The sequence below is a fragment of the Lactuca serriola genome, chromosome 5 (assembly GCF_051521515.1).
Source record: "Lactuca serriola cultivar US96UC23 chromosome 5, Lser_US96UC23_V15, whole genome shotgun sequence".
Classification (NCBI taxonomy): domain Eukaryota; kingdom Viridiplantae; phylum Streptophyta; class Magnoliopsida; order Asterales; family Asteraceae; genus Lactuca; species Lactuca serriola.
This window is the reverse complement of record NC_136412.1, coordinates 317941211-318013299: the sequence shown is the minus strand read 5'-3', so window position 1 is coordinate 318013299 and position 72089 is coordinate 317941211. Positions and strand designations below refer to the sequence as shown.

Genomic DNA, 72089 nt, shown 5'->3' with positions numbered 1-72089 from the left:
GATCATTAAACTGCATTTGTTGCCACGATAGAGAAACTGTAGAAAAAGAATGAATCGAGTGTGTGACTAATATGAGTAAAGAAAGATAACATCATACATGCATTTATTTAGTCAACATAGAAAAAAGATACATTCATTTACTCACTACAGAAAACAAGCAGAGATGATCTTAAGATTTATTACCAAAAGGTAAAGTGGCTGAATGGGCAATAAACTGTCTGAGTGACACTAAATGACGATTTCACCCTCAATTTCCAAAAAACTAATACATATTTAACATTTTAACAGTAGTAGAAACTGAAAGAAAGAAAAGACAAATGTGTAAAGTGTTGGTGTCTTAATACATTAAGTCAGGTTTCTTGGATTGCATGATCCCCCAAAATTCATTATGTGTATCTTCTTTGTTATAAATAAATGATTGACCAAGAAACTCAAACAATGATCGATTATCAAAACCAGTTACAATTAAATAAAACCAAAAGATTATAAGATTATCTGAAGAACATGATGAAAAACAAGCAACTCAATGACTCATAACCAAGAAACTCAAAGACCCTAAATTTCATTTCTAAGTAGGAAAGAATTATATAAGGAACCTCTGCCATTCAAAAATCAAAACTCTTCAAAAAAAAAAAGATTAATTTTAGATAAGCCATTTAAAAAAGATTAACTTTACATACAAAAAAAATGTAAAAGATATAAAATAGAAAGGATGCACATGAAATAAGAATGGACAAACTGCTGTTATACCTCTGACAGTTCATAACAGCTGCATATTACCACCAAGAACTGACTTTCAGTAGACATATGTGCATTTTCCTCCACTACAGCAAATGTAGAAATAAATTAGATGTCATAATGAAAAGGTTAATGATGGGAAAAGTCATTAACTAAAAGATCCCAAGCATGACAAGAACTGAATATTTATATGCATACATGCATTTATAGAAACTGTAGAAAAAGAATGAGATAATCTTAAGATTCAAAATCAAAAGGTTAATAATAATAATAATCTTACACCACTATGAATCAAGTGTCTGAATAAAGAGTTGATGACAACTAATATATACATGCATTTAGTCACCATAGGCCATAGCAACTATAGAAAAAAAGCTAAGATGATCATAAGATTCAAAAAACAAAAGGTTAATAATCTATAAACCTACACTACTATGAATATGAATTGAGTGTCAAGAGATTAATAATGGAAGAGGAAGGGAAGAGGAAAGAGCAAATAACTTAAACCATATACAAATCACCACCATGCCTAAGCTTATCAATATCATGTAATTTATTTAAAAAAAAAAAAAAAATCTAGTGGATGTAGACATAGAATACACATTGGCCAAAGTAAACATCATTATTTCTGAAGGGAAGTAAGGAGTTGTTTCTTTTTTATACTGAAAAAACTGTCTGAATGAGATTAAATGACCATTTCATCCTGAATTTCCAAAAAATTAATACATATTCACAGTATTCATCAATTTTAATGTGGAAGGAGCTGAAAGAAAAAAAAAATAGACGAATGAATATGTAAAATGTTACTGTCTGAAAACATATAGTTATCAATATCAATTGCTTAACCCATTAAGCTCATTAAGTCAAAAAGGAACAACCCCTTAAGCTTATATAAGTGACACCGATATTGTTTATTTGTATAGCCCAAAAGAAAATACATGAAAACATTCATGCAACAAACAAAAATTAAAACCTACTAGTTGCACCATTTGTTCAAATAATAATAATAATAATAACAATAGCTTAAACTATACACGAGAGAAACAGGCTTTTAAAGACAGTGTCTCATTTTATCGAAAAATAGAGAAGAGATATTCAACAAACATTTATGAGAAGGACAACTAGACTAAGATAGGAAAAAATAATAATACCACCAATCATTGGTTGACTATAACTGATTTCTAGTAAACATATGAACAAAAAAGTTAATAAATGGAAAACTTAATTACAATGATTTTGCTTCAACAACAAGTTACACAACCTAAAAAAGCTCCATTGTCACCAAAAGATAGTAAATTCAGTGAACAAAAAGGAAATCCTAACTTCTATCTCCAAATAACAAGGCAAAGCAAGAAAGCAAGAATATACTACCTAAAAAAATCAAGAAGAAAAAAATAATGTCCCTGATAAGAAAAAGTTTGAAAGTTACAAAGTAGTAATTGAAAGAAAACTAAAATACAATGCTATAACTGTATTGATCTTTAAAGGGAAACATGCTTATAAGAAAACTAAAATCCAATGCTATATAGTTAATCAACTTTTCAAAATAAAATCCCTTGATAAAAACATATTAAAAGTTACACTGTTGTAAAAGAAAGAAAACCAAAAAGTGCAATGCTATAACTTGGTTAATTTTTCAAAGGGAAATGTGCTTTTTATAGGATAACTGAAAGTACAATAATATAATTAGTAGATTTTAAAAAAAAAATGTCTTGATAAAAAAAAATGATGGATTTTACAATGTTGTGACATAGAGAAAGATAAAAAGGGAAAAGATATAAATGGGTTGATTTTCAAATAAAAATGTGTTTATAATAAGCAGACTGAAAGTACAATGCTGTAACTGAATTATTTTTCAAGGAAAATGCCTTTGATAAGAAAAAACATGAAAGTTATAATGTTGTAACAGAAATAAAAATGAAAATTGCAATGCTGATTTTCAAAAGAAAAGTGTTCTTAATAGTATGAAAACTAAAAAATGCATTGCTATAATTGGTAGATTTTTCAAAGTAAAATGCCTTGATAGAAAGAAATGGAAGTATTTTGCTATTTATTGTATTTAACCCAATTTCTTGTTAAAGTTCTTTTGGTTTGAAATGCTGATCAATGTAAACTAATACTCACAGCAAGAATTTAGTATACTGTATATCCACTATAAGTGATAGGGATTTAGAACACACAACAAAATACATACAAATGTTTAATAGAATAGAACATACCTGGATTAAGAACTGAAGCTGGTTTGCTATAAATTAAAAAGAATGTTCTAATAATTTTTTTACAGAGAAAATGTTCTTATAAGTTTAAAAAAAAAGCCATTAAAGAGAAATGTGCTTATAGTATTTTTGAAAGTTGAATGTCACATTTGGTGATCTTTTCAAAGTAAAATGCCATAAAAGGAAAAAATCAAAGTACAAAGCTATAATTGGTGGATTTTTCAAAAATAAATGCCATGATAAGAAAAAAGTTGATATATTTTTTACCTTAAAATGAATTAATAATATAAAATTTGAAAGTTAGAAAACTAAAAGGAAAATATGCTTATAAAAAAACTGAATGTACAATGCTATAATAACTAGCAGATTTGTCAATGTAATAAACGGGTTGATTTTTTTTAAATGAAAACGTGTGTATAATTAACAAAATGAAAGTACAATCCAGTAACTGCAAGTATTTTGAAAGTATAAATGGCTTAATAAGAAAAACCATGAAAGTTACAATGTTGTAACAGAAATAAAACTGAAATATGCACATGAGCTGAAATTTGCATAAGAGCTTCATTTGTACTAAAAAAGAAGAAAAAGGAGAAACAGATGAAATTTGCATAAAACCCACAAATGAATAAAACCAAAGGATTCAAAGATTATCTAAGTTTCAAATGAAGGACGAGATGAAAAACAAGAAAAACTTAATCAAGAAACTCAAAAACCCTAAATTTCAAAGTAGGAAAAAAACCATATATATGTGTAGAAAGAGAATGAGGTGATTCTTAAGATTGAAAAAACAAAAAGGTTAATAATCTACACTTACACTAACTACTATGAATATGAATTGAGTGTCTGAATTAAGAGTTGATGAAGACTAAACATACATGCATTTAATCAGCATAACAACTGTAAAAAAAAAAAAGTTGAGATGATCTTTTAAGATTCATTATCAAGAGGATAATAATTGGAAAGAGCAAATAACCTAAACCATTTAGAAATGAAGACACTTCCATATCACCAAAATGCCTAAGCTTATCAACATCATCTAATTCATAAAGAATAGCAGACATGCCACATCTCAACTATTTTCAGAAAAAAAAAAAAAAAAAAAAAAAAAAAAAAAAAAAAATCATCTTACCCTATGATAGGCAATTAGGCATTTAACAAAGCGTCACACTGAACAAAGACACATCTCAACTATTTTCAGGAAAAAAAAAATCATCTTACCCTATGAATATGATACACATTTCCAAATTCTGATAGTTAAAAAAGATACAGTATCTTAAGGAGAAAACATTTGAAAGTTACAGCACTATAAGAGTTTGACTTTCAAAAGAAAAAAATGTGCTTATAATAAAAAAAAATGAAAGTACAGCACTATAAGAGTTTGACTTTCAAAATAAAAATGTCTTGATAAGAAAAAAAATAAAGATGTTGTAACTGGAAAATGCCAAGCTGCAATTGGTAGATTTTTCAACATAAAAAGACTTAATAAGAAAAGTTTTGAAAATAAAAATGTTCTAACATAAAGACAAAATGATCCAACCTAAAAAAACTGAAAGAATTTTTTAACAAAAATGCCCTGATAAAAAATTTGATAAATGTTTCAAAGTAAAATATACCCAAATAAGAAAACCTTTGAAAGCTACAATATTGTAGAACAAAGAAAACTGAAAAGTGCAATGCTATGAGTCTAAAATAAAATTGAATGTACAATGCTACAATGAATAGATTTTCAAAAATAAAATGCGTTTGAAATTAAAAATGTTGTAAGATAAAGAAAACCGAATACTGCCATGCTACAAATGGGTTGTTTTTCAAAAGGAAATGAGATTATATTAAAACTTGGTTGACTTTTCAAAGGGAAATTGCTTTTTATACAAAGCTATAATTGGTATATTTTTCAAGATAAAATGCCTTATTGAATAATTTGAGGGATTTTTAATGTAAAATACTTGGATAAGAAAAAAAAAATGAAAGTTATAAGGTTGTAACAAAAAGAAAACTAAAACATGCAATTCCTTAATATGGAAACAAAGTAAAAGTTAAAATCGGATTCATTTTTCAATAGGAAATGTGCTTAAGTCAAGAAAAACTCAAATAACACTGCTATAACTGGTAGATTTTTTAAAGAGAGCCTTGATGAAAAAAAAATTAATGTAACAATGTTGTAACATAAAAAGAACAAAAAGAGAAAAGATATAAATGGGTTAATTTTTCAAATAAAAATATGTTTATAATACGCAAACTGAGAGTAAAATGCCTTGATAAGAAAAACATGAAAGTTACAATGTTGCAAATTTTCAAAAGGAAAACATGCTTTGATAAGAATTTTTTTGAAAGTTCCAATGCAATTGTAGAGATAAATGAAATTATTTTGCATTTATTGCATTTAGCCCATTATCTTATTGAAGTTGTTTTGGTTTGAAATGATAATCTATGTAAACTAATACATACATCAAGAATTAACAAGGTAAAAGTGACAAGAACTAAGAACACAAGTAAATGGAAATAATATAAAAGAAACATCTGTGTGGAAAATAATAACAAGGTAAAAGTGATATTATGATAAGCCTCATATAATTTTTCTGAGGTTTTTACCTGTCTTTGATCTGTGTGGAGATTAAACACTAGACCATAATCTATGTTTTTTTTTGTAGCTGAAAGAAAGAAAAAAAAAAGAACATATAAGAGATTCAAAGAGTTAAAAGTTTAATAATTTTGTTATGATATAGAACACCTTTTAGAGATGAGGAGATGACTTCAGCATATCAATTTTTTAAAGAATTAGTCTACAAGAGAGAAACAGGCTTTTAAACAGAGCATCCTGACATTAGCCTTAGAAAATAATAATACAAGCAAGGAAAAAAAAAGATACAATTGACACAAGACACCCACATGAACATCCACATTGAGCAAACAAATGAGGGCTGTTTCTATACATTGTTGTTTCTTTTTGACTTATTTTGGAGATAAGAGACATCTCAATGAATTTAAGAAAATTCATCAAACCCTATAATAGATATGTATGATAGTTGAAACAAAACAGTAACATTATTAATATTTCATGACTCAAAAAACATAGAAGAGAAAGAACCCTGAAATTCAACAAGATAGAGCAAAGTAGAAAAATTATAGGTAAAATCCCCAAAATTTAATAACTTAACAAAGAATAACTCAGAATAACCATACAAACATTTGGATAGGATAAGAACATAAAAAGAAGTTTAAATGAATAAAACCAAAAGATCACAATGTTAATTTGCTCTTTACAGAAACCCAGAAAGAAAACACACATGTAGATGAATTAATTCAAAATTAAATTTTCAGAAAGAATTCATCAAACCCTATGATACACATTTCTAAATTCTGATGGTTAAAGTGAAACTACACAAAAATCCATCAAAAGAAACATACTGCACAAAGTTTCTTAGTGCTCTTGATAACGCCCTTTAGAGGGAATTATGCTTAAAATTAGAAAACTGAAGATACAATGTTAAAATTTGTAGTTTTTTCACAGTAAAATGTCTTGATAGGAAAAAAATAAAAAAATCTACAATATAGTAACAAAATGAAAACTGAAAAGTGCAATGCTATAAGTGGGTTGATTTATCAAAAGGAAATTTGTGCTTATAAAAAGAAAAGTGAGCACAAAGTTGTAAAAGAAAGATACCACAAAGTTCAATGCTATAATTGGGTTTATTTTTCAAAATGAAAACTGAAAGTAAAATGCTATAACTGGTTGATTTTTCCAAATAAATTGCTTGGATAAGAAAGTTGAAAGTTGCAATTTTGTAACTCAAAGACAATGAGAAGTGCAATGTTATTATTGTGTTAATTTTTCAAAGGGAAATGTGTTTATAAGAAATCGAAAAGTGCTTTAAAAAAGAAAACTGAAACTATAATGCCATAATTGGTAGAATTTTCAAAGTAAAATGTGTTAGGTAAACAAAATTGAAAGCTAAAAAGTTGTAACCGAAAAGATACTGCAATGTGTAATGCTATAATTGGAATAATTTCAACCAAAAGGATACATGTTTATAATAAGAAAACTGAAGTACAATGCTATAATTGGTAGATTTTTCAAAGTATATGCCTTTTATTAAAAAAAAATGAAAGCTATATTTGGGTTAATTTTTCAAAGGTAAAGGCGCTTATTACAAGTAAAATTGCAAGAATCTATGTTCTTTTACGGTTGCTAATTTTAAAGAAAGAAATAAGTTCAAAGAAAGTAATTTAGTGGATGGATAAGAAAACTGAACTTCTATCTCCAAATAAGAAGGCAATGTATAAAAGCATGAATAATATGGGGCAGATAAGCCATCTAACGAATCCTTATGGTATTAGAGATATCTCAACAAATGTAAGAAAATTTATTAAACCCTATGAAAGATATTTATGATAGTTGAAATAAAAGTGCACCATAAATGATATTTTGCATGACTCAAAAAAATATAGAAGAGAAAGAACCCTGAAATTCAACAAGATACAACAAAGTAGAAAAAATTAAAGGAAAACCCCCCAAAATTTAATAACCTAACAGAGAATAACTCAGAAAAGCCATAAGAACTTCATTTGGACAGGAAAAGGACTTAAAAAGATGTTTAAATGGATAAAAACAAAAGATCACAATGATTCGTTCTGCATATTCTAAGTTGTAAATAGTTCACCCGGAAAACTTAAAAAGAATAAGAACGTGATCAGTCGACTAGCGAAAAATAATTGCAATTTGATAAAACCAAACGATTCTAAAATTATCTCTATTCTAAACGAAGAACAGAATAAAAGACAAGAAACTCAGAATCAAGAAGCACGAAAACCCTAATTTTCAAGTAGGAAAAAATTTAGAAGGAACCTTTGCCTTTGAAAGATGGAAACCCTAATTTTCATGGTCGAGGAAACGTTTCTTGGGGTAGCTTGATGTTGCTGTTGGAGAAGAAGGAAGGGAGTGCACTGCAGATTCATGTGGTGACTGTTGGTATATGTAGGTTCTGGCCAAGGCGGTTTATGTGGGCAACGGTAACATATGTTATTTCCTTATTTCGTGTATCCATTTTCTAATTTCATTGTCATGATTGAGATATGTACATTTATTGGATTCGAGTTTTTGTGAAGTAAATGTATTTTTGACAATCCAATGTGTATGCAGAAGAACTATTCTCTCTTACACCGTAAGGCCATCAGCTATGGTTTATGTTTTTACGCATAAAGGGTGAGGTGGTAGGGATGTTCATGCGTGAACACTGCCCCATAGCCGGTAAATGTGGTGTTGATTGGTACCGGCTACGCATCCTTACGACCAATAGGATTCAATTTCGCAAACGGTCAAAAATTAACCCGTTGACAATTTAAAATAAAAAATCACTTTTTAACTTTAAAATAAACCATATAAATACCAACATTTTTATACCATTTCACACCTCAAAAGTCAAAACCATTCAAATATCTTTCTATTCTCTCATTTTTTTTTCTCAAAGTACGGATTAAAATCAAAATACCTCAGCCACTTCAAACACTCTAATGATTAATATCAAGGTCTTAACTCCATGCAAATGTTAACATCCCCAATCAAACAACAATCTCTATTTACCAACATTCAGTATCAACCAAACTATTTCCAACAACAAAAACCACAACAATTCAATCAAGTCCAATTCCAAGCTTTTCAATAATTTCAACCTCAATAATTCCAAACATAACCATCTCAACAATTCTAAACACAACCATCCTAAGTCTCATTATCTCAATCCCAACATATAAACTTGGACAAAGACGACGACGAGCGTGTCTCGAAGAAACACAACCATCTAGAACAACCAAAAGGAAAAGATACCAAAAAAAGAGGAACGGATTGGAACAAAGATGAGGAGGAAGTTTTATCTAAAAGCTTGAATTTTTATATCGTGTGACTCGAGGACGGGCAACGCGCAAACGGAAAACAGCTTTTGGCTTCGTGTTTTAGATCACTTTAACTCGCTTTGGGAAGGCAAACAAGTCGAACGTACGACGCGGTCAATGGAAAATGGTGTGAACTACGAGCGGTTTGCACCAAGTTTAACGACATATTTGAAAATCTGAAAAATATACATAAAAGTGGTAGCAGCGATTTCAATATTTTATCAACCGCTTGCCAACAATACAAGGTTACCAACGACGGTAAAGCATTTGGCCACCAAAAATTGTGGAAAATTTGTTGTAAGGGTCCAAAATGGGTCCTTAAACTGGAGACTTTACATTCGGAATCAACCATCGGCTCCAACAAAGGGCCAAGAACTTCTGAGTTGTATGTAGGTTTTGGTGTCGACCTCAATGAAGACTCGACGGCACTAAAGGGGAGGGTCCACCGAAAGTCCAACTTCGTCGACCACCGGGAAAGGACAAAGGAAAAAATGCGACGTCTTCAAGCAGAAAAACGAGTAATGAAGACGTACTTGCAGAAAAAATTAACAAAACTCTAAGTTTTTTACAAAAAATATATATGAAGCAACGCAGGAAGTTCGGCGTCGGAAACTAGCTACCGATCTTTATGTTTTAAATACAAAGCCGCAATCAAATATCGACCCGGAAAATCTAGCCACGTTTCTAAAAATCCAACAACAAGTTCGTGACAAGTATGGAAATTAGGTTTTAACATTTTAATTTTTATGTTTAATTTTCTATGTTTTTTTTAAGTCATTTAGGTTTAAATTTTTATGATTTTATGTTTTTTTTAGTAATTTAGGTTTGAACTTTTATGTTTTTATGTTTTTTTAGTAATTTAAGTTATGTAATGTGTTTTTATGTAATGTGAGATATTTATTTATGTTTATTAATTATTATTTTTATTTAATCTAAAAAAAAGATAAACAATGTTGAGTGAAAATCATTTTCAAGGGCTAGTAAACATGCAGTGGAGGTGATGTGATGCATATATGACATCACTTTTCTAGTGAATATGTAGTGACCACACTCCATAACCTAATTATTATTAATAGTGTTATTAATATTTGTTTGATTAAGTTATATTTTGAAATTGTCGAACTTTTTTTTATTAAGATTTAATTTTTGTTTTCGAAAAGATTTTGATAAAGCATTATATACATTAGGGCCGGTCCTGAAAAATGAAATATTCTTAAAGGCCCAGGACGAACAAGAAAAAAGGGCCTTATCTTTATTATAATTTTGTATTTTTAAATAAAAATATATAATGAAAAAAATTGGACTCTGTGCAGCTGTCCACTTTGCCCCCCTCTAAGCCCCCATGTTATACATTATAACGAGTGTTAGGCAATATTTGTATTTATTTGGTAAAACAAGTGGTTTGCTTATTAATATAAATATTTTATAAATGTACCATTTTGCTTATGGACCCTTAAAAGATCCTGAATGACGGAAAAACACCTTATAGCATGGTAAAATATTGAGTTTTGTTTAGTAGGGGTAGATGTTGACAAACATAGTATCTCACAAGAGGACCCTTGGGGTGTGACAAAAAGGGAACTTGTAAATGAGTGAAATAAAGGAACATTAAGTCAAAGTGAGTAGTAAGGCATATACATGAGTAAAATCCGGTAGAAGCATAAGAATTGAGAACATGCAAACGAGACAAACATACAGAATAGTAAGTTAATGTGGGCACTAAAACATATACAATAATAAATCATAATACACACATATGAGTAAGAAGCAAGTAGACTATAAAACAAAACATACAGTGGTCTATGCTACACATCTACCCTGATTCACACACTTTTATTTGAAGTCAAGGCCTCGGAAAGAGCAAGATCCATTGTCTTATAGTATCCTCCAACTTTCTTTTAGGACATCTCCTCCTCTATCCATCAATTGACATTAAATATAAGCTTCTTACCATCGTTGATGGTAGCCACTTTTAGACATATTCATACCACCTCACTCTTTATTCTTTTAATTTTTTGATGATTCACGACACTTCCAACAAATTTTTTAAAGCCGCATTTAATATCCTATCCAACAAAGTTTTACTGCAAGTTCACCTCAAAATCTTCATTTTTGCTACTTCCACCTTCACCTATTAGTCCTTGATTCAGATCAATACATTATGGGTTGCTTAACTGTTAACCTTGTAAAACCTCACTCCAGTTTCAACGGGACCTTCATGTCATACAAGACTCTCAAGGCTGCCTCCACTTTAACAAACCTATCTTTATGTGATGGGTGAGAACTACCTCCACACCCTCTCCTTTATGGATCATAGACCCTAAATACTTGAAGCTTTCCTTTGGAAGAATATCTTGTTTTTATATACTTATCTCTACTCCATCGTTCGCTTACTCGATGTATTTGCACCAAAGATACTATGTTGTAATAGTGTTAATCTGTAGCCCTTTTTCATCTCAAGTCAACCTCCATGTATTTGACTGTATTCAATTTAGTCATAGACTCAACCACCAACACAATTTGATCAACAAAAAAGCATACACCAAGGCGCTTCCCCTTGGATTTCTCATGATCTCTAATCAACCATGAAATTTCCTTAAATTCCAACATCAAAATCAAATTCGACAAAAGTGGTTCGAATATTATGTTTTTCAAACCGGTTTTCTTAAAACCAATTTTTATCCGATTTGTAACAGATTCAAAATGTCAGATGACCTTAAGATTCATAATAAAATGTTAGTAATGGAAGAGAAGTCACCTGATTGTGCCCCCAAAATTCCATCATAAGAAGGAATGTATTGTCCAAGAGGTACAGTGATAAACATGAAATCGACATTTATCAGGCACAATACGGAATATAACATAAATTCACATAAGACAGAAGAACTAAACCACCATAAAGACTATAGAAACGAAGACACTTCAACATCACCACCATGCTGATTATCAACCCTCATATAAGTTATAAAAAAATTAACATACTAGGTGCAAACACAGCCTTCTGTTTTCAAACTTTGCTTCTAGTTTCCCATTTTATGGACTTTTTAAAATTTTGCAAGATGGCGTAAAAAAGCACATATGTACTACTAAAATCCGATAATTTTCTTTTACAAATTCCCCTCATCTATTTTATCCTTGCATTTTTCGAAGCATTTTCCCAAGGGTCTTATCATTTTCGTTTATACATTTTAAACATCATTCATCCAAACATCACATTAACCAATGTTTAAAAAAAAGCCATTGTTAACCATTCAGTATAATAGATTTTATACATCATACATGACATGATCAAAGGGAAAAGTGACACCTCCAAGCCTAATATGCTCAAACTCGCCTAATATCCATACGAAGTTCTCTTCATCATTCTCATAAACTCATCCACGCTAACTTCTCCATCATCTGACCAATACCAAAAAAAAAAAAAAAAAAAAAAAAAATGTAAGGCTTTGTTTGTTACATGGGACTGGACTAGACAAACTTTCCAGGGTTATTTTCTATGATGAGAAGGGCATTTACATCTTTTTGCACAAACAAGAAACTTAAAGCAAGTGTCAGTATCTCTCTGTCCCACCTTTTTGGGTGGGTGGGACGAGAAACTGCAACTTTTTGTCTCATTCACATCAGTGTCAGTCCAGATGCAAAATACAATACACCCTGTTCTGTTTTGTTTTGTCCTGTCCCACATGTTCAGAGAGAAAAAGTAGAAAAACTCACGATCGCGGTCGGCTTCCTCCACCATCTCGTGTATCTCTGCATCGGTAAAATGTTCGCCCAATTCCTTAGCGATATTTTTAATGTCTGAAACCGATATCTTCCCCTGTATTTTTGCAAAAGAAACATTAATTTTTATTTTTTAATCAAAAAAATGTAAAAAAAAAAGAGGGTCAATAATATAGAAGGTTACATTTTTATCTTGGTCAATGATTTGGAATGCTTTTGTGAGCTCCTGTTTGCTGTCCCTCTCACCAATTTTAGCAGTCATCATATACACAAATTCATCAAAATCAATTGCACCACTTCCATCTTTGTCTACATCTGCTATCATTTGATTAATTTGCTGATAAATAAAAAGGATTGCAGAATAAGTAAAATTCTTGGAATCAAACTGATATGTGAAAATAAGTTATAAGAAATTGAAACACATAAATTAAGGGGAAAAAAAAAGAAGGAAATCATCGGGAGTTGGATGTTACCTCCTCTGTCATTTCAAATCCCAGAGCCCTGAAAAATGAGATTAAGTTAACATATCATTTGTATGCATAATCCTCTATCATAAGATCTTTGTTGTGTGTTATATGAAGGTCATATCATACCTCATTGCAACATTCAACTCCTTAGCATCAATGGTGCCTATTGTTTGAAAGAGAAAACAACCACACAAGTCAAATCATATTCACTCAGGATGTATTTTTAAGCATCTTTTAGCATATGTTTTCATTCCCTTTTAGCATTGCATTATATAAGATTTTGGGTTAACAACATACCAGAGCCATCAGTATCAAAGAGCTCAAAAGCTTCTTTGATCTCTTGCTTTTTCTGCTGAGTTAACCCATGATGACGTCCTCTGGGCTTCTCTCTCCTTGATGTTTCTCCATACACACCCTGACAACCCAAATCCAAAGCAAGAATGAGAGTAATTCATGGAAAAAAGGAATGAGTACATTTGACAGATAAATCTACAGCTGCATGTAAATATACAAAAGATCAAGAACAAGCCCTAAACCTCCGTTTTCATTTTGCTATGACAGTATCTGTTACATAGTGCAATTAAAGATTCAAACAGAAGCCCACAGGATCCATATATTCCGACTGTTTTGACTTATGATCATACTAGTATCACTTTGTCCACAAATCAACAAGCCCTAAAATTCCATTTTTACTACCCTTGTTCGCTAAATCACCAGAAAATACCAATAGTAGCATCTTCCCTATATGCTAAACCCAGATTCTTCAATTTCCAAGAAACCCTCAATCTCAAATTGGTCGATGGTGAAGCAAAGATCGAACAAAAAGTTCTTTTGGTGTCGTATGATTGCACAAAATTAAGCAAGTGTTTAACATATACGGGTAAGATTAAAAGATTTGAGATACAGTTGCATACGAAGTTCTGAACACTCACCATTTGCACCTAAATCTGGAGGTCTTTCGTCAAAAACAGCTTCTTTATCGCTCCTCAATCGTCTACGCGTGGAACGAGTTTGCTAGACGGAGGATCAGATTCAAAGCAAAAAGACAACCATAAGTATTAATTTGAAATTCGTAATTTTCAATTGGGTCCCTCTAATATATCTCTAAGCTGCAAGATGGCCTTCGAGTGTTTAGTAATGTCACTTACACCCCTTTGAATCTTCATGGTTTTCTTAATTATATATTTTCAAAGAAAAAAATAAAAAATTGCTAATTAAATATTTTACTTTTACAATCATATCATGTATCTAAGGGGGTGTTTGGCTTAGCTTTTCAAACCCCAAAAGTCATTTTTGAAAAAGTTACAAAAAGTCAGGATTTCCTGACTTTTCCAAAAAGTTCATTTTCCTTGTGTAAAAAACTTCAAAAATGACTTTTAAAACTAGTTTGCCAAACATCTTTTGATTTTTTTCTTTTCCAAAAAGAACTTTTGGCTATAAAAAGCTAAGCCAAACACCCCCTAATTATAAATTATATCATATGGCATGGTTTTCTACACAAACAATTTTTTATTTAACTATAAATTTTTATCCGGTCTAAATGGTTAATTGATTTGATGTCTAGGTTCTTAAGGTCATTAACAATACTTATCACTAACCATTATACTAGTGAGTATCACTCATCCTCACATCCTACCACTAAAACCATAGGATACCTACCACTAATACACTACCCCATATCAGTTTTTTTAATTAAATTTAATTCAAAAATACAATAAACACATATATCTTTAAACTAGGCTTTCATTAAATTTTTAAAAAAAAAACATTACATTAACTTAAAAAAAAACACAATTTAAAATAAAATAGAAGAAAACATAAAAAAAAAAAAAAAAAAAAAAAAAAAATCAAACACAAACAACTACCCTTAATCTTATTTTCTTAAAAAAACAATGTTATTCCATTTTGGGGAATTCTTCAACTTTTGACAAAGCTTTGAGATGTGTAAAACGTTTGTGGTTTGTGTTTTCATATTGATCCATAGCCACATCAATCGGATCGATATCGCCTCCATGTATATTATTTATAACAAAGTTGTAAATTCCATTGAACCCGCAATAATTTACCCTCATATCATGCAACTTCAAACATATTTCATCGGGATTTTGACTTGTAGAACTCATTAAACCATAGAAAACGCTTTGAACTGTTCCCCAAAAATCTCTAGAGGTTTGACTATCTTCGTCTTCGGAAACCGACACTCATGCTAGTGTTAACTTCTCTTCTTCCTCTTCAACAAATTCATCCTTTGGGGAGCCATGTTTTTTGAAAGAACAACACAGATGTATGAATGTGAATAGAAAGAGAAAAGAATTATGTGACATATAAGGTTTGTAGTGGTATTTATATAGATAAAAATTAATTAAAAATAAATAATAAAATAGTCATTGAAAGAAAAGGTCAAATGGTCAAAAATGATTTAAACATGATTAACCATTGTAATCCGTGGTTGACATTACCATCGAGCACGGCCACGAAGGTCCGGACTGGTGTGCATGAACCACGGCCATAACCACCTAGACCACTTAACCCTCCATGGTATGTGTTGCAGATGGCCTAACAACTTAAAAATACTTGTTCAAAATATGTCGGTGCACATAATAGAAAAGAAAGCGATTTGTACGAAATATTTGACATCCATACATAATAATAATATGTTTTTATACATATCGTGCAACTCCTCTAAAAATAATTTGTTGTGTTTGCATAAAAAATGTTGTATACAAATCATTTCCCTAATAAAAATGATCTATAAGTTCGACCGATTAGTCAATATTTTTAAAGAAAGATTGGTTCACATAAGAGATGAAAACCAAAAAACAAAACCACACTATTCGGATATTCGAGCTAAAAAAAAGTTTGCTAACGATATCTAGAATTTTAAAAATACAATATGACGGAATCAATATAGTCTAATATAATAACAATAAAAAAAATACATATCTTCGCACCAACAACCATATTTTTTAAAAAGATATTTAAAAAGCCCGGGTTTAAAACATTTTACATAAATGACCAAATTGGAAATTTGCATTTTCGAATTAGACATGGATTCTCTATCTTATTTTTTTTATGACAAAATATAAATTTTAAACACATTGATAAAAAAAGTTAGTTGGGTGAGTATCCAGAAGAAAAATATAATAGTAATTTGAGAGTAACTTAAAAAAAAATAAAAAAATAATAAAAAAAAAAAAAAAACTAACGCTTTAAAAATCAAAGGGCTTTGTAGCCTAGTGGTATCAGGTGTTATCTTTCTTTCTTGATGTCGAGGGTTCAAGTCTGGTTATGAACGTAGGTTAAATTTAAAGAGTAGTTTAGGAGTAGAATATATTTGTTGTTCAAAAAAAAAAAAAAAAAAACTAACCATTAAAATTTCATATTCATATTCATATTTCATGTGTTGATACTTAACTAGTGATCATTGGTCATGCAATTTCTGCTCATATTCATCTCATGCCTTAAAATTTCATATTCATATTCATGTGTGTCAATTTATCTATTCTGAATATTTCAAATTTCATTTCATTTCACATTTTGACAACACTTGTTCATGAAACAAATTAGGGTTTGAGGGAAAATGACTTCCATGAACCTTTTGTTGAAAAATCTACCTAAAGCAAAATCTGCTTTGTATTCGGATGATCAAAGTACAAGTTTATAATATTAGGAGGTAATGAAAGTAGGATGCCATAATTAACATGAAAATACATTGCTATTTCTTGTTGGAGTGATTGTTGTAAAAGGAGAAAGGTCTGAACATTAAATGATAGGACTTTTGATTGATTACTATAAGATCTTACACTAAAAGTTAGTGACAAAATGTGTAAGCTTTATATAAGTATTGATTATGACTTTCTTTCTTTTTCAAATCATATTTGACCTTTTTGGTAATCTTTTTTAAACAAGGTAGTGAAAAAAAATGTTTTTCCTACAAAAACTCTCAGAAGCTCATGGCCAAATAGATCTTACTTATGCATTCTCATATTATCACCTTATCAGTGGGACAAAAATGTAAGATTACAAATACTTAAACATATTAGGTCTCAAACTATCTTGATTTTTCCATTTATGAAAAATTTACTTTTTTCCCATTTAAAGTAACCAAGAAGACATCAAAAAGTGGAATGTCTTCTCTCATTGCACAAAAACAAAGTAACTACAAATCAGAACACGTGTCAGGAATCATTTACATCTAAAATTTATATTTTAAAACACCATGAATAACAAATCATCAACCTCTATAAAAACAAACAAAACACACACAAAAAGAAAAAAATAGAAACATCAAAATAAATCTAACACTATGAATAACAAATCATCAAGCTCTATAAATAACAACCATCATCAACATTATTTGAGAGTTGATATGTCTGAATTCCATTAAATTATTTACCAAAAGCTCTGTTTTCTTGGGCTAAACGTCGACCTGTAATCAGTAAAATATAAATTTTTTTAAAATTTTAGGGTTATATTCAATGATAATAAGAAGGGCATTCTCGTCTTTTGCACAGACAGAGATCGAAATTCGAAAGCGAGTCCCTTTCTTTTTGTACCTTTTTCTTATTTGGAACTTATAATTAATATATTTCACTAATATTATATTATAATTATAATTAATAGCTGGAAATAGTACCATGATCATTAAGTAATAATGATTATGAATAAATCAATCACTGCCAAATCCTTCATAACTCAAGCCTTCTGATATAGTGTCCAACCTTTTACCGTCTCCTGACAAGTGATTTTTTTTTTATTTTTTTTTATTTTATGTTTTTAAATATATTTATATTTTTTTAAATTCCAAAAAATCATAAACAATACCTTGTTGGATGCCTCCATTCCCATGAGAATTCAAGAAGTCTGTGTCAGGTGCTAGGTAGGGTGACTTGGTATAATTGTCCAATATATCTGAAACAAAATGTCATATACTATTATTATAGTATTTGACAAATCCTAGGTTTTTTTTTCTAAGTAGAATGTCATAATAATAATAATAATAGAAGTACCTGAACTAATGGAGAAGTCTGCTGTCAAATCTGATAGGCTAAAGCTTCTTGGGATTTGTCCCAAAAATCCAAAAGATGATGAATCCATTGATTCATTCACAATAACATGTTTTGGATTGGATTCTTCAGTAATAAATGAAGGAATAGGTACATGTACATCTGTCATTACAGAGTGTCTTTCTTCAACATTATTTGAAGGATTATACAGAAAAGAAGATGCATCTGTATACCCAGATTCTGATTTCATTCCTTGCATAATTCCCATATTTGAATTCTGAGTCATCAGTACAGACAGTTGACCAACAGTTGACTGCTGCATGTTCATGTTCTCTAGCTTCATACCTTGTTGTGTTTGTGTATTATTATTATTATTAGTAGTAGTATTATTATCTTGGGAATAGCATGAAGGATTTTGGTGCACTGTAAGTGTAAAACAAAGATGATGTGTTAATATTATGAAATTATATCATAAAAAAATATAAATTTCAAAAAAAAAAAAAAGGGTTACATAGAGGAAGATGAGATCCGTTGGAGACAGGGACTGAAGTTGACATTTGATGCATGAGGTCAGCTTGTGTTTGGAGTAATTTATTGAATTTCATTATTTGATCTTTTACTATTAATCTCAGGTGATAAGCTTTGAAAAAATCTTGATTTTCTTCTTCGAGTTTCTGCCAAACTGTAACATGAAAAATGTGTTATATGAAGAAATCAAAATGTGGAAATTTGTAGAAAGATTAAAAGATGATGACTATGTATTTAGTATATACCAAGTTCAGTGAAACTAGGTTCTATTTTGGCTTGATGTAGTAGTGTGCTAACAACTTCCTTTTGGCTCATATAAAGCTGGAGACATCTTTCTATAAGATTTTGTACCTGATAATAAATATCAAATGAGAAAAGTCATTGGAAACAATAACAAAAGCAACACTTACAAATAACATTTATTCCATTTCACTAGTTATCCATCTAACTAGGTAAAAATCTCCACTCAAAGATGAAAAATTACTATTGTATCCTCCCACCATTATGAAGTCACAGCAATTGCTTAAAAACAGATTCAAAGCTCAAGAGCATACCAGTTGTAAATCTTGAGGTGAAACCTTTTTGACTTCTCCACTAGACATCTTTCTTCTATATTGCAGCTAGATAAGTTTCTGTGGTAAGAACTAAGGGTTGTTGACGTTGATGCTCAACTTTGCTAATGGACACCTGATAACAGCTTTAACTGAAAAGAGTATTGAAGCCAATTACATTATTAGATAAGAAGTGCACTTTGAATCTCAAATAATGGATAAGAAGTGCTCTGAAAAGAGTATTGAGATCCCAAATTTATGTTGACTTCAAATCTTCTAAAAGCATTGGAAACTACAGTAAACCTAAGATCAATTTCAATGATATGCATGATCCTTTTTCTTACAGAAAAACACCAAGGGGGTAAGAGAAGTAATTGTATAAATTAACAACATATAGCACAATATGTAAATGAACTCAGATTCATAATAAATTAAGGCCAAAGCATGAAATTTGATATTTACCCTGTTCCTTACAACATTGATACATCAAATTCTAGGGTTTAATGATCCACTCCAAAATTACAATAAGAAACATAATCACAGCAACAACATCAACTAGCAGCAGGGAAATTAAGCTCCTATGAAGATCATATCAAAAAAATTGATGTGATCCATTAATAAGAAAATTATGGATAAGAACACACAGAGTTGCTGTTGTTGTTTGCATGCGATCAGCAGAAAGAACCGACAACTACATCAGATAAGGGGATTTTTTTGCTTGAGATCGATCAAATTACCTCAGTAACGCCAATTTGTGTAGCGTTTGTTAGTGGAATTCGCTCCTTTTGTTTCGATCTTTTCCAAGAAACCTTCCTAAAAGCCTTTTGCAGAAGAACTTCTGCATTAAAATAAAGAGGGAAAGGGTTTTACGTTTGTTTGTTTTTGGGCTTTTGGCGTTATGTTTGGATAAAGTCGTAAAATAAGCGAATAACTTCTTGAAGGTGTATTTTACTATTTTCAAAAAAGAAAATATCATATATTCATATGATTAGAATTAGATTAAAATTTTATTCTTCTCATTTTTCTAATTAATATTCTTGTTTAAACTATTTACAAAATATATCATTGAAAATAAACAAAATATACTAATGATCTCTACAATACATAATATAATTAGTTTATTATTAGTTGTTGACTTTAAAATGATTTACTTGCAAAATTGTTTATATTGCCATATTAAATCAAGATATTATTAAATACGTAGTAACTTGGAAAGTCAAAATGCTTTAACTAAATAACTAAAATAAACAAACCGAAAGATATGTCGCTATTTATGAATTTTATTCTCAGAAATTATATTATATCCTTTTATATAGTAGTAATCGTTGTTTGTGGATGCTAATTATTTTCTTCATTTTCTGTTTCATTTTGCCTTATGTGGTTAATTGTTTTTTATATGTATTTCTACATAAAATTTGTAATTTTTTAATGGGGATCTGAGATGTTGTATTCAATTTTGTGCTCAACTTTTAAGTTTCTCAAATTAGTTGTGTTCAATTTTGTGCTCAACTTTAATAATCAAAACCCAACCCTAAATATGGTTATCTCAAGAAGCTCATACCCAAAAATTATACGATCCAAAAATTCCTTCAATTTACAATTTACTGCTTTTTGGTTTGAAGTCAAATGTAACCTAATCACATAACTCAAACCTATAAAACCTAATAAAATGATGGCTCTAGTCTAAATTAAAATTTTTATTTATTAGGCCGCATCTCTTATATCTTAAATACACTTAATGGTTATGTATTGACCTAACTTTCTTTTACCTTAAATATGACTATATTTTTTTTAAATACTTATTAACTAATTTTTTGATATATATTAGTTGTGAGACTCATGTATTATATGAGTTAATTTAAAAAAAAAAGTTAAATATAAAGGTTATATTTAAAAACTTTGAATTTATAAGAAAATAAGAAAAATAAAGAATTATTATAATATAAATATTTTTTATTTTTTAAATTTAAATAAAAAACTAATAAGCTTTAAATTTAAGAATTTTTAAATTAAAAGGTAAATTCATTAATGAAATTGATATCTATTTATTAGTACATTTATTACAATTATTATATTAAAATATCATATGAAATTTAATAAAATAGAAAAACTCATAAAACTAACATGTGGAAAAAAAAATAATTCAAAATAACCATGACATTTGACAAATTGAATGAGAATGTGACAAGTGGTAAAAAACAATCATTTATTAGAGAGGATTTTGTTTTTATCATTTTTTATTTTATTTAATTTAACGATTCGTTTGTTGACCTAATTAGTTTTTTTACAGCGTTTACATAGTTAATATGTTCTTCCATTTGATTTAATTTTACGTTGTATGTAATTTCACGTTTCGCCAATGTTTCTAGCTATCATTTCCTTCTTCACCGTTAAAGATGTGGTTGTGATTTTTCTGAATATGAATTTGGCTTTTCTTTCCCACTTTCATTGCATCACCAACATGCATTATGTATATATTTTCAAAATTAAAAAACATAAGTTTTTGATCTATGGAGGCAACAGGCAGACAAAATAAATTGATCGTATGAAAAGTAAATTAAAAAATATAAGCTATGTTCAATTGAATAGTTTGTTACAATGATTGTTTAAGCTCTTTTATAAGCCATTAGATTATTAGAATTTGATACGAGGATTTAGTTTTTCGACAATCCCCTTGAATGAAAACAAAATCAACAATATATTTTTGTTTTGGCAAAGTTTTAATCGAGGAAGTGTAATGTAGTAAGGAAGTGTAATGTTTTATTCTTTAGTAATAGTGATACAAACGTTACATTGCATACAAGGTGTTTGAGAAAATTCTTAAGTGAGTTCTTAACAACTAATATATTAAATCATCTTTACATTAGCTTGATTAATAGTCTAATATTTTCTTGTGTTTGACATTAGCTTGACATTTATGCATGTAGGCCATCTGTTGATTTATTAATCCATAAGACCATAACTAATTAATCTCAAGTTTCATGTATGCCATCTGTTGATTTGTTAATCCATAAGATCATAACTAATTAATCTTAAGTTTTATGTTTTATGTATGTATGTCATAAGCTAATGAATGAATTTTATGCTACAATGTCATCTTTATGTATGTATGTACTTTGCTATTACTATTTCACTCTTGTATGAATTTTACCAATTATCATGTTGTAGCACAAACCAATTTCAAATGTTGCTATCTATTCTGTTGTATCTAGGCTTCTTGTTGTTGGTGATTAAGCATGTGTTGTACTATTTGAAGTTGATACTTGATACCTGATGTTGAATGTTTGATTATGTAAAACATCTCATAAAATTTTATATTTGCAAAAAAAAAAAAAAAAAAAAAAGGTTAGCAATGTTATAGAATGTAATTGACTTTTTTATATATTAACTAATGTAGGACAAAAATTAAAAAAATATATTTTTCTTTTCATTTTCTTCCAACTCGATAAAACAACTAATTATTTTTTTTCGCCGTGGTCAACCCTTGAACCACACGGTCTTTGGTATGGACATGGTTATGTGGCGGTTAGGAAATGTAAGTACTTTACTCTTATATATTGACAAAAACAAAATGCACTGCATATATTAGTAAAAATAACAAAATACGTTGCTAAATATTCAACTAATCTTTGTGATTAAAATAATGTATAGAATAATCGTAAAGTTATACATTATATATACATTTAATATACAGAATTCCTGTTAAAATTTATTCTATTAACATTCCCACCCATGTCCATTCCAACGATTCACTATTCCATTCTTACATTACTGTCATTTTTAATTTGTCATACAACAATGCAATATTATCATTATTATTATTATTGTGTGTTTTTTTCCACTCTATTCAATTTTTTATTACATTGTACAAAATCAAGATTTTATCAAATATCTACGCATATAATCACACATATAATCGGATATCCATACAATTGTTTATATTTATTTTAATTAGTCATTATAAACTTACTTACACAACATCTATCTTTGTATATTAATATTTTTTTTGGAAATATTTAATTAGTCGTTATGATTTGGAACCACCAAAAATATTTTTTTTTCTTAACCGCGGTTTCTACGGGTTTAAACCTAATAAATAATATAATGATTAAGATTAGGATATATTAGAGTATGGTTTAATAGTATACAACAACACCCTAAAATGATTATATCAAGCTTAAATGGAAGAACTACCTCAATTGTTTGAAAGAATACCAAACACCTCCAAAAACTTCTAGCTTCGATATTTCTCTCGTTTTTTTTTATATATATATAATCATTTCTTGCTATTCCGGTGGGCATTCCACACGATTTCTCGAGATCCATACTTAGAGAATCTCTGATGCATAAGCCTTTATAAATATTTATTGTATTTGCTAACTAGATTTTCCACTAACAATTTGATAAGAAAATTGAAAAAACTTTTACTCCAACACATAAGTTTGTATAAAGCTTTTTAATGACTTATTAGATAAAAAAACTTTTGTTTAAAAATCTTTTTGATAGGAGATCATAATTATTTAAATAAATTACTCTAAAAATTAAAAAAACGTTTAAAAAACTTTAACCGGAGATGCTCTTACAATTGATACAACCTCCGACTATGGGTGACGTTTTTATCTTTCAAATTCCATAGTATCCATACCCTTATCTATATTATTATCCATCATACTAAATTTAATCCTATATATATATATATATATATATATATATATATATATATATATATATATATATATATATATATATATATATATATATATATATATGATGGATAATAATATATATAGGGGACAGTTCCCTTGAGATTAAAAAAAAAATTAGAGATCTTGAGATTGAACATCAGCCACATATTTCTTACTTGCCGCTCTAATGCTCCAGCAACGGACTATGCCTAATCATAAATGATTATATGGCAGAGAGGTATAATCATATATGATTATGCATGTTTATACATATATGTTTAATCATAAATGATTATACATATATGTCTATTCACAGACTGAGTAATCATATATGATTACGATAGTTGGTAGCAGAAAAAGTGGTGGTGACAAAGATAGCGGTGGTATAAGTAACGGAGGTGATAGTGGTGGAGTCGGCTGGTGTCAGAGGTGGTGGTAGGGGTGGTGGCGGTGGCGGTTATGGTGGTGGGGATGGTGGCGGAGGATAAATGAATAGGCGGCGTTGTGTAATCATTTATGATTATTCCAAACCTGTCGCACCGGTACGCCGGAAGGTTATTGCGGCAGATGTGAAATACGTGGCTGAGGTTGAATCTCGAGATCTCTATTTTATTTTTAATCTCAACGGAACCTACCTCTCTCTCTCTCTCTCTCTCTCTCTCTCTCTCTATATATATATATATATATATATATATATATATATATATATATATATATATAAAGAGAGAGAGAGAGAGGTAGGTAGGTAGGTTCCGTTGAGATTAAAATTAAAATAGAGATCTCGAGATTCAACCTCAGCCACGTATTTCACATCTGCCGCTCTAACCCTTAGGCGTACCGGCGCGGCAGGTCTGGTGTAATCATAAATGATTACACAGTGCCACCCATTCCTTTCTCATCCGCCACCACTCCCACCACCGTAACCGCCACCGCCACCACCACTACCACCACCTCTGACACCAGTCGACCCCACCATTGTCACTTCCATTACTTATACCACCATCACCTCTGTCACCACCACCTCTTCTGCGACTAACTGTAATAATCATTTATGATTACTCAATCTGTGAACAGACATATAATAATCACAAGATAACAAGACATCAAGAAAGAAACATACCCTCAGTTGCATCCGGCACTACCCTGACCTCCTCTGCTGTAAGCTGAAAAGCACGACCCTGAGCCCTTGGGGGCTCCGCTCCACCCTGACCTCCACCCAAAATCCTCAAAGTGGTCGGTGTTGGAGCCTGCACCGGTCTTGTAGCAAGTTGTGGACAGTTGACCCTCAAGTGTCCAACCTGATGGCAGTGATAACAAATCCTCAAATCCTAAACCGGGGCTGTCTGCCAACAATCCCTCGCATAATGCCCCTCATTTCCGCACTTGCGGCACGCACCACCGGACCTACAAACTCCGGTGTGACCCTTCCCACACTTCCCATAAGCGTGGCTGCTCTGATCTCCTAATCTATAATCAACGGTCTTGGACCGTTTCGGCGCTGGCTGCGACTGTGCCGGGGCCTGCCTCTGCTCTCTCAACTGCAACTCAATCTCCAACTCACGCCGCCTGACGGCTTCCTGCAACTCTAACAAGGTCTCGCACCTCTGCGTAGACACAAACTGCCTAATATCCCTCTTGAGCATACTCAGATATCGGGACATCTGAGCCTGCTCTGAAGCAAACTCAGGGCAAAACATCTCCCTCTCAGCGAACATCTTGGTGATCTCCGTCACCGACTCCGATTCCTGCTTCAGCTCCAGGAACTCCTGAGCCAACCTCTCTCTCTCTCAACCCACGGAACATAACGAGTGCTAAACATCTCCTGGAACTAATCCCATGAAACCGCAGCCCCCTGCGCATCCGAATATGACCCCGTGGTCAATCTCCACCAATCCTTCGCCCCGAGCCTCAACAGGTTCAGAGCACACCTCACCCTCTGATCAGCAGGGCATGAACACATGAAGAAACACCCATCCACGTCAGACAACCATCTCATAGCAATAATCGGATCCTGAACCCCATCTCGTATTATCGAAGTCCCGATACTGAAAACCTCTACCAGCTCCTCCCCCTGCCGCTGCTACAGCCGTTGTAGGCGCCACGGTAGCCGTCTCCGTGAGAGCCACATAGCGCTCATCAAAATACTCAACCATGGCAGTCTTGATCGACCCAAACAGTTCCGGCAACTCGGCCCGGAACAATACAGCAACCTCATCATGTAGGATCTCACGAATCCTAGCATCCAACTTGCCTGAGCTCATCTGATCAATAACCTCGGGTGGTACTGACCCACCCTGACCGCCCTCTCCTGCTACCGATCCTGGCCCGGATCCACTCCCAGCATGTCTCGTAATCACCATACTGAAAAACACCGCAAGATCTCAGATACTTCCCATTAACCCGGGAACCAACCCCCAACCCCACCCTAGAGGTTATGGCTTCTTTGATACGCATATGGGTCCTGTGCTTTCAGTAGTACGGGCCCATACTACCTTCCACACCTACCCATATTTATATCAATTATCACCACAACACCCTAGTGAAGAACATACATAACAAGCACTCAACCCTCACTCCTAGAGGAACACTGGAAATCTCCCTCGGAAGAAACCTTAGGCTAGCAGGCATCATAAATCAGACAACATTATCATGAAATCCTGAAGATCCCTAGCCTAGTACTAGCATGCTGTTCTATCATAGCTCAAAAACAAATATCATGTATGGTATTTTGGGGTTACTTACTGGCTCCGACTGATCGTACCTCCGCGTCCTCTTTTACTCATTTTGAAAACCATTTTAAATTCTCTTTTGAAAACTCTCCTTGATTTGAGACTGGATTCACACAAATGTTCCTCCAATTCACTCAAACCAAGGCTCTGATACCAACTTGTAACACTCTAAAAATTTCAACCAATTTAAACTTTTCAAAAACAACCCAGTTTCATAAAGTTATTACAAAAAGGTTTTCAATATAATTATTATCAGAGTCTTCCCAGAACCATATCATAAAACATAATCATGAGGAGCGGTACGATCACACATTTGCCTTGCCAAGGTCTCCTGAAGAACCTGAAAAACATTAAACCATAATTGTAAGCCCGAAAGCTTAGTGAGATACCCCCAAAATACCAACCACATATACCATACACGCACAACATGCCATATCATAACAGAACACAGAACAACCATGCACTTCGGGTCTACTGTGTGACTGGTCCGCCGTACCGGGCCTTCAGTCCACCTGGTCCACCCTCCGAGTCTAGCCATATACATTGAGTCTACAGTGTGATTGGTCCGCCCGCACCGGGCCTTCAATCCACCTGGTCCACTCTCTGAGTCTACAGTATGACTGGTCCGCCCGCACTGGGACTTCAGTCGGCCTGGTCCACTCTCCGAGCCTCGGTACGTCTGGTCCGCCCTCTTGGGGCCTACAGCCTATCCAGACCGCTCGTTGGGCCTTCGGGATAACCGGTCCGCCCTGGGTATGTTGGCCTACAACACAAAGCAGGACCTGCCTCAACCCAACCCCAGTCCAACAACCATGTGCACATAAACATTCAATCATATAACAATTCATATCCAATCAAACCGATCTAGCAGATCACCTAACATATCATTATCCTAACCAGGATACCGACCTAACCGGTCATTAGCATAGCATCATCCTATATACCAGGATACCGACCTTAACCAGGTCTCTAACATATACCATCCTAACTACCAAGATGCAACATAGCAAAGCAATAACATAACAACGATACCTGGATTATAATCCGATAAAGGGTCGGCCTTGGTGTCGTAGACCTTGTCGATATAGTGAGGATAACTCACATGCAACTGACGACTGAAGAGATAAGACCAAGCTGCTCCGACCACTGACACGATCTCCACCACTAGCCAACACCAAAACAGTGAACTCAAAACAAAAGCCAACAATTACCAAAATGCCCCTGGAAGTCAACTGGTCAACCCTTGGTCAAAGTCAACCTCCTGACTGACTCTATTCGCCGAGTCAACCCGATGACTCGTCGAGTCCCCATGCTCAGAACTTCCCAATCCGCGACTCAACTCGCCGAGTCGCCCCAAGACTCGCCGAGTCCAACAAACTCTGAGTCCTTTCTCACTCAACTCACCGAGTCATCCCTTGACTCACCGATTCACAGCTTAACCAGAAAAAGGTTAGGACCTCACGACCAGACTCACCGAGTCCAAGACTATCTTCAACCAACTCGCCGAGTTGTTCTTCTAACACGTCAAGTTCCTGCCCATCTTCAAGCAACTCACCGAGTACACCCTTGTGACTCGCCGAGTACCCTTAGGTCTTAATCCATACAGAGGCTTTCCAGGCCATGCAGATGATCCAAACCATAGATCTACCATTCTACAAACCATCCATCACGTAAAGTGGCAAACTTTACGTGAATCCAAAGAGATCTAAGCATATAACACTCTAGGGTTAGGGTTTGGGACAAGATGGCTTCACCAATCACTCAAGAACAAGGACTTTAATGCACTCTAGACCTTCTCCATTCCAGATCTGAGGTAGCAACCTCAGATCTAACCTTCAAACTCAAAATATCACAAGCTATACTTTCCAAAGACTCCAAAATGATGAATTTAGATGAATATTAGCCCAAGCAACGAAATAATACCTCAAAAGAAAGCTCCAATAGAAGAGAAATCCAAATCCTTGCAAAGTCCCTTGCTCCAAGCCTCTTAACTCTCCAAGATCTCTTCCAAAAACACTTCTCCAAGGTTCAAATGCTCTCAAAATCACTCACAAACGCGCATTAGGGTTTTCTGGACTTCAAGGGAGAGTAAGGAGGCTGGGGAGAGGGTATAATGTCTTTTATATAGGGCTTAACCCCCGAAATTAAGGTTTTCTCCACACAACACCAACTTGCCGAGTCCAGCCGCCGACTCGCCGAGTTGGCCACTTAACACGCGACCAAAATCGCGACCATACTCGCCGAGTCCACCCATGGACTCGCCGAGTTGCCCATTCACATTTTCACTTTGAACCCTGAACTTGCACCCCTGAACTCGGGATGTTACAATATATGTATAATCATTTTATGCATATACATATAAACATGTATAATCCTGTATGATTATACCTCTCTGCCATATAATCATTTATGATTAGGCATACGTCGTTGCTGCTGGTATGCTGGAGCATTAGAGCGACAAATACGAAATATGTGGCTGAGGTTTAAATCTCAAGATCTTTACTTTTTTTCTTAATCTCAAGTGAACCGTCCCCTATATATATATATATATATATATATATATATATATATATATATATATATATATATATATATATATATTGTAGTTATTTGAGTTATCCCATACCTTTTATATAGGGATGAGATCAATTCCAAATTCGACCCGACCTGGAACCGATAATTAGAAATTCAAGAAACTAAGAGCATAACTGATTTATATATTTGGTTCTTATATGATTCTGGTTTGGTTCTATATTTAATTTCATTTGTATTGTGATGAGATGAGTTCCGCGCATCCCTACATTTCATATTTGCATCATATTTAAAGATTTGGTGCCAACTAGAAACTAAATTTTTCATCAGTTGTGTCGTTGCATTAGACTACTAGGTGTTGGCATCATGTTATTACATGTTATCACACCCAAATTGTCCACCTCATCATCTTAGTCACAATTGGTGTTATAACACCAAAGGTGGAAATGAGCAACACCAAATAATATGAGATAACACATTGTATTTTCCATTTTTTTTTAATTTTTTTAATTTCTATTATTTTAATTTGTTTTATTTTTTTTTATTTACTTCATATATTTCTAATTCATTTTATTATTTTTATTTATGTCATATATCTATAAAAAAACATATAAATTAAAAAAAACATAATTTCATTAAATAGTAAATTAAAAATACCATACAAAAAAAAAACATTGAAAAAAAAAACACACGATAGTCCTAATAATTAAAAAAAACACCAACAAACTATTCTTCGCCCAAGTATTTGTTCTCGATCTTTGCCTTCATCATTTGTATCGCTTCAGCTCGTCTCGGTGGTAAATTTGCTTCATTTGTCGTAAGAATTGTCAAATCCTTCGATATACGATCTTCTTCGACTTCTTTACGAAGGAAATCCAAATGCTTCCGTTGCAATTCATATCTTTTATTTGCGATTTCCATGTGGGCGTCAATTTTTTTGTTTTCATTTCGTCATGCTTTCGAAGCCGACTTTCATTCTCCTGCTCATGTCGTTGCGCGCGTTTGGCTTTGTCGCGCCCCATCGGTCGTCGTGGCGGAGAGATTTCCTCGATGTTATCAAACTTGTACGGGATCTCATCGGTGTCCGCGTTGAGGTCGATGTTCGTGTGTCCGTCGGAAACGTCAACCGAACCCGAACCACGTGACCCCTTTGATTGTTGTTTCGATGATGTTGGTGTTTTTATCCATTTTGGATCTTTCCTTACTATACCCCATACTTTTTCATACTCAAATACGTGCCCCATTTGCACGTGATATTCCTCCCTCGCGGCTCTAAACACATCGAAATCATTGGCACCACTTTGACGTTGTGAAGAAAGTTTGTTGTATATGGAGTTGAATTTGGTGCACTTCCGGCTAATTTGAGTTCATTTGCCACTAAGCATATCATTATTGCGATATGTGTCACACTTGTTCAAAATCGTGCGGAATTTGACGATTACGGCATCCCAAAAAGCAACTCTCTTCGTATCGTTCCCCATAGTTGGTTGTTTTGAAGTACCGCATCAAGCATCCGCCAACACATGCTCTTCCTCCGGTGTCCACCATGTTGGAGGTGCTTCCGTTTCATCTATCACGACAATAACCTCTTTCCCTTTCTTTTTTGGTCTCCCTTTTTTTCCCGATGCTCTCTGACCTCCCCCGGTTTGCGTCTTGACAACGGGTTCTTGCATGGGTGTGAGTTGTGTGACTGTTTGGCGCATGGGACCGAATGTGTTAAAAATGTTTTGTTGAATGTTTGCATTTTGTTGCATAAATGGTGAGGTAGGGAATTGTATTGGGGGTGAGGCGGGATTGAAAAAATTGCCCGAATATGGAATTTATGGTGAGTTTTGGGAGTTTAGAAGGTTCATGTATCCCTTATATCCCGCAAACCTAATGGAGTGGATGTGTTTGTCTTCGGAGGAGGGGTATTCAGGGTTTGATCCATAGTGGTTATTTTGTTTTGAATGAAATAGAGATACATATAGAAAAATAGAGATAAATATAGAATAAATGAATTGAAGTGAATAAAATGATATATATATATATATATATATAAAGTAAATTTTAGAAGTAGTTTTTTTTTTTTTTTTTCACTGTATCAAACAACGATAATATTACCGTTTTTCAACTGGACAAAAATACACAACAGTCAAAATTATGGTGTTATGACTTGTTACCACGGTAACGCCTGATGGCGTAACGCGCAATAACGTGGGGCTGGGGCGGTGTTCCCCGTTATGACGCCGTTAAACGCTCCTGCCACGTAAGATAACGCGGGTTTCGTGTTGCCCAACCCCGATTGTCTTATATAAAAATGATTTGTGTTGAAACTTGAAAAATATGTAATTACATTAATTGAAATTAATATCCCAACACGTTAAACACAATGTCGCACAACACCCTTAACTTATAGCAATTGACATTTCCAATCTTTGATCGTGCTTAAATCCCACTTAAATCGAAGATGAACAAGATTGACCATTTCAATGTCAAAGTTGTTTGTCTAAAAAAAAGTCAACACAAATTCCCATAAGGTTATGACCTTCAACATCTCATTTTCACCATGAACATGCAAATCCCATCTTCACTTATCCATTTTGTCAATGAATCTTCACTTGGAGGTAAACGAGATGTAAAAAAGTTGACTTTGACTCAATAGACGTTGACCTTTACTTAATGTTATCTTGTTACAAATTCTATTTTCAAGTAAAACTATGTATAATCTTGAGATGCCCTGATCTCTCATTGCTCTTTACAAACCTCAAAGTAAAAAGGTGGGTCAAAGAAAAGTAATTCATAGTCAAAATTGAAAAAAAAAAAAGTCAAATTAAAAGAAGCTATTTGGCAATCAGTCAAATCTACAATATGGCCACCATTGAATTTGGGTTTTGTTTTGTCTTGTAAGATCTCCATCTTCCATGGATTTTCGCTTGTTCCCATTGGATTGTTGTGTCGATTCATCTTCTTTAGTTTCCAATACATTTTGTTCTTGATGTTTTTCGTGTTCTTGATTATATTGATGATCAATATGATCAATTTCTTTGATTTTGGTTCTCATCATATGAGGTTTCAATTTGTTTACATCTGATAATCTAACAGGTTTCAAGAAAAATTCTTCGGCTCCTTCTTCTAAACATCTGTCAAGTAGAATTTATATTATTAAATAAATAACATATAAATAAAATATTTGTATTCTTTTTTACTTTACAAGATTAAAGTTATTACCTACTAATCCTTGAAGGAACGTTCTCCGATGACATAATAACAACCGGTATATCTTTGAAGGATGAAGATTTCTGTAAAATAAGTAAATAAATACCATTAAAATAAGTAAATAATGTTTTTTTTCAACAAATTACATCTCATATCTCATATAATTGATATATTTATAAAAATTGTTAATTATATGAGATAAATCACAAACTTAATCGAAGTAAATGAATACAAAATAAATATAAACTCGATTCATACCTTAACTTTTTTGAGCAAATCATAGCCTGTCATTCCAGGCATACAATAGTCAGTAATTATCAGATTGATTTCCACTTCCTGCAAAATAGAGTTGCAAATTCGTTGGCAAATCCTTTCCAAAACAATCAATTACGTAAAAGATTCAATCAAGAATCCTTCAAATGCATACCTGATTGATATTTGGAGAAACAGAGGGTTGATTCATGTTATGAATTTCATCATCTTCTTCATGTAATCCTAGAAATTCTAAAGCCTTACTTCCAGAATCCACAGTCGTAACTGAAATTGTGAAATTACATCAATATTGATTTACATTGAGTCTCGAATTCATAACCATTTGAATCGATTCGAATTGGATAAATGAAAAGGGGAAGAATTAATTAGTACCTTGAAAAGATGAGGTTTTGAGTAGTCTTTCAATCAGTTTTCTATCAATGATGCTGTCATCAACAGCAAGAACATGAAACTGTGAATCTGCTGCAACACCCATTAGAACAAGATTTGCAGATCTCAAAAATCAAAGAAGATGATGAAGAAATTAACCAAAAAAAGATGGGTTTGTTTTGTGGGTTTGGTTTCTTGATGAGGAAAATGAGGAAAGATAGATGTTTTTATGTGAAAGAAAAGACCCACACAACCCACAAAGCAAGATCTTCGTCCAAAGATCTTCCACCTCTTAATATTTTTGGATTATAAGGCAAGCAAGGGGAATAGTGTAAGGGGGCAAATTGGCAATTTTAAATAAAAAAAATCAAATAAAGAAAACACCAAAATCTTGGATGTTTACATTGTAATCAAAAAGATTCTTTAAGTGTTTGGGTTTATCTAAATCATTCACATGGTAAGTTGTGATATTTCCAAATCAAGAAAGATAATGACTGAATTTATAAACTTTAGATTTTGATTTTATAAATTGTGATCTTTTACACTAGGACAAACTGTTAAAATGTACAAAAGTACAAAAAAAGAACAAATGAAATTGGTATTGACATTAGGTTTGAGTTTGACAATGTATTTTTTAATATAATTATTTATTTAAATTAGTTATCTAAAATATTTTCAATATGAAAAATATAGGCATAGGGATTGAAAGAAAGGCGAAGTGGTGGGAGCCACAAAAATCCTGAGAAGAGATACAGGTGATGTAAGTTGTGAAATCATGTGCACTTACCATATCTTGGGCAGGTGGGGGTGGGGTGGCCACCTCTTATTTTCCTTTGATTCCCTTTTACAGATTTGCTTCCCATGGCCATCTATGTATGCATGCATCCCATCATCATCATCATCATCATGTCTTCATGTCTATGAGTCCATCTCATCTTCTTGTATATATGCATGCACATATATGTTAAATTCAAGTATTTACCCAACCATTGTTTACAAGTTAATCACAAAAAAAAAAGGAGAAAAACCAATCACAAAATATTCGTAAAATAGGTCCATGACCATCAATCACTATATAACCATTTTTAATGTATTTTACAATGACCATGATATATGAAATGTCTATTTCAAACATACGATCTCGGATTTCGAAGTTATCATTTCGGATTTCGATGAACATTTTTCTTTGGATAAAATTATATAAATGGTCCTTACGGTTTATCAAAAATCACAAAGTTAGTCTCTGTTAATTCCTTTTTATGAATATGATTCTTAGCGTTTCTAAAATTTGTATGATTGGTCATTTAGTATGTGAAACGATTTCTATGCCTTTTCATTTTCTTTTATATTTTATTTTTAGTTAATTACAATTAAACAAAAAAGAAAAATAATAATAAATGAGCCTTGTTAGGGTTATGATCCTCAAATCATTCAGGATCCTCAAATCTTATCAGATATTCAGGATCCTCAAATCATTCATTATTATTATTTACTTACATTTATAACGGTTATATTTCGTTCTTAATTAACACGTGTGTAAAAATAGTTAAAAAAAGACGTATTCTCAACAGAGAGTCATCTCAACTATGCTAAAGATCCAGAATACCAAGTCAAACAACGTTGACAAAGCTGGTCATAGAGGATCCCGAAAATATCAGACATTTTGTTAGCTAGTTTAGACTATAAATTGACACATGTATCTCGCACATGTCACACTCTACCTACTCTTAGCTTACTCTATGAACTTTTTCACTTGTTCTTACTGAAATATTCTCCATAATCATCATTTAATATTAATAAAATCATCAAGACAGGTGATCATTATCACCTCCTAAGGTTTTGTGTCGGAGATCCTAGCAATGATCAAAGTCTTTCCTTGTAAATAATCTTGTCATTCTCTTTACCTTTCTCTATCGCACAATTCCAACATCACCTCTCATTCAATTTGCTTGATTTATACTTGTGTAATTTTTAACCAAAACAATTTGGCGCCCACCGTGGGGTCGTGGTGTTCAAAATCCTCGAAAGATCATGTCTACACAACTGATCCTTTCTTCATCCTCCGCTCCTTCCATTCCCCAATAGCTTTCAACGATTCCATATCCTCATCGTAAAAGGAGAAAACCTCATCATAAGATAAGATTGCTTCATCACTGAAGTCATTCTCGGGAGAAGTAACAACGCTAGCTCAAGAACGACTAGTTTTCTTACCCATGACGAGGAAAATCGGAGGAATAGAAGAAAACAAGTTAGAGGAAAATTTACCTTCGCAATAATACGAAGAAGACAGAAGAGAGTAAAGAAGAAATTACCGGAAGTCCACATTTATAGCAAAGAAGATATAAGAAATATGATTTGACTGATTCTCGGTTACCTCGAGATGGATAAAACATATCCAGTAAGGAACATTTTTTAAAGTCTTCGTTATCTCCTCTTTTTAATTTATTTTTAATTTATCCCTTTAATATTCTTGAAATTAACTCCTATATTTTCAGGAATAACTTGGGGGCAATTGTTAGGGCCAGGATCATCAAAGCATTCAGGACCCTCAAACCTCATCAGATATTCAGGATCCTCAACTATCTCATGATCCCGATTATTACTGTTATTATTATTTACTAACATTTATAACGATTATATTTTGTTCTTAATTAACACAGGCGCATAAATAGTCAAGATAAGACTTATTCTCAACAGAGAGTCGTCTTAACTATGCTAAAGAACTGGAATACCAAGTCAAACAACGTTTACAAAGTTGGTCGTAGAGGATCCCGGGCATATCAGACATTTTGTTAGCTAGTTTAGACTATAAATTGACACATGTATCTCGCACACGACACACTCTACCTACTCTTAGCTTACTCTATGAACTTTTTCACTTTTTCTTACCGAAATACTCTCTGTAATCATCATTTTATATTAATAAAATCATCAAGATAAGTGATCATTATCACCTCTTAAGGTTTTGCGCCAGAGATCCTAGCAATGATCAAGGGTTTTCCATGTAAATAATCGTGTCATTCTCTTTACCTTTCTCTATTGTACGATTTGAACATCATAACCTCTCATTCAATTTGGTTGATTTATACTTGTGTAATTTTGTCACACCCCAAAACCGGAACGGCGGAAACGTTCTGGGGTGGATGACGTCATGTCAAGTATCACAACATATGCAGTATAGTAATCAAAGTACAACAACCATTGCATTAATAGTAATAGTTTTACATGGTTTACATTACATAGAAACATCATATTATAACAGAAACTAGTATAGATGCAGCTTGACACAAAACCGTCTTCAACAGAAGCTCCTGGAATGTACCTGTCTATTGCTGACCTGAGAATACAAGTTATTTGAAAGCGAGTATCAACATTTTTACAAATGCTGGTGAGTTCATAAGTATATAGTGTCATTATATCCAAATAACTTTATATAAGTAATAGTTTTAAAGTATACAGTGAATTAGAGTCCTTTCCAGAAAATCCTATATTTTCTAATTAAAAGCAGTCTTCTACCAAGACTGGACAGAGTTATGTGGTAAAAAGTAATTTTTCCTTAACATTATCATTATCAAAATGTGGTATTGATTTTGAAAGAAAGTAGGAGAATATCAGGGAAAATAACATATGCCTCAGCAGTGAAGACTGCTGACTAAGGCAAAAAGAAATCATAGACTCCAGGAGAGTATCGAATGAACGGTACGCCTGGCTCAGTCTAACAAAAGGGAGACACAGACCCCAGACGGTATCAAATGAAAGATATGTCTAGCAAGGTCTAAAAACAGTGAACACAGACCCCAGACAGTATCAACTGAATGATACGTCTAGCAAGGTCTAAAAACAGTGAATACAGACCCCAGACAGTATCAAATGAATGATACGTCTAGCAAGGTCTAAAAACAGTGAATACAGTATTAAAACCTGTTACCTTAAGGCAATGAATTATAAGGTAACCCCGAGATACTCGTAACCATACTGATAGACACTAGAGAACTTGACGCCCTGCAAGCATCGGTGTAAGTATGACATTTGTCACCCCTTGGCTTGGTAGGCCATGGACTGTAGCTAGCAGTCAGGGTGTGGGGGTGTCAATCCCGTATAGATCTATACACACAATATCCGCTCTCCCTACAAGAGACTCTGGTTACCAACTTGACAACGGAGAAGGCCGTGTACTGAATATGTATCTCATATAGTGAGATCTGATGTAAAATACTGGACTAATGATAGAGACTCACAACTGAACTGACTAATGTAACCCTATATGTCTATGCTTGTATACATAATATATAACTAATGATCAAACGACCTTCGGACGGATATCCGATCCCACCAGACCACATCTCAATGAAGAAAATGAAATAGGGCGAACTAGCCTTCCTAAGTCCTTTAAACATTACTTATATATATCTATACAAGCACAAGCATACATTTAACTAAGTAGAAGCATTTAACGAAGTTTAAGTGTTTAACGAAGTAGAAGTGTTTCCCGAAGTATAAGTGTTTACAAGTAGTAGCGTATCGTGAAGTATAAGCGTGTCATGAAGTATAAGCGTATCGTGAAGTATAAGCGTATCATGAAGTATAAGCGTATCGTGAAGTATAAGCGTGTCGTGAAGTATAAGCGTGTCGTGAAGTATAAGCGTGTCGTGAAGTATAAGCATGTCGTGAAGTATAAGCGTATCGTGAAGTATAAGCGTATCGTGAAGTATAAACGTATCGTGAAGTAAAAGTGTATCCCGAAGTAAAAGTGTTAACAAAGTAGTAGCATTTAACTAAGTAGAAGTATAACAAGGCAGTAGAATCTAATGAAGTAGGAGTATAAAACATGGAAGTAAACTTCAGTGAAAACTTTGGAAAACCTTTATACTTAAGAAAATCACGACTTAGTATTCTTTTATAAAATAAGTTTGAAAACCTTTAGAAATTCTTTGGAAATCTTTCATAAGCAAGTTTTGAATGAAACTTTGATAAAACATTTTGGGTAAAGAAATCCTTTGTTTAACATACTGTCGTAACAGGATTTTAAGTAAAACATACAGCGTGAGAAACAATTTGAGAAAAGCTTTGTACAAGTAAAGATGTTTTGGAAAACCATTTACAGTATCATACTTGGTAAAAATAGTTAACAGTGTAATAAATCCTTGTGTATGCGGGTTATCAATCACATGTGATTGATATGATAACTGGCATGTTTAACTTGTATTCCCCCCATAAAAGCATGTAAAAACATTTAAAAAGTTAATTTAGGGGTATGAACTCACCTGTTGTAAGTGGATCGAACGAAGGTGTCGGTTAGGTGCTCCGTGTCAAGTAAAGACTTGAACACACTTAGTGACCTATTAACATATGATAATATATTTTTACATACAATTAGTAAATATAATACTAATTAATTATGTATACGCATCCTAAAGTGCGGAAAACACTTTGATAAAGTGCTAGGGTGTCCCGGGTAACATTTATGGCTATGTATGGCTTAGATAAGGAGTTTACTCTGCAAGAGTAAACTCTTAGGAGAGATTTTGGCCCTAAACACCTCATACCCATGAGTTTACGGCCGTAAACTCATGGATGAGGTTCTTGAGTGCTAAATGGCCTTTTACCAATTGAGGGATGATGCTAGGTTTTGTTCTAGGGCATTAGAAAGGGACTAATTCAAACATATGGACCATTTGTTGAGTTTACGGCCGTAAACTCTCACCCACACATTCATTTTGTGTTTTGAAGGCCATAGGTTAATCATAAGTGGTTCTACTCATTTTTACAAGTCAAGGGGTGAGTTTAGGGCACCATTTAACCCCTTTATAGGAGTTTACGGCCCAGGAACCCATTCATGAGGGTTTTACGGCCGTGAACTCTTATGGAGTTGTTTTAATCAAGTTTAAGGTTCCTAACTTGTTGGTGGTTGATTCTAGAATTTAATCCAAGGCTATTGGTGTGTTTAAGTGGCTTTTAAACACTCAAATATGAGTTTACTCCCCATGAAGGTGAGTTTACGGCCCAAGCATGTTCTTGGGCAGTAAACTCATGTTTACTCTCCAAAAACTCGTTTCAAGGTGTTCTAAGTCCAGTACATTAAGTCATATAGCCATATCTAAGCTCCAAAGGTCGATTGGAAGGGTTTAACGGCTCTAAAACCCCTTATATGTGTGTTTACGGCCCAAGCATGTTCCAGGGCCGTAAACACATGAAAATGGTCCTAAATGATTTTTTTAATCACGAATTTGAAGGTCTAAGATGCTAATCTATGAGTTAGGGAAGTTACCTTAGTGATTTGAAGCTTGAAAAGTGTGATTTTTGGACCTAGATCTTGGATTGAGGAGAGAGGTTAGAGAGAGAGGAGAGAGAGTGGAAAAGTCTCAAATGGACTCCACTCACCCTTATATAGGGGTTTGAGTTGGGGCTCAATGGAAATCTACCCGATATTGCCGCTAAACGAGGCTTTTGGTCGCACCCGATTTAGTGGTCGTATTTTGACTTGGTTGAAACTAAACATTTTTATGGGCATTTTGTGGGTGTTTCTAATTTGTTTCAACCCTTACCAAGTCATTATAAAAGTCCCACATTAATTAACCTCTTCCAAAAGGTTAACAGGCAGTTTAATAAAACGGGGCTTATTAACGGAAGGAGGGGTTAAATATGACGGAATAAATTTCGGGTTGTCACAAATTTTTGACCAAAACACCCATATATGCTTTGATAGTACCCAGTTGAAATAGACCGAAAGGGTAGGCAAGCACCCATATATGCTTGGCAGTATGTTTGGTTAGTATGTGATATTTTGGGAGAACTCACTAAGTTTTATGCTTACGATTTTCAGTTTATGTTTTAGGAACTTCCAGTTGAAAGGAAATGGTCTGACTTGATCGCAATGTATCCACCCATGTTTCCGCATTGTGATGATTTTTGGATTGTACTCTGATGACTATTTTATTATGAAATACTTTTGAATGTTTGAACAAAAGACAATTGGTGTTTTGATTGTATTACAAATGAAAATTTTACCTCAAAATTTTTGGGTCGTTACAATTCAATTCAATTAAAAGGTGATGTAGGGTTTGTAAGTATGCTAGGCACACACTAGGTATGCACGGCGTACTCCTTGCATGCGCACTATCGGGGTGATCCCGATGTATGCTGGGTGTACCCATGTACATGTTGGGCGTACTCAAGCCAGGGGCAAACCCTAATTTTTAGGGTTTGCACCATATTTAAAGGCCTTAAGTCCCTCAAGTCCATTGCCCTTTTAGTGCCAATCTCGAACCCTATCCTTCTTTAGTGCATTTTTAAGCTTACCTTGAGTGTTCTTTGGTGTTTTTGAAGAAGAAGGAAGTTTGGGAAGAAGCAAAGGAGAAGAAGGAGCTTGTAGATCAATAGTTTGTTCACCATTTCTAGCCTATTGAAGGTATAAAGTTTGAACCTTGATCATTCTAAACTTAGATCTAGGTTTAGGGTAGATTTTAGCCAATCAAGGTGACGGTTTTGATCGTTAAGCCTCATAATTTGTATATAATTAATCCATTAATTGTGAACTAATCCTCTTTCTTTTAAATTGATATAACCAGATTATATATATTACATATATATTATTTTTGACACAAGTTATTACATTAATATTCAATCACAACTTTTAATTTTTAATTTTTAATTTTTAATTTTTTCAATTTCATATTTTCTACGGTGAATTTTCATATCCAAATTCCAAATTTCATTTTGAATCTTGAAAACTATGAGATTATCTAAATCAAATATAAGAAAACTCTCAATTTTTTTCCTAAAATTTCTTAAAAAGACGGACAATCTGAAAATACTCGGCTCAACAATTCTAACTTATTTTCTTTATTAGGTTCAAAGTTCTAAATAAAAGTAGGCGTGACTTAGCGGCAATACCAAGTTTTAAACTTTTACGAGCAATGACAAAACACAACGTTTGTAATGCTTGACTTAAGGCGATACTTGTGTGTGTGTGTGTGTGTCTATATATATATATATATATATATATATATATATATATATATATATATATATATATATATATATATATATATATAAGTTAAGATGATATTTTGTTAAAATGTGACATTAAGTTCAAACCTTCGAGCTATGACCCACCATTACAAATTTTTTAAAACTTTGATTAGGCATAACCGATGAATATAAATATTTTGAATATTTATATTTATATAAAAATAAATAAATTATTGATTTCAAAATAAGATTCTAATTATTCTAATACTTTTATCTATATAAAAAATAATCATGAATTTTATTTATTTAATGAAAAATTTATTTGGATTGGATTGTTAAATAATGTAAAAGATTTGGTTAAATTAGGTTGTTTAGGTTAAGATAAAAGGATTAAAATTTTAATATATATTAAATTGGATTGTCTTCACCATGGGAATAATCCAAAAGATGGCCATCGGTCTTCTAACAAACCCACCACAAAGGAGTTTACTAATTTAGCCTTTAAGGGAGTTGGCATTTATTTGTTAATCGATATTACTTCCGTTCCAAATGGACTTTGTTCGATATCGAGAATAACATTAATAACTAATCAATTTGTTTAATTTGAACATTCCCTAAGAAGATCTTAAAGTACCATCATATCTCTTATAATAACCTTCCTTTCTGCGGATTCATTGCATCCAACTCATTTGAAAATAAAATATTAATAATACAGAAAATCCATCATTTTTTACAATACCAAAAACCTATACGTTATTATTGTATAGATTATAAACAATAGAATGAAGTTACAATGGTATTTTTTTTCCAACCATGGTTATTATTTATAACAAAAAGCAAGCATGATGTTGCACAAGTTAAGTGCTATAAAACAATATTTTTTTTGAACTAAATTTTATAAAAAAACAACACTAAAAAGAATTAGCGAGAAGAAACAATAACAAAACGTCTTGCATAAGAGGATTTTTTATCCATTGAATCCAAGAAATTTTGTATCTACTACTCGTATTAGATAACCAATTAAAAGCATGAATAATAACATTTTCAAAAATATGACTCTTAACTTGAAAGTCTGAAACACAACACTGTTCCGATATTACCACAACATCCAAATAACCGTGATACAAATAACCTCTACTACATTCTTCATTTTCTTCTTTATTCTCAAGAAATCAACCCAAATAAACAACTCCAACATATCATTAAACAACAGAAATGGATTCTCTCAGAAGAAATTACATAGGGCATAATATAGAATGAATATCAATGCCTCTTCCCACCAAATTTTCTCTAGTCGAAATCTTATCAGCAAGGACTCGCCAAAGAAGCACATTAAGCTTTATAGGAATATTATTTTCAGAGTCAGTCCGTTGATTTTAAAACTTTGTCCAAAAATTAAAAAAGGCCTTTAAATTTTCGAATTACCAACAAATAGAAACTAATCAGCAAAGAATAGTGAAATATTAGCAACGGAAGTTAAAATTAACAACATAATAATGACGGAACCGTGACAAACTCAATTCCAGCCACCTTGACGAGACGGACCCTGTGCTCAGGACCCGCCCCAATGATTTTGAACTGTGTGAAATCGAAAATTTTGTTGTAACGTAATTTGACCTGGCCATTAAAAATATTTATTTTTATATATTACATGTTTATAGATGGGACACGAAATTGCTAGTAAGAAGGTAAATAAATCCATAAGTATTGTACTCAACATATCCGGTTAAAATTGAGAAGTTAAATCATAATATCTTACACAAGAAATAACGAAAGAATAGTAATATTTACTAGAAGCTGGAAAAACTATTATTTGGGGTTTGAGTTTAATTCCTTATAACTATATTTAGTGGGGAGTAAGAACTAAAGTAATAGCTGACTTTTTTATTAATAGCAAAATGTCAACCCTTAGATTCTCTTAATACATACATATGTTAAATATATACATGGTTGAACATTGTGATTTTTCATATTTACGTTCGGGTGTCATTTTTATTCTGATTTTGAGACATTATAATATACATTTTCATTTTGCCCTGACACCTATTGGTATTTTAAATATTTACATGCATGCAATATTAATTACCATGATATACAAGGAGCATATCACTGGATGGGCAACAAACTTTCATTCATCTGTATGTGATTTCTCGTGTCTTTTGAAAAATATTTACATACAATATAATCTTACCATGATATTGTTATGAGAATGAACAAGACTTTTACTGCAATTATTTGAGACATTTTGTGTGTAAGAATAGGTTTAAATAAATACATAAATAAAATGAAAATATGAAGATATTATTTTTATATTATTATTCTGTCAAGAATTTTTTATATATTGAATCTCATTACTCAGTAATGAATATATATGGATAATCATACGTTAATATTCACATTATAATTTATGTGAAATGAATATATGAATAATTATACGGTTAATATTTGTTTTGGTCAAAAATCAATCAAATGAGAATCAACTAAGTTGTATGAGAGGTTGTGATGTTGTAGCTATTATAAGAATCAAATTGAGATCAAATTAAACAAGATTGATTTACAAGAAAAACCTTTGATACTTGATATGATCTTTGGCATAAAACTTTGGAGGTGATAATGATCACCTACCTCGATTGGTTTTATTAATTTGAACAAAAAAATTACAGAGATGATGATAAGAATACGAGTACAAGTGTTGTGGTAGTTCTAGCTGTGTATAGCATGAAGAGTACATGTGTATTTATAGTCTAATTCGAGTAACTAAACGTTCGATACTTCTGAGATCCCCTTGAATAAGTATAAACACATTTATTTGACTTGGTATTTTTGGGTCTTAAGCCTGATTGAAACGTTTTTTCGTTGAGAATAAGTCTTATGTTGACCATTTCTGCACATGTGAGAAAAAGAATAAAAATATACCTGTTAATTGTATTAGGAAATAATAATAACAAAAGTTAGTATCCTAAAGTTTCTTTAAGATCTACGATCCTAAGTAGGATTGAAGATCTTGCCCCTAACAATTTCTCCCAAATTATATCTCCAAAATATTAAAATTAATTCCAAATATTTAAAGGTATAATTTTATTTAAAATAGAGATAAGGTTTTTGAAATTCAAACTCTAACGGATAATTTTATCGGTTTAATGCTCATAATGACACGGTCAAATCACTTATCTCTCATCTGTTACCAAGTAAATAGTGGAGGATTTTTCTTTACTTCCTCATGCTTCCTTTTGATCATCACCGACTATTCTTGAAGGTATCTCTCTTACTCGTTCTCTTTTATTTTTTTCAATCTTTCGAACATAGGCAAGAATATTACTCGTTCTCGTGCTAGTATCACCACCCCTTTTGACGAAGACTTCATCAATCAGAATATTTTGAATTATGATGAGACTTGCTCTCTTGACGATGACGATATCAAGTCATTGAAACCAGTTGGAGCTTTTATTTTCGATGCTATTTTCAAACCTTTTGATGTCAAGTGTCAACTAAACTTTGTCTCTCTTTCTCGGGTCTGCTTTCCTGAATACCCATTTTATTTGGGTTTTAAATACCCTTTCTCTAACATTATCTCTGAGTTCTTCAAAATCACTAAGAACTCATACATTCGAACCATGCCTATAATTTGGAGGATCCTGTTTTGGATCGATCATGTTTATGATCTTTCTACCTTTAGGAACTCCCACTTTCTGCTCAAGGTCAAACCCAGTAAATCTTCTCTTGTTCTGAAATCAAAACATAATGACGAAGCTTGGAAATAGAAGTATTTTTTTCGTGAGGCTTGACTCTATTCTTCCTGGGGATCTCCTAACAAAAACCTGGGTCAAAAAGGGTAGTATTTACTTATTATTTTTAAGGATCCCGATATTCACTTTCTCATTTTGTTTATTTTGATGCAGGCTTCAAGTTTCAGGATCTCATCCTTGCCGCTGTGTTAGGATAATTATGTTGCATCATTAGACATGTTGTATTGTTTGTTTTGTAAACGGGTTGGGCCTGTCCTCCGGTATTTATTTACTAGGGTTAGAGTATTTAAGATGCATGCATGCATCGTGTTTTTGGTAACTCTGATATTTTCTTGTAACCCTAATCATGCCTCTATAGTAGCAATTCATCATCGAGTTCTTCTGAGGCGTGAATTTTGAATCATTCAGCATATTTTGAGTCATTGTCGTGTTCTTGCTTTAATCTGCTTGAATCTAATCGACTATTCAAGGATATTTAATCCTAAAAATTGGTATCAGAGAAGGAGACTGTGTAATAAATACTTATCTCTTCTGTTTAAGAGCTTTTAGGGTTTTCATTAATATTAGATCTAGCTTAACGATCATCATCGTGTTCTTGTTGTTGTTTAGCGATCTCAATATTACCCTAAAACAGCTTCAGTTTTACACGTCTGATTCTTAACAAGTTTTAAAGATCTTATCATCATGCAACACGACGATTCTCACATCAACTCTATCAATCTTTCAAGCAGCGTTGGATCGACCACTAGGATCCCAATTCTCTTTCCTAATGAATATGAAGTATGGACGCTTCACTTTGAAGATTATGTTCTTGGACTAGAAGATAAGGGATATCTTATATAGGAGGCTATAACTCTTGGACCGTTTGTTCATATTGAAAGCAAAAGAGTTATCAAAACTCAAAACGACTACAACAAACTCCTTCTTGATATTAAGGACGTTCCTCAAGATGAGGAAAAACTGATCAACAATGTTAAGGCGTTGAGAATCATTCGATTTGCCTTTCAAGCAAACACTTTTCATCTGGTTAGTTCCTATGACACTGCCAAAGTCATCTAGGATCACCTTAAGGAACTCTACTCAACAAATGCAAATCTTGAGCACTCAATAGAAACACTCTTGCTTTCAGAGTTTGGTGCTTTTTCACAAAAGGCTGAAGAGAGTTTAAGTCAAACCTTCAATCGATATAATCATCTTTTAAGTAGAATGACGAAACATGGCATTGGACATGAGTTAATCGAACAAAAAGTCATGTTTATGAATGGACTTCGATCAGAGTGGAAGGCAGTGGTGTCTGTAGTTAAGGCACATGAGCAGTTCAAGAACTATACACTGGCCAAGCTTGTTGGTATCCTGAGGTCACATGAAGATGAAGTGACTAAAGAAGCGAAAGTAGTCTCTAGAATGAGATCATTGGCCCTTGTTGCGAAGGGTAAGAAGGTGGCTGAAGAGGATGATTCAGATTTTGAGCTTTCTGATTGTGAACTCTCTAAAGAAGAGTTTGCAATGATGGTGTCGAATCCAAATAGATTTGCAAAGAAGAACTTCAACTGGAAGAAGAAACGAAACTGGCAGGGCAGTTATAGCTCTGAAAAGATGAAAGAAGAAAATGTGAATGGTTTGCAGAAGGATGAAGACAAGAAAGAGAATAAGCTCATGGGTGACTTTGGCTATGATTGCAACTATTGTCATGGAAAAAATCATTTGACAAAGGAGTGTATGCTGCGAATATTGAACGAAAAGAAAGAGGGAGAAGATGATGAAGCTTACCGTTTACGAAAGCTTGAAGAAATCAAGAAGACAAAGAATACAGATAATACTATGTCTGGTTTGATTGTGTAGGAAAATGAAGCTGATGAAGAATTTGGCAGGGGTAGAAGTCTGGTCCACAGACTCTGAAGACGAGGAGGTTCGCAGGCCTACTCATGGGAAAAGCTTCGTTGCGAAAGAGGAGGATTCACACCCCGAAGGAAGATGTTTTGTGGCGACAAACAATGTGTCACGGATGCGAAGATATGCCACTAATGGTGGAAATGGGAGTGATAGCTGCTTTGCTGCGAAGCCAGTGTTTGAACAAATCAACGAGTGTGATCAAATGATAAAAAAGTACACTCTATTGTTGAATCACTCAATATTCCTGTGTCATAATACGAAACTGAACTAAAAGAATTGAAATTCACATTTTCAAGTATAAGTAACATTTTAAAACAAACTCGCTTGACAAACTCTATCCCAACCAATGAAATCAACAGGGTTTTGTCAAAGAGTGAGGAACGACGCATATGGATTGAAAAGTTGGAGTCCGATATTTCTAAGTCTATGGATGAACTTATTTATTTGCAACAAGACAATTTACTGCTTTTGAAACAACGTAATATTTTTTGTTTAATTGCAAAAAGGCTTTATTTCAATATTACACAATTACATCTTAATTGTGAGATTGGTAAGAAAATTCATAAAATGATCTTACCTTTCCTTGAATTAAAGGAAGATGAAATCGACGTTCATTGTTATAAGTGTGAGTCAATCGTCTCTTCTATGAAATTTTAGATGCTTACAGGGTGGGATTGGACAAAATTGAAACATACATCAAGTACAAAGAATATAAGAACATGTTAAAGCAGCTTTTGGATGAAAATGATAAACTGAAAATCAAAACCGAAACTGTACAAAAATTTCACTCATTGGGTTCAAAATTGAGTTAAGATAATAAAATCAATGTTGAAAACACATCTAAATTCGACGATGACAGTGACATGAGAGAACTTTCAGTAGAAGAGGATGTTGATTGTTCAGCATTTGTTAAAAACGAATATGAACCTGCGAAAGTACTAATTTCTGAAAATTCAGTAGAATTCTCATGTCTTTCACAAAATAAACCAACGTCTTTAAAAGAAAATTTTGTAATTTATCAAAAGGTTCAAACCATCCCAAATCAAGTTTTTGCAACCACAAGATTGGATAAAAACCAAACTATCGAATTAACGTCCATTGTGAATGCAGATAACAAAGGTGGATGTGATGAACATTTCTGGTCTGCACCAATCAATAATGCAGATGAAACCGTGTGACTCTCAGAAAAGACTTCATGGAGAGTAAAAGGGAGATATGTTGCGAAACCACTTAACAATCCATCAAGCTACGAAAATGGGAAGTTCAAGTGGAACAAAGGATTTTTTGTGCGAAACCTCATTAGCAAAAAGTGAACAACCTATCAGAAAGGAAAAACCCAAAGCAAATATCCATAAGTCATCTGAGCAATTCGCGGCTCAGAAACACTAAAGAAACGTGAGATATAACAAAAGTCTCAAGGAAAGATAGCAATTCTGGCAATCTAGAAATCCTAATTATGTTCATAAAGAAAAATCCCCACGTTTCAATCCAAATGCGAAACTCTCACAAACTGAGAAACCTCAAGGGTTTTAACAAAATTAATCTAAAACGCCACAGGTTTCAAAACCAAAGCTTCTAAATCCAGCGAAACCAGTAGTGAAATAAAAAACTAAGGAGAATGGTTCAAAATTTGCTAATACATCAAAATATGTTAAAGGAAAATGTAAGATGGTTTCGGAGTCTAAAGCTCATTTCAAGGAATCTGAAACTAGGTCTAAGAGAAAAGAAAAGCAATTCGTTAAACATAAAATTCAACAACAGAAAAAGTCTTCTAAAGATGTGAATCTAAAAGACAAAAGAATAATTGTTTTTCAAATTCCTAAGAAAGATAGCACAACATTAATAAAACGAACGTATTTTCTTGATCCGTCTATTGCTTTTCCCACTTCCATGAAAACCTCACAAGGGTCCAAACAACTTTGGGTTCCTAAGTCTACTTAATTTTTGCAGGTGATTCGTGATGAGAAGTTTGACTCAGAATGATATATCGATAGTGGCTGCTCACGTCACATGACAAGTAGGAAGGAGGAACTACGAGAGTATAGGGCACTGAACGATGGAGGAAGAGTAAAGTTTGGAAACAATTCTCTTGGAACAATCATAGGCTACAGAATTATCACAAATGGCGAATTCTTAATTCACAAGGTGGCATATGTGGAAGGACTTCAACACAATTTAATTAGTGTTTCGCAGCTAGTGGTTGGAACAAGACAAAAGGTTTCGTTTGATGATGAAGGATCTGAAATTATTGAGAAGAAAACGAAGAATGTTCTCATAAGGTCAAAATGAAAAGGAGAGATGTTCCCTCTTGATCTAAAACCCATTATAGGGAAACCAACAGTATGTTTGCTTGCGAAAGCTTCATCAGACGAAAGTTGGTTGTGGCATCGTAGACTTTCGCACCTCAACTTCGAAAATATCAACAAGCTAGTTCTTGGTGATCATGTGCGAGGACTACCCCTCCTAAAGTATGACAAAGAACATCTCTGTGCAGCTTGTAAAATGTGAAACCAGAGCAGAAAGAGTCATCCTACAATCGTGAATACGAAAGTAATAAAACCACTTGAACTTCTGCATATAGATCTTTGTGGTCCTTCTGGAATTGAAAGTGTTGGTGGTAATTCTCGTAATTGTGGATGATTTTTCTAGATTAACTTGGGTTTTCTCTCTTAAACAGAAGGTTGAAGCCACTTCCAATCTCAAAAATTTTATAAAGCAGATAGAGCTTCAACTGTGAAAGCTGGTTCGCAACGTTCACAGCGATAATGGGTTGGAATTCAAGAACCAAGCGTTCGAAGAATTTCTAACTACGAAAGGAGTATCACACTATTTCTCTGCTCCTTATACTCCACAACAGAACGGGGTTGTTGAAAGACGAAACCGGTCTTTATGTGAGGCTGCGAGAACCATGCTCTCGTTTGCGAATCTACCACTCTACTTCTGGGCTGATGCGATTGGAAAAGCGTGCTTTACACAAAATCGCTCAATTCTCAACTAGCGATTTGCAGTTACTCCCTATGAAATCCTGAATAAATGCAAACCGAACATTAGGTTTTTCCATGTTTTTGGTTCTCGTTGCTTTATTTTCAACTCCAATGAGGAACGGAACAAATTCGATGTGAAGGATGGCAAAGGTATATTCTTGGGATATTCGCTAACCTCCAAGGCATATAGGGTTCTTAATAAAAAGTCCAAGAAGATTGAAGAAACCTATTATGTCACATTCGATGACAACTATTTAAAGCGGAATCAGCAGACTGTGAATCAGTCAAAGGAGATCTTGCCACAAGCGAATCCTACAACCATACCATTGGCTAATCTCTACGAAGAATTCATGCTTTTATTTGACGAACCAACTAAAGCTATTTCGTCAGAATCCAAAGCAGTAGACAATAAAGAGGACGAATTGAAGAAAATAATCAATGATGTTATGAAAGATCTCAAAAGCAAACCTCAAAGTCCGAAAGAATCACAACCGGCTAGCACACCTCTCCAGGGGGAGAATCCTGATCCAACTGTCTGTGCAAGCTTTCAAGGGGAGCAACCCATTCCACAAGATACGAACACTCCATTGCATGGGGGGTTACTTCATCCATTGACCCACCAACAATGACTCACAAACCTTCATTTGAAGGAGACAATTCCATTCTTGAAGAAGAGGATCTATCATCATTCGAGGGGGGAGAATAGAGATGCGAATGATGATTCGGGTTTACAATCGGAGTTTGAGGAGGTAAACGCATAACTGGATCCTTCTTATGATCTGAATTACCCTCCACTAACCAAATGGACAAGAGATCATCCGAAAACCCAAGTCATTAGAGAGTCTTCGGCAGGAGTGCTCTCGAGATCCCAACAAAAAACGAAACAAACTGCATTATTCTCTAAAGTGGAATTTTGTATGTTTAATTCATTTGTTTCCAAGGTTGAACCCAAAACTGTTAATGTTGCTCTTAATCATTCTGATTGGGTGCAAGCGATGCAAGATGAACTCAACGAGTTTGACCGAAACAAGGTTTGGAGGTTGATTCCCACTCCACCAAATGCATCAGTCAATGGTTTAAAATGGGTGTTTCGCAATAAGATCGACAAAGAGGGAAACATGATCAGAAACAAGGCGAGACTCTTCGTCAAGGAATATTGCCAGGAAGAAGGTGTTGACTACGAAGAAACCTTCGCACCAGTTGCAAGACATCACACCCCCAAACCAGTACGGCGGAAACATTCGGGGGCGGAGGACGTCATGTACAGTATCATAACAAATGAATAGTAAAGAAAGTACACACGACCATCATATGCATAATTGAAAAGTTTACATGATTGTAGTATTACATGTTTGCAAAAGTCAATTACAATATGATGTCCAAAAGATTAAACTAATGCCAGCGCGTTAGTCTTCTAAAGTAGTTGCTACATGGTTTAGCGTTTTCCTGAGAATACAAGTTATTTCAAAGAAAAAGTGTCAACAAAAAAATTTGGTGAGTTCATAAGTAGTGTTTTGAGAAAATGTATGCCATTCGAAAGTTCACGATTGTTTTCCAGAAAATCTGATATTTTCTTATGAGTGTATGAAATGAGTATGAATGATTGTTGTATAGAATTATATGTATTTGAACTAGGAAAATCCTATATTTTCCTAAAAGTGAGGAGCAGTCTTAAATGTCCAAGACCGTAACTTGTAAGCAAATATGCCATGCTTAAATAATGATGTATAGTCTTATTATAAAACAAAACTATAAGAAGCTTGTATTTGTATGTGATAATAACTGTAATACCACTTTTCCCATGAAAACATAATACCATAATAATTGTCTATCCAGTGAGTTTTCATAACCGTACTATGATGGATTTTCCTGTAGCGACGTTCTTCAGGCGTCGAAGCATTATGATATTTGTCACCCCGCGGACTGTAGCTAACAGCCAGGACGCGAGATCATCAGTCCCATATAGATCTATACACACTTATCACGTTCTCCTGACAGGAGACTCTGGTTATAATACAGGGCTTTCTAGCAGCCTTGATAGGTATAATGAAGATGAATGACTCACGGATTCTCAATTAAGTCACGTATTCATGAAAATGTGCTTATGTCTGAAATGATTGCCCTTTCTTTAGTATGAACAAAGGCATAATAATGAGTTGTATTTACTTGTAAAATACATAGTGTTATAGTTGAAATGGTTATCCTCGATTTGATGTAATATGCATGTTTACAAAGGAAACATATTTCTATTTATAAAACATGATGTATCTTAATAGAGTAAAGTTGCATTGTGAGGTATTTTGTATGTTAATAACTTCCTATGATAGTTATAACAATAGCATGAAAAGTACAACAAGAGAATTGTGTTTCACACGATTTTAGTCATGTGTTTACTTGTATTCTCCCCCTTAAAAGCATTTAAAAAGGTATTTAAAAACGTAGTGATAGGGGTATGAACTCACTTGGTTGAAGTGGTAACTTGAAGAAGTTGAGACAATAATCGAGCATAACTTCAACCGGAAAAAGCTGATTTCTCAGGAATCTCAGGAGCGTCAGGACTTGCGTTGCGTGCTAGGGATAATATTGGGGCTTCCAGGTAATCTTAGAGGGACTCGAGAGGTGTTCGGTGGAAGAAATGGTGAGAGAATAACAACCAAACCCGGAGCCCTAGCCTCCTTTTTATAGTGTTGGGGGCACTCACGAACGCAGGGCGTTCCCCTGATTCATCATGGCTTACGTACTCTTGACTCGACAGATGGATGGGACTAGCTCTGTGCCCCGAACGCAGGGCGTTCCCTCGGACCTGCCTCGGGTTTTGTGCATCGATCTTGTAAAATGCGTAACTTTCGTGTACGAGCTCTGTTTTCGACATTCTTTATACGCACGCGAAGGTGAGAATATACTCTACAACTTTCGCTTAGACTTCATTGGCTAATTTTGACTTTATTTTTAATATTATATTTTTAACAGGCCGGGACTGGAAAAGTCTGTTAAAAATCCATAACTTCTTCATCCGACGTCTGTTTTCGTCTGTCTTTTTACCCTTGTACTACTATTGACAGGATTTGTGATTCTCGTTTAGGTCGTGTTGGCTAGAAATCGCTCGATCTCTATTTCGAGTTTTTAGTTGTCTACCGCTATATCCAAAACTTCGAAAAATCATAACTTCATCATACGAAGTCAGATTTGGACGTTCTTTTTATGTATGTTTTCGGTTTAATGATATCTACAAGTTTCATTTAGATACTTAAGGCTAAAAAGTATTTGATTGGAATTTCATATTTTATGCTTAATAATGTTTTACCGGTTTTGTTGCGGATCTTCGATCGGTCATAACTTCTTCGTTATAACTCGGATTTTAGTGTTCTTTATATTTCTGAAAACCTTGTTACGGTATCTACCACTTGGTACATCCCAATTATGGTTGCTGAACAAATTATTTTTGACCTAATTTTTGTTGGTGTTACTCAAGGTTGGAATCCGTTCTCATCTTCTTGCCATATGCATCGCACAAGAACTTAGAAGTATTTCAGATTGATGTCAAATGTGTATTCTTGAATGGCGAACTTGAAGAGACAATATTTGTGGATTAGTGTTTAAGTCCATAACTATAATTGGTATGTACTTGACTCGATTTGGCATGGTCCATTTGGGTTGCATGACATTGGAACAATTGGATAGACAAAATGAGAAAAAGGATACTAAGTGATTTATATTTATATATTATAAGTTCTAATATATTAATATGAAGTCATATTATTTAATTAGTATTGATCAAGAATTAATTTAGAATTAATCTAGTGATCAAAAGGAACTAATTAAATATAGACTTATATATGTTGTGGGCCAAGTTCATTTCTGTTGGGCTAAGCTTTCATGGATAGTCCTTGGAGTCTTTAACCCATGGATCCTATGGAAATGAAAGGTCATGGGTATTAGGGTTTAAATGAATGTAACCCTAATTCTCCACATTATATAAAGAGGTTCTTAGTTTATGAAATGTGAAATAATGTGTATATACAAGAGGGCAAAACCAATTTGGTGCATGTATCCGTATTCTTTAGTTATTCCAAGGATTCTTGGTGTTGTGTGAACAATTTGAGGTGTCACACTTGAGGCACTAGGCTCTTAAGCTCCATGGAATCAAGCTACTACATCAAAAGGTATGTCATTCTACTAGATTCTTGTAGTATAGTTACTTCTTATTATGCTAGTTAGGATGAAACCTTGGAATATCAAATATTGGCATGTATAATAGAGAAAACATCGATCCAGGTTTTATAGGGTTGCGTGTACACCATAGGAGTGTTAGAATGCTCAAAACCCTTCAGTGGTATCAGAGCCTAGGCTTGTTTTCTTTTATACTTGATGCAAATTGCTGAAAATCGAAGTTTATATGTTGTCTAGTCAGCTGACTCAACGAGTCCATGCCTAAATTCATCCAACTCGTCGAGTTGGTTCATGCACTCGATGAGTTGGACCCCCTGACAACATATCGTCGGGTTTTAAGGCTGGAATTGGTCTAGAATCATTACCTTAAACTGTTTTGGACTTATAAAACCTGTTTTTGATGTGGTAATGATTATGGTAAACCAATTTCAAGGTTGTTATCAAAATTTCAAGTTTTATGTGTGTTTATTTAATTCTTGAAATTGTTGATATGATTGTTCATACACTTATGAGTTTTGCTGGATCATAGGAATTATTTGCAAAATTGTTTGTTAGTTAATTCTTGATCTAAATGTGTTTTAATGGAGTCCATAATTTGTCCTCAAGTTATGGATTACCAAAAGTCATTTCTTTTAAAGATCCATTAAAATGCATAGGTTACAAAAGTTAAAGAGTCTTTTTGTTTTAAGAACTCCATAACTTGTCCTCAAGTTATGGATGTTCAAGAGTCTCTTCATTAAAGTTTTAAAACCTTAATTAAACTCACAAGTTATGAAAATCCAAAAGTTTTTGAATAGTTCAAAACTTGCCCTCAAGTTTTGAAATTTGTAAAGTTTCCCCTCATGAATACTTTAATTCCAAGTTAAACCCATAGAATTTTAAAATTTAAAATTAAACCCTTATACTTTATAGTATTATAAGTTAATATATATATATATATATATATATATATATATATATATATATATATATATATATATATATATATATAAGAACAAAGTCAGTCTTACCGTTAGCATGCCTCATTCACGAAGTCGGTTTATAAGGGGGGTATAAGGTTACTGCCTATTAAATGACAGTTTAATAGGTGTCCACTCTCACCCACCGCTTCCTTGACTGGTTGAGGGTCGTTAGCTGAACGGGTAGGACAAAGACTATAATTCTCCCTTCATTAAAAGTATAATTGTAACATACACATTTTGAAATCGTGTTTTAAGTAAATAATATTATGAAATATTAAGTGAATTTGAATGTTGAGTTCTAACAGATAGTTTTTACTAGAAATGAAGTAAAACTATGTTTAGAATCACTTATAAAATGTTGGAAGTCTTATGAGATTCCAATTAAAAACCAAATAGTAAAATATAGCGAAAATATAAAATTTGGAATAAGTAAAATTTTATTATTGAAAGTTGTAGATAATCTCATTAGAAACACTTAGGCGAAAACCTCATCCACTACAAGAAAAAGACCATTTTACGACGCGCAAACTATGACACTCACTGATTTATGTTACGCAAAAGAGAGTGGCATTAAAAAGTGTCATCTCTTCAAAAAATTTAAGGATTTATGTCACGCATTATTAAGTGCCCTTAAATTAGTGTCTAATGAAAAGAAATTAAAAACACGGAGGGTGCTTTAATTTAAAGGCGCGCCCTCTATACCTGTCGCTTTATAATTTTAATGAAAACGCGCGTTTAGTAGAGGGGGAAACGAAATCCTCAAAATTTTGAAAACCCTTCTTCTACCTTCTTTCTATCTTTCATCTTCTCCCCTCTCCCTCCTTCTCTCTCATCTCCGGTCCGCTTCTCCGCCACTCCTGAACTCCTTATCGATCTCATCAAACATCGTGTACCCTCCTTAATACCTCGCGGGAATCTAAAAATTAGAAAACCCGGTCCTCAAAAAGTTTAAGAAACTAGGGTTTTTTCATCCCTCAAAGAACGACCCATATCCTACATAGATCAATCTCTATCGCTTCGTTTCTCATAGGAAATCGAACACTTTACATTCATAGGGCTACAATTCCAAGGATCCTCACACACATTTCTAGAGAATCCCTTAGCATATATAACACGATCATCTTCACGAAAATGGCTGCCACCATTGCTTGAGTCGGCTCAAGCTACGATCGACAATCGGAGCTCAAAGCTTTCGACCAAAAAAAAAACAGGCGTCAAAGGCCTCGTCGATGCCGGAATTCGGAAAATCCCTCCCATCCTGTTCCACCCACGGGACACCACTCCCAAAATATCCACCGCTGCTGTCAAGATTCCAGTCATATACCGTCAATCGACCCATAGAGCATCGATGGTGGAGATGATTCGTGAAGCCGCCACGAACCTAGGTATTTTTCAGGTGGTGAATCATGGGATTCCTGTGAGTGTTATGGATGAGGCGATTCCAGCAGTTCGTAGATTTCACGAACAAGATGAAGAGGTAAAGAAAGGGTTTTACACGAGGGATCTTTCGAGTACACTAGTGTATAACAGCAATTGCGATCTGTATAGTTCCCCCACCTTGAACTGGAGAGACACCTTCTTTTTCATTTATGGCTCCGTCACCTCCGCCGCCTGAGGAATTACCGGAGGTTTGCAGAGACATTCAAATCGAGTACTCAAATCAAGTCATGAAATTCGGAGGCGTACTTTTCAGATTATTCTCAGAGGCATTAGGGCTGGACGTGAATCACCGGAGGTTTGCAGGGACATTCAAATCAACTAGGGTTTTTTTTCATACATCTGGTTCGAGTTCAATTTCTCCATTTCCATCTCTCTCCCTCTCTTTCTTTCTCTCTCTCTCTCTCTCTCTCTCTCTCTCCCTTTCTCTCAAAACATCAAACAATTTCTCAATTTCTCATAGGTTTCCATCTTTCATCTTGTTTTCATCTGTGACTCCTTGATTGCCTCCTTCTCTCCTTAGCGTTTCATCTGCCACCATCTGAGAAATTTTTACTTTTCTTGTTCCCTTCAATTTTAGTTTTAGCTTAAGTGATGTACAATTCGTTAATTGGTGCTATTTCATGCAACTTGATATGCTACAAGAAGAGAATGACAATGTCCTTGAGAAGGTGGGTTCTAATTATGTTATTCTTTGTTTATATATATATATATATATATATATATATATATATATATATATATATATATATATATATATATATATATATATATATATATATCTGGTCTTCATTGTTGAATTTATATTGTGCAGCTCAGGTTTGCTGAAGAAAGTTGTCAGGATGCAGAGATGAGGGTTAAGGATCTTGAGAAGCAGGTGCTCACCCATATTCTTCTTATTCAATGTCTGTCATATATTGGGACCTAAAATGTTACATACTTTCTATTCCCACTGAAATAATAAATATGATCTAATCTAATCATTTCACTATTTTGAACTTAAGAGTTATGACACTCATATCCCAATTTGTTATTTAAATCTGAGCCCATTCTTTTATTCACTTCACTAGCTATTAGTTTTTCTGTTCCATTTTCAACTGTTTTTTTTGGAGATCCGTATGAGTTATAATTGGAATCTGGAGATCTTGTTGTGTGTAGGTTGGAGGCTCGCTGAAGTGAGGGTGATTTGGTAAATTTGGGAAATGATGGTTCTTGTAAGGTGGAATCTTTTTCGATTTGGAATGTTGAGGTCTCGTTGTGGGTTCTTGCAGGCATACTAAAATGATATGAAATAAACTCATTAATTGTTTTTTCATAAATTAAAATTACTCATAAGAAGTAAACTATAACTTTGTAATTTACTTGCTCTAATATAAGAGTTTAAGAGCATATGGATTTACCTTTTTGGTAGTTTAGCTGCTTCTTCACATCTTAAAAGCTCTGCATACAACCCATCTGAAGCTATAAGTTCATCATGTGTCCCAATCTCCATTAACCGACCTTTCTGCATCACAGCTATAAAATCAGCATTTTTAATTAACGAAATCCTTCTAGCAATTATAATGGTTGAACGACCCACCATTAACAAATCCAAAGCCTCTTGAACAGATCTTTCAGCTTCAAAATAAAGTCCACCTGTCACCTCATCAATAAGAAGAATACAAGGATTCGAAAGCACTGCCCTTACAACCAAAAGTCTTATCTTCTGTTCTTTTGTTAAAGATAAACCAGCCCTACCTACCTGAAAGCAACACATGTTTTCTCATTAGGTTAAAAGGGTAAAACTGTAATTTCATATACTCTTTTGGTTTTTAGTTACCTGTGTATTATATCCTTTTTCAAGTGAGCTGATGAATGTATGTGCATGAGCTGTTTTAGCTGCATCTTCAATTTGAAGTGATGTGGCATCTCTCGCATAGGCGATATTGTTCATGATACTTAAGCTTAGTAATGTAGGCTCTTGAGTGACTAAACCAATTTGGCTCATTAGCCATTCCAGTTTCAGGTTCTTGATGTTCTCTCCATCTAGAAGAACTTCCCCTGAAAAAGAAAACAATAAATAAAAAGAATATAAAGAAAACAGTAGACGATTAGGGAGTTAAACTGCAAAAATGGTGATATTTCATTAATCCAAAGAAATAGTGTGAAGATAGAAAGAAGTAACATATTACGTACCTAATGTAGGATCATAAAACCTTTCCATAAGTGGAATAATGCTTGTTGATTCTTCTGGTTAGTATTCTCGGAAAGCATCAAACTGGATTGTAGAAGATTCATGTCCTGATTACATGTTGAAGGTATATTCCATTATTGCCACTCCTCTTGGTTATAATTACTGTTGTTGGTATAGGGGATATTCCTTTTTTCCATTACGAATTGTATTTCCATGATGGTTATTAATTACAATAAAACTTTTATATACATAAATTGTCTAACTTTTTAAAGGATGTTAAAAGGGTTAAAAAGACCATCCTGTCCCTATACATTAATCACTTTTTTTTGTAGGTTGTTTGACTGTAACATGTGGTTATATGTTCTAACTCGGGTAAAAACCTTAATGAATTAGCTTAATTGCTTTTATTATCAGAGAACTTTTGATTTCCTTTAAAAAATCAACTGGTCATAAACCACATAGGTTACCGGTTGTTTGTTATTGTTGAGTAACTAACTTGAAGGAGAAATATTGACAGCAATGAAGAGACTTCAAGGGATGGGTGTCTCGTTCATCTTTCTTGATCTTAGAGATAATCTTGGTGGATTAGTGTAGGTAAACTTGCATAAATCTAATGAATTTTTGTTTGTAAATCATCTGGTTGTATTGCTCTTTCTTTTAGGAGTGTTCATTGTTCGGTTTGAAACCGTGAAACCGGACATCGGTTTGGTTTCACAGTTTGTATTTCTATTTACGGTTTGGCTCGTGGTTTCAAACAGTCGAAACCGTAATCAACGGTTTGGCTTGCGGTTTCAAAAGTTTTAAACCGTATAAAAACCGGACCGGAACGTGTATTTAGTGTTGTAAGACTGTTGGTAACAGTATATGCCCTCCTGTTACCAATCTGCAAGAAATGAAGAATAAACCAACTTTACATACAAATATTTACAAGCTCATTCTATTTATAAACAAGATGATATTTTATCAGTTGTGTTTTTACGTGTACACCTACCGATACATGAGATTTTTCTTTTCTGTCACTTATTTTGGATTCAGGTTTGATGCAAACCTGAGACCAGAGACTAAGGTTCTGATAGATCAATGACAGGTTCCCTAGAGAGCATAAACCACAAGAAAAAGTAAGACAATAAAGAGATATTATTGGGAGACATGACATCATCTTCTTTCAAGAGGAAAAAAACTTACAAATTTTTTGTCCCATACTCATGGTAAGACCTCTTTCGCCTATTTTTGTTAGATCTCAATGACTATAAGCTTCTTTATTCTTATCCAAAGCACATGTCTTTATGGCCTTTCTCGTATGCTTATCTTCAAAAAGATCTTCAGTTTTACAGTTTCTTATCTTTTTTCTTTCTGAATACGAATTTCAAGAAACCCTAGTAGTGGATTTTGCTTTTTCATTTTTAGATGTTCTTTCTTTTTTATTATCCATAGCTTTTAGAATTGTAACTTTTGTTTAGTTATCAGTTGGTTGGAGTTCATTTTTAGTTGAAATCATGTCAAACTCGACTTATTGATAGATGTTTGGATTCCAACTTTTTTTTACTAATAAGGTTGTTCTTGTTGCTGAGAAGAAAATGCCATTTAAAAAATGATGTCAGACTTGGTTATAAAAAAAATGATGAGGTTGTTGTTTTTGTTGAGAAGAAAATGCCATTTAAAAAAAATTATAAAAACTATAGATTATAAATTTATCTCGGTCCAATTCAAATTATAACTTTTGTGTGCTTTTGATCTGATTCTTATCGATAACCAAAACTGTTGGTTTTTAGTTTCTTGGTATGTTATATTTTAATCCCATAGAAATGCATGTCATGTCAGGTATTGAGTTGAACAGAGTAGCTGAATGAGCAAGGTCGTGCACAGGAGGTGGCTATAGAAGCAGCAGTGTCAATAATTATTCATCTTAAGGACAGTTTAAATGAGTGGGACAGCAAAGTGGGAGATGGTGACTGTGGATCAACAGTAAGTCTAAGTCCACATCCAAATTTTGGAATTATATATATATATATATATATATATATATATATATATAGAGAGAGAGAGAGAGAGAGAGAGAGAGAGGTGCAACAACTATTCTTCAAGACTAACTATGCACAGTGAAAGTGTGATTGGGTGATTATTATCTAGGTTAACTAAACGGGATATTTATCTAATTAATACCCAGATTTTGTCTACTTATGTTTGCTTGCAGATGATTTTCAAATATTCTTAATGATCTTTATATAACTTATTTGCTGCATGAAATCAGGGTGTTCTGATCTTCAGTATATTAAGTTTTGTAAAAATGTAACTTTTTGCAGTTTCTATGAGTACTTAAAGTGTGGATACAAGGAAACAAAGCTGCAACTGTGAAGCCTTATAAGTGAGTTGGTAATTTTAATTCTAGATAAAATTACAACTGTAGTTGTATATATAAAACAAACTAATGAGTTATTAAAATAGAGACATGTGGGAGACATCAATGGAAGTTCCTAAATCTGGCTGAAGAGGTCTGTTATTTTTTGTTGCTTTTTTAGTTGCTAATAATTGTGATATGTATTATTTGCAGCTTGCTAGGACATGCTATAACTTTTATCAGTCCACACCAACAAAGTTGGCTGGAGAAAACTACTTCCTCCATTCAGGGCAGGTTAGTAGTTTCTCATGATGATGTGGTGTTTCTTGTGTAATTAAAAGCTTTTTGGTTTCAGCTTTTTGATTGTGTGATTAATAAAAGTTTTTTTGGTTTCAGCTATTTGATTGTGTGATTAATAAAAGTTTTTTGGTTTCAGCTAATGTTCAAGTCATTATTTTTCATCTACACTCGATGGACAACATCCAATTTTTTGACATGGAGAATTTGTTTTTTACATGATATCTGAAACAAGTTGTCCCTTAATAGCAATGTAATAATAGGTTAGATAGTTAGGGATTGTATTTTATGCAATGGATTGTATTTTTTGTATATGATTATTTGTATGACATTAAATTTTATGCAATGGATTGTATTTTTTGTATATGATATTTTATTTTCTATTATGAGACATTAAATACAAATTTAATTTGAAAATTAGTAAATCTATAAATAATATTTATTTTAAACATTTAAAACTATGATACGCAAAAATGTGTGTCATCTTTATTTATGACATGGCCTTTCTTGACAGGGTCTTTCTTGATACACATTGCGTGTCATTAACACGCGCGTCATAAGGTTACGACACGTGAATGCGTGTCGTGTTCCTTTATGACAGGGCCTTTCTTGATACGCATTGCGTGTCGTAAACGTGCGTCGTAAATGCGCGTCATAAAAGAGCGTCGTAAATGAGCGTCGTCTATAGACGACGCGCAAAAGCGCTTCGTCTCTCTTTATGACAGGGCCTTCCTTGACGCGCATTTGCGCGTCGTCTGAGCCCTTTACGACGCGCAATGAGCGTCGTAAAAGGCTGTTTTTCTAGTAGTGATCAGAATCCGAGTTATAACGAAGAAGTTATGACCAAACGAAGATCCGTGATAAATCCGGAAAATACTTTGTCGCGTAAAAATTTAGTTTTCGATAAACTAATTTTTAGCCTTAGTGATGTAAATGAAAGTTGTAGAACTCGTGAAAATAATCAACTTTCATATAAAGACCGTTTGAATCTGACTTCGTATGGGGAAGTTATGATTTTTCGAAGTTTCAGGTTAGCAGTAGACAACTAAAAACTCGAATTTTAGATCGAGTGATTTTTAGCCGACACAACCTAAACGAGAATTGAAGGTCTCGTCATTAGTAGTGCAACGGTAAAAAGTCTGACGAAAACGGACGTCGGATGAAGAAGTTATGAATTTTTAACGGATTTTCCTGTCCCGGTCTGTTAAAATAATAATATTAAAATTAAAGTCAAATTTAGCCGACGAAGTCTAAACGAAAGTTGTAGAGCATAATTTTAGCTACGCGTGCAGATAAAGAACGTCAAAAACGGAGCTCGTATGTGAAAGTTATGGATGTTAGAAGTTTTTGCACAAAAACCGAGAAATCTCGCATGCGTGGACTTCGGCCACGTCACCCTCGCTTAAAACATGCCACGTATCCGAAATTGGTGAGTCACCGAAGCCAGCTGGCGAGACCTGTCGCCTGCCCTTGCATCCGAAGTCCGGTCCGCTAAGAATCCGACGCGTGCCCTTTATCACGTGTGCGAGTGAAGAGATTTGTAATCGAGTTTAAGATCAATTCAATTAAGAATTCAGAAAGAAGAAATACGATGAACACGAGAGTAAATATAATATTTGTTCAGCTCATATTATGCTTTTGATTTTACAGAGTACAAAGGAATAATCTGTAAAAGAGTGAAGGAAAAGTCACTCACTCACTTAGTACAAACTCCTATTTATAGGAGAACAAAAGCATAATAAAAATACTAAGGACTAGACATTAAGACTATTCATTAAAATGCCTTAGTAAAAATAACATTACATCCGAAGACTCTTCTTACGAAGACTAAAGATCCTTCGTAACAACATAACTAACACTTCGACATATTACAACATTTATACCCTAACAATCTCCCCCTTTGGAATAAAGGTCGAAGTCTTCATGAAGTTAGTAGTTGAACGGCATACATCAACACTCTTCGGATTTCCATGTACCAAGAGATAACTTTCTTTATCTCCTTCTTGTCTCCTTCTGAGTTCTTCTTGCAATGATTCATACGAACAATTAAGTTCGTATATTGTGAATTTGTATATCTCTCCACTTCAGAAGTTTGAAACAAGAATCTTTTAGCTCTTCCAGCTTTATCTTTTCCTGCAAAGACAATCCCCAAAGGCTTTAAACATATTTCACCGTCTTCGTACTTTTTCAACTCAACCTGCTTCTTCGTAGGAGCCATTAGTGCAGTTATGTCGAAACCTTTAACAGTAGCAAGTTCGACATCAGTTTGAGCTAAGCACTCGAAATAATTCTCCAAGAATATTTTTATGTGCCTACAACCAAGACTGAAAACATCTGGTTCTGTTTCTTGGAGAAAAGAGAATGACTTGTCTTTAAGTATCAGAGCAACATTGATTAAGTGTTCATCAACGTAAAGTCCGCCACAGTAAACTCTTGTATCTTTCCACTTGCTCTTGCCACAACATATTTCAGATTTTAAAACTTCCCTTCGAAAATGACATCCCTTTTTATGGAAATCACCTTCTTGATCTTCTCCAAGAACCAAACTTCTTCTTGAGCCTTTGCTAACACAACATGAAATCGAATTTTCATCTTTTTTCCCTCTTCGATATCCATAAACTTAGTTTCTGCTTTGAACTGAGGCATAACGAACATCATCTCGTTGATAGGAAAATCAAGTTGACCATAATCAGTATTTGTTACCACAAAGCTCTTCTTCGGAATCTTTTCAAACGAATATATGTGATCAAACATCACACTGGATACTATTGTTTCGTAATTGTATATCTTCGAAGGATCACCCTTATCAACATTTGAACCTTCCAGAGCTCTTTGTCGCATTATACTTTCGACATGCCTCATTCTTTCAACCTCAACTGCCACCTCAACTTTCTTCTCTTTGTTAGACTTCTCAACCAAGACTCCTTTTCCCTTGTCTTTAACATTCGAAGGAGCTACATTCTTTGACGAAGAACCATCATTCTGTTTCTCAATTATAATACCTTTTGCAATAGGTCTTGAAATTGGAACAGTTGTAGTCACAGTCGAAATGACTGGAGCAGCTGAAACAATTGTTGGCTTAACAACAACTTTCGAAGGATATACCTTTCCTACCACCTTCGTATCTTCAGTTTTCTTCTCATGTTCCCCAGCCTTTGCTTGACCAACTTTTCTCCCCCTTGCACCACTGTGAAAGCAGGTGGGGCATCTGATACGCTTGGCAAAAGGCTTGAGATACGAAGTAACGGAGCAAGGTGTTTGTGTAGAATGGCTTCGAAATGAGTGAATTTCTGAGAAAGAAATTCTTGAGAAATAATTGGAGAGGAAGATTTCGAAGACATTTCTTGGAGCTCTTTCAACAGTTTTACCAACTCTCCAAAGTTTTGTTCTTCTTTGGCTGAGAGAGAAATCATCTGAGGATTCACTTGTTCAAACATTTTAACACACTGAACAACCGCATCACAAATAATGTCGATCTTCTGATGTGCTGATTCATACCCTTGTTGAATGTTCTGAACCTCCTTTGTCATTTCTTCACGAAGTTCACGAATCTGTATATTAACATCTTCACGAACTTTCTTAACTTCTTGTACGAAGAGCACATGACGCTCCTTCGTAACAGTCTTCAAATCCTTCACCTCCTTCCGAAAGTCAAATCTCAGAGAATTGATTTGATTCTCTGTAGAACTATCATTCTGATCGTTCTTCTCAAGAATTCGGCTTTCAGAATCACGTATTAATCCTGATGCCTTCGAAATAACCCTGCTTTCCATTTCCTTCATTATGGAATCAACTTCCATGATAGTGATTCCAGCACTTCCCACATCCGCTTGAGATTGCAAGATAGAATTCAATTTTGAATTCAAAATCTTGAACTGCTTCATCGTCATCAGCATATGGTCAAGGAAATCTTCTTCAGTTTTATCAAAGGAAAGAGCTTCGAATGTTCCTCCAAATCCTTCGTTATCAGTTTCCTCATCAACAACCATGGTTTCAGCAACAGGTGAGGATGGATTGGGTGGATCGGTTGATTGTTTTGAGAAGATAGTGGTGAAAGGTTGATCCATAATAGATTGAAATGTTGGAGAATCAGTTGTGGATGTAACCTGAGGTAAAGACGTTGGTTCAATGAGCTTTACACCAGCAAGCTTCAAAATTTCAGTAGACTGAAGAATCTCTACTTCTTTAGTAATTTCATCTTCGGGAGTCTCAGGAACTTGATCCACTTCTTCGATACGTTGGGTTTTCTTTAAAAATTTCGCCATATCTTCAGCCCTTCGTTTCTTAGAAGATGGAGACACCGGAGCTGGAATTTCTCGAACTGTGACCCCTTGATGAGTAACCTGTGTTTTCTTCACCAACTGAGATTTTCTCTTGATTTTTATTCTTCGAAAAACCCCCGTCTTCGAAGGAATTGTCTCTTTTGATGGAGAAGCTTCGATAACTGGTGTATCAGCCACTGAAGTTAAAACAGGAGACATCTCTTCGACAGTTCGAGATGTAGTTATTGGCTCTTGATTCTTTGGTTCTGCTTTCACCCCTTTTTCCGAAGACTCACCCTCTTTCTTCTTTGATTTCTTCGATTTCTTCTTCTCTTCTTGTTGTAACATGCCAGTAACAACTGTTGTGTCAATAGATTGCAAATATGACAGCAACACATTATTCGTGGGATCCACTTTCTTGAGCATTGCATCCGGAATTCGAGCAATTGTGGTAAAGATAGCCGGATCATCATGTACCTCCTTCGGACTACCATACATGTGGAAAACTGCTTTCTCTTCGTAATCCGGAACTTCGATTTTCTCCTTCTGATAGACATATTGGACTATCAGACTCCAATATCGTGCACAAGAAATCCCCTGCTTAGCACTTGTCTTCGAAATACTTGTTATGAACTCTGTCCATAATTGCTCAGAATAATCAACTTGCAAATCGTAGTACAACCCAGCTACCATTGCATAAACCTCCATCCTTCCTTTATCCTGCCCCACAGTTCTTCCAGTAAGACATCTAAGAAAGATGCCAAACAAAAAGTTCCAGATTGTTGGTAACCCCGACTTCTTGAAGTCACTAATACGCGTCAATGGAGGTTGATGACCCATCTCATTGAACATAAACACCACTTGTGAAGAAGTAAGTTCATCATAAGGGCCAAGGGCCAGAATTCGGAATTCCCAAAATCTTGCAAAACAACCGCTTGGAGACCCTAATTCTCGTATCTGTAACCATTGTGAATTCCACACACCCAGTCTCCTTGTTGTATGATGCAGTAGAACCTGCCTTTGATAACCAGGACATCGGAGCATCAAATGAGTCAAACATTGCTTTAGACAGAACTGAATTCTGTAAAGCAACCACAAGCATGTGAAGTTCTTCCGGATACTTTGACAAATCCGATTCGACTTGGTAGTTGGAACCCTGGATCTTCAGAATCGGAACACTGATGATTTCATCTGTAGTTGGTGATGAAGTAGTCGCCATTGAAGATGATTTGAGCAAAGAACGTATGAAGAAGATGAATTGCAAAGAGAATTTTGTATTTCAGAAAGTTTGATCGCGTAAAGTGTTATTGAGTTCTGATTTGCCCTTTTATATGTAACCCTAGAATTTTGAATTTGAAGCGGGATACAATAAATGCTTGCTAACATGGCACCTTGAAAAACGGAATGTACTCATCAAAAAGTAACAATCGTAACTGTCAACACGCCTTACACGCTTATCATACACCATGCGTCATCAAGAGATAGGACTGTTTGGTATTCCCCAAAAGAATTGTAACCGTCGGATGCCTTCGGAATAGAGGTCAGGCTCTTTCACTTTGAGGTTTAAAAAGCGAAGTCATTTGCCAGAATTTCGAAATCGTCAGTTTAAGTTGGTGTTACTCAAACCTCAAGGATTTCGTGTGTGCTGTGTTCCAAAAGAAATTAGATGAGAAACAAAGAAAAAAAATTTGAAAACTGGTGATGTCAACAATTTCTTTTGACACAAAGACAATTTTATCCAGGCAAAGATATCTTCGAAAATTATCAAGAGAGATAATTAACAGCTTGTTTGGTTTCCCGTGAATTACAATCGATAACTTGTAGAGAAGTTTCGAAGGGTTTCTTTTATAGGTCAAATGGGTGGCTTCGAAAATTTCGTTACATATCAACCTTAATATAAGGTGAGAAATTGTAAACAAAATTAGTTGTATAACCAATTTAGTCAGTGACAACTTGGTTGCGAATGATATTCAAAGTAACTATGATTTTGAAAATATACTCACACGGAAATCATATTCATAAAAACATTTATGCTCGATCTTGTTGGGAACAAACACCGTCGTTTTCGAATGTTTGATTAAGATCACTCAAAAGAAATGAATATGATTTGGAGTATAACAGGTACTGAAACAAATGCTTCGTAAGATCTGGAACATGGTTCCCTGTTAATTCCTTAAGGTTTATGATATTTTGAGTTTCACTTCTATCACGGACTCATAATATTAGATCATAAACACAGATTTGTAATTTGTCTAGGTTTTGATTGGTTTGATCAAAAACCTCAAGGACAAATTTCTTCGAATATTTGGAATGTAAGAATTGTTTGGTTTAAAAAGATTGGATAAGAATCGAAGGGTACCTCTGTTATTTTGGACAAAACAGAAAACTCTTAACTCATTTGAGAAGAGTAAGGTAGCTCTTGTTGATTTATGCAAATACAAGCCTTGTTGGGAAGAAATTTTCATGAGATAATTTCATCAAGGCTTTCATTTCTCATACATAGAATCATACGAGGCTTGAGACAACATGCAACAACATGCTTCTAGGGACATCCTAACTAATCCAAAATGTATCGAGATCATACCTTTCCTTCAAAACCAGACGCATGAATCCTTCGTATTTGAAACTTGACAAAACTCACAATACACATGTTAAAACTAAAAAAATGAAAAATATTTTTGGTATTTTTGTAATTTTTTTTTAAAAAATAAAGACAAACTGAAACAAAATCTTTTTGGATTTTCAATTTTTCAATAAAAGAAAATATTTTTGATTTTTCAGGTTTTTCATAAAAAAATTAAACAAACTACAAATCTAACCTTAGTTGAAATGTGTACAAATACGAAGCATTCGAACCGTTGACTTGAACAGTAACCTCTGATTATTTATTTCAACAAGAAATAAAACTTCCGAATGCGAAGCGTTCGAAGCGTTGACCATGAACAGTAACCTCTGAACACTGAATCACCCTTTCCGTCCATACACCAAATGATTCAGAACCATCACTCTTCGCTTTTATCAATTTGAAGTGAATTTCCATCAATCATTCCCAATCCATCTAAGATCCGAAGAAACGATTTTTCATCCAATGCCTTTGTAAAAATATCTGCTAATTGTTCCGTTGTTTTTACAAAATGAACTACAATATTTCCTTCTTCAACATGATCTTTGATGAAATGATATCGAAGAGCAATGTGTTTGGTCTTCGAATGCTGCACAGGATTATGACAAATTCTTATTGCACTTTGTGAATCACAATATAAAGGAATCTTTTTCATATTAATTGCATAATCTCTTAATTGACTTTGAATCCGAATTATTTGTGATGTACACGCAGCTGCAGCAACATATTCAGCTTCAGCGGTTGATATTGAAACACAGGTTTGCTTCTTCGATTGCCAACTGACCAACTTTCCATCTAGCAATTGACACCCATCAGTTGTGCTTTTACGATCAAGACTACATCCTCTATGATCCGCATCCGAATAAGCTTGTACAAAGAACCCTGTTTTCGAAGGATACCACAATCCTAACGAAGTAGTGCCTTTCAAATATCGAAAAATATTCTTTACTGCAGTGAGATGTGGTTCACGTGGATTTGATTCATACCTTGCACAATTACAAACAGAATACATAATATCAGGTCTACTTGCAGTTAAATACAATAAAGACCCAATCATGCTTCGATACAAAGTAATATCAACAGCAGATTTATCTAATGAAGGAGTTAGCTTTATGCCCGTTGCCATTGGTATTCATAACCTTGTGCTATTCGTCATTCCAAACTTTTCCAACAAATTCTTCGTATATTTCTCCTGATTAATGAATATGCCTTCCCTGTTTTGACGAATATTCAAACCCAAAAAATTATTAATTTTGCCCATCATACTCATTTCAAATTTGCTTTTCATCAGATCTTCGAATTCTTTAGATAAAGCAGGGTCAGTTGAGCCAAAAATTATATCATCAACATAAATTTGAACAAGCATCAGATGATTCCCAATTTTCTTTCGAAATAAAGTAGGATCAACTGCGCCTTGTTTAAATTTAGATTGTTTCAAAAATGATGTCAGAGTTGCATACCATGCTCTTGGTGCTTGTTTTAACCCATATACAGCTTTATCTAAAATATAAACATGATCGGGATGTTCTGTATTTATTAAACTTGGAGGTTGTTCAACATATACCGTTTCTCGAGTTCTCCATTTAAGAATGCACATTTTACATCCATTTGATACACATCAAAATCTTTATGAGCTGCAAAAGCCAGAAAAATACGAACAACCTCGAGTCTTGTGACAGGGGCAAATGTTTCTTCGTAATCAATTCCTTCTTGTTGAGAATATCCTTTAACAACAAGTCTAGCTTTATTTCGAATAATGTTTCCATCTTTGTCAGATTTGTTTTTATAAATCCATTTGAGTCCAACAATTGACACATCATCAGGTTTTGGAATTAATTTCCAAACCTTGTTTCTTTCGAATTCAGACAATTTAGCTTGCATAGCAACAACCCAATCAGAGTGTTCCATTGCAACCTTAACTGTCTTTGGTTCGATTTTGGAAATAAAAACATTAAACATGCATAACTCTTGATGATTATTCAGTACCTCATTTCGTGCATGAAGTTGTGCTCTTGTCATTATACCTGCTTATGGATCACCAAGAATTTGATCTTTTGGATGATTTCTTGTCCATTTATCCAATGGTGGATAATTAGGATCAAAATCCAAAAGTGCATCTTCGAACATAACATCTGTTTCTGATTCATTTATGGAAATTGAATCATCAGCATCATCAAAATGTTCTTCTTCAAGAATTGGATCATTCTCAAGTATTGGCTCCCCCTCGATGATTGACTTCGTTTCGATATTTTGCTCTGGTTCACTGATCGGCTCTTCTTCAAGAATTGGCTCCTCTTCGACATTAACATTTGTTGACATCTTATCTCTTTCACTATAACGCTCCCCCTCAACAAAACTATTTGAATCCAAGTGCTCCCCCTCCACTGGATCATCATCTTGTTCATTTGGGTTTAGATTCAAATTCGAAGTTGAATCATTGTTATGCTTCGAAGTTTCTGATGTTTGATTATCAGTTGCATTTCTTTCTGCATCAATTGCTTGATCTGAAATACCAAAAATCGAATCATAATTAACATCATTCATTTCATTTGAATCATTTATATTTGAAGAATTTGCAAAATAGGATAATTCGCAAATTTATGATTAGACTTTTTAATGTAATGATCATCAAATGTCAAATTAAAAGTTTCTTCCACTTTGCGAGTTCGCTTATTTAACACTCTATAAGCAACTGAATTGTGTGAATATCCGAAGAAAATTCCTTCATCTGCTTTTGTTTGAAACTTCGAAAGATTATCCTTAAGATTCATTATGAAACACCTGCATCCAAAAACATGGAAAAATTTGACATTAGGTTTTCGATTATTGATGATTTCATAAGGAGTAACATTAAACCTTCTATGAATGAATGATCGATTTTGTGTAAAACAAGCAGTTGAAACAGCTTCAACCGAAAGATATTGAGGTAAATTCGAATAAGCCAACATTGTTCTTGCAGCTTCACATAATGATCGATTTCTTCTCTCAACTACACCATTTTGTTGTGGTGTATAAGGAGATGAAAAATTATGCGAAATTCCTTTTTCCACCAGAAATGAATCAAAGACACGATTTTTGAATTCAGTTCCATGATCACTTTTAATTTTTCGAACTGACTTCTTCAATGAAACTTCCATCTTCTTGATAAAATCAATCATCATTTGTGGAACTTCGGATTTTAACCTGAGAAAATAAACCCACGTGAATCTTGAAAAATCATCTACAATTACCAAAATGTACCTTTTCTTGTTAAGAGTAGTAACTGTTTAGGGACCACAAAAATCAATATGCAAGAGTTCGAGGGGTTCAACAATCTTCGAATCTATTGTGATAGAATGACCTTGTTTGTGTTGCTTTCCTACTTCACAAGCTGCACACAAACTGTCATTATCATATTTCAGAATGGGTAAACCTCTTACCAGATCTTGTATGACAAGTTTGTTGATGTTTCGAAAATTAAGATGTGATAATCTCCTGTGCCATAACCAGCTAACATCGGCAGCAGCCTTCGAAAGTAGACACACAACAGGTTTGCCTACAATAGGAACAATATCTAATGTAAACATATCACCTTTTCTTTTTGACTTAAGTAAAACTTCCTTTGTCTTAACATTCGAAATGATACTTCCTTCTTCATTAAAAAGAGCTTGATTTTCAGTGCTTACAACAAGTTGTGAAACACTTATCAAATTGTGTTGTAAACCTTCAACAAATGCAACTCTATTTATAGTGAAATTTCCATTCGTTATCTTTCCATAACCCTTGACTTTGCATTTGTGATTATTACCAAACTTAACCACTCCTCCATTTTCTAGGCTTCGAAAATCACGCAAGTTTTCTTTCTTCCCAGTCATGTGACGTGAGCAACCGCTATCAATATACCACTTGTTATCATATTGCTCGTCACAAAGTACCTGCGATCATTGGAAAAATTTAGGTACCCAAGCTTTGTTGGGTCTATTCATATTAGGTTTGTGATTCAATTGTAAAGTACAACCATTAACCCAATCACAAACTTTGATTTTGAAACTGTCAATAAATCTAACATTTTCATTCGAAGGGTCAGATATATGAGTTTTTATTATTTTCAAATTTTCACTAATTACACCCTTCGCATCTTGAGTTTGTGATTTTTCACTTTTTGCTTTTGTGACCGGCTGCCAAACTTTAACTGATATATGTGACTCTTTGGATGATGAACTACCATTCGTTGAAGGATTAGCATATTTGTCATATGCTTCTTGTATCTGTTCTTTCAAAAACTTACTTGATTGGTATATTTTTCCTTTTCCTACCAACCAATGATCAATATTTCTTTTTGTTGTTATTCCC

At 33.8% G+C, this 72089-nt stretch overlaps 3 protein-coding genes and 1 long non-coding RNA gene across 6 annotated transcripts in view; all 4 read right to left on the bottom strand.

The window, feature by feature from the left end:
- Positions 1–8005, bottom strand: part of LOC145055036 (uncharacterized) — a 25026-nt gene extending 17021 nt beyond the window's left edge. The window contains exons 1-4 of one of the 2 annotated variants that reach the window (XR_013685067.1): positions 7801–8005; positions 5547–5605; positions 751–824; positions 1–36 (exon numbers count right to left, since the gene is read on the bottom strand). The exon at positions 1–36 is cut by the window's left edge and continues 18 nt beyond it. This is a non-coding gene — a long non-coding RNA (uncharacterized LOC145055036). The remainder of the gene's footprint in view (positions 37–750; positions 825–5546; positions 5606–7800) is intronic. The other variant, XR_013685066.1, reaches the window with a different exon arrangement.
- Positions 8006–12068: 4063 nt separating this feature from the next.
- Positions 12069–14087, bottom strand: LOC145055035 (caltractin-like). The gene is made up of 7 exons (XM_079003319.1): positions 13963–14087; positions 13328–13445; positions 13157–13193; positions 13037–13064; positions 12748–12900; positions 12558–12660; positions 12069–12242 (listed from the first exon to the last, which is right to left on the bottom strand). Exons 1-7 carry the CDS (start codon positions 13963–13965, stop codon positions 12178–12180), a joined length of 507 nt encoding a protein of 168 aa, XP_078859445.1. The 5' UTR covers positions 13966–14087; the 3' UTR covers positions 12069–12177.
- Positions 14088–17145: 3058 nt separating this feature from the next.
- LOC145055034 (histidine-tRNA ligase) lies at positions 17146–20011 on the bottom strand. 2 transcript variants are annotated; one of them, XM_079003317.1, is made up of 8 exons: positions 19853–20011; positions 19119–19267; positions 18810–18915; positions 18548–18718; positions 18040–18459; positions 17855–17941; positions 17667–17764; positions 17146–17459 (listed from the first exon to the last, which is right to left on the bottom strand). In XM_079003317.1, exons 2-7 carry the CDS (start codon positions 19164–19166, stop codon positions 17700–17702), a joined length of 897 nt encoding a protein of 298 aa, XP_078859443.1. In that variant the 5' UTR covers positions 19167–19267; positions 19853–20011; the 3' UTR covers positions 17146–17459; positions 17667–17699. The 2 variants fall into 2 exon arrangements, with proteins under 2 accessions (XP_078859443.1, XP_078859444.1); XM_079003318.1 differs by lacking the exon at positions 17667–17764.
- An 11437-nt stretch (positions 20012–31448) lies between these two features.
- Positions 31449–33193, bottom strand: LOC145055033 (two-component response regulator ORR9-like). Its single transcript, XM_079003316.1, has 5 exons — positions 32905–33193; positions 32687–32796; positions 32518–32595; positions 32272–32342; positions 31449–32183 (listed from the first exon to the last, which is right to left on the bottom strand). Exons 1-5 carry the CDS (start codon positions 33005–33007, stop codon positions 31895–31897), a joined length of 651 nt encoding a protein of 216 aa, XP_078859442.1. The 5' UTR covers positions 33008–33193; the 3' UTR covers positions 31449–31894.
- Between the last annotated feature and the right edge of the window lie 38896 nt (positions 33194–72089).

What these genes read in the sequence shown, in the direction of transcription:
- LOC145055035 (XM_079003319.1), bottom strand. An exon ending in GAGTTGAATGTTGCAATGAG is followed by an intron (nt 13,065 to 13,156) that starts GTATGATATGAC and finishes CTCATTTTTCAG; the next exon opens with GGCTCTGGGATTTGAAATGA. An exon ending in GATTTGAAATGACAGAGGAG is followed by an intron (nt 12,901 to 13,036) that starts GTAACATCCAAC and finishes TTTATTTATCAG; the next exon opens with CAAATTAATCAAATGATAGC.
- LOC145055034 (XM_079003317.1), bottom strand. Translation starts at nt 19,166, where the DNA reads ATGTCTAGTGGAGAAGTCAAAAAGGTTTCACCTCAAGATTTACAACTG. An exon ending in AGACTTCTCCATTAGTTCAG is followed by an intron (nt 17,942 to 18,039) that starts GTACTTCTATTA and finishes ATTTTGTTTCAG; the next exon opens with ATATATTGGACAATTATACC. An exon ending in GAATGGAGGCATCCAACAAG is followed by an intron (nt 17,765 to 17,854) that starts GTATTGTTTATG and finishes ATCACTTGTCAG; the next exon opens with GAGACGGTAAAAGGTTGGAC.
- LOC145055033 (XM_079003316.1), bottom strand. Translation starts at nt 33,007, where the DNA reads ATGGGTGTTGCAGCAGATTCACAGTTTCATGTTCTTGCTGTTGATGAC. An exon ending in CAAAACCTCATCTTTTCAAG is followed by an intron (nt 32,797 to 32,904) that starts GTACTAATTAAT and finishes TCACAATTTCAG; the next exon opens with TTACGACTGTGGATTCTGGA. An exon ending in GTTCCTTCAAGGATTAGTAG is followed by an intron (nt 32,184 to 32,271) that starts GTAATAACTTTA and finishes TCTACTTGACAG; the next exon opens with ATGTTTAGAAGAAGGAGCCG.